Source organism: Pogona vitticeps, chromosome 5 (assembly GCF_051106095.1).
Source record: "Pogona vitticeps strain Pit_001003342236 chromosome 5, PviZW2.1, whole genome shotgun sequence".
NCBI classification, from domain to species: Eukaryota; Metazoa; Chordata; class Lepidosauria; order Squamata; family Agamidae; genus Pogona; species Pogona vitticeps.
In genome coordinates this window covers 5,344,359-5,405,306 of record NC_135787.1, presented here as the reverse complement: position 1 = coordinate 5,405,306, position 60,948 = coordinate 5,344,359, and the positions used below count along the sequence as shown (strand labels likewise).

At 46.0% G+C, this 60,948-nt stretch overlaps 1 protein-coding gene across 3 annotated transcripts; it reads right to left on the bottom strand.

Annotated features, from left to right (window-relative positions):
• Window positions 1-256: 256 nt before the first annotated feature.
• SMOX (spermine oxidase) lies at window positions 257-51,639 on the bottom strand. 3 transcript variants are annotated; one of them, XR_012087831.2, is made up of 8 exons: window positions 47,699-47,841; window positions 26,202-26,436; window positions 15,464-15,690; window positions 10,527-10,700; window positions 9,274-9,979; window positions 5,658-5,837; window positions 2,077-2,237; window positions 257-749 (listed from the first exon to the last, which is right to left on the bottom strand). XR_012087831.2 is itself a non-coding variant. In XM_078394458.1 (7 exons), the coding sequence occupies exons 2-7, from the start codon at window positions 26,407-26,409 to the stop codon at window positions 612-614; spliced, it is 1,614 nt and encodes a 537-aa protein (XP_078250584.1). In that variant the 5' UTR covers window positions 26,410-26,436; window positions 51,163-51,639; the 3' UTR covers window positions 257-611. The 3 variants fall into 3 exon arrangements, 2 of the variants coding, with proteins under 2 accessions (XP_078250584.1, XP_072858208.1); XM_078394458.1 differs by lacking the exons at window positions 5,658-5,837; window positions 47,699-47,841 and adding an exon at window positions 51,163-51,639; XM_073002107.2 differs by lacking the exon at window positions 5,658-5,837.
• Window positions 51,640-60,948: the final 9,309 nt, after the last annotated feature.

The following is a 60,948-nucleotide window of genomic DNA, read 5'->3' as shown; positions in this document are numbered from 1 at the left end:
GAAGTACATTCTTTTTTCATTTTCAACCACCGACAATTAACAGAGGACGTAACTGATGGGTTAACAAAGATCTCTACGGGCAAACATTTTTTTTGTGAAATTCTTGGGGTGGTCAACGCTAACCCAAAGAAGTTCAACGCTTCAAGGACCACCGCGGAGTGTTCCATTCCTTCACTTCAGTCCGGATGGACGACAATCCAGCCACAGAGTCCCCCACGCAAGTCCTGATGCAATGAACGACAATGGCACAAGGGTGTAGTGGATATTACAACATTTATTGAGATAGAAAAGGCACTTACAAGACCAGGGCAGGGAGAGCAAGGACCTCCAAAGAAAGCACCCGAAGTGCGATCCAAAATCAAGTTACACAAAAGAGAAACAGCCTTCACCCAAACAGGAAGTACAGCCTTTCCTGTTAACGATACAGTACATGAAAGTAAGCTACAATCGACCAACTAGAGGTTAAAATGCTTAGAAGAGCTTTATTTTTTTTATATAAAAAGATTAAAATGTCTCAATCGTTTTAAAAAAAAGAAAAGAAAAGGATCTGTTGAACGCACAACTGCAAAAGGAAATCACGAGTTAGTGGTTCTTCTGAAAGTTCAAGCCTCTCAGTTTTTGCTCTGCAAGAGGTCCTGGTACATTTCGATGAGATGAGCCGCCTCTCTCTGGCCGGAAAGCAGAGCACCATGGGTGGTGGAATAATACTTCCTGTGAGTGGCCTCGCCCGAAAACATCACCTGCATAGGCTGGGAGAGGGACACACAGGAAAAGAAGCCTCAGAAAGGAATAAAGGAATATATATGAACATCAGACATGGTACTGGAATGAAAACAGCCCAAAGAATTGAGGCTATAGAGGCGTCTAAGCCTCTATAGCCTCAATTCTTAAAATCAAAAAAGCAACCAGACAAAAGAACCCTCAATCTTGGGACATTTAGGAAGCACGGAGAAGCAATTCTGCCACGATCTGAGCGTTCCAATCAACGCACCTCCATAGAATTCTACACTTTTTGCAAACTGCACAGTACAAGAGGCCTTTCTCGGGAAACTTTTTAAAAAGACGTGGGAATACACGAGGGGGCGAGTGGACCAGACTTATGGGAAAGGCAGTAGAGGGATGCATGGATGCCCACGGGCTCTCCAGCTGCGCACTACATGGACAAACTTGCACTTCATTGTGCATGTTTGCAAGATGCACCACGATACAGTCTTCTCTCGAGATGAGCTTTCCAGACTCTCCATTCTGGGAGTTCTACCTAGCTTACAGGCACTTTGTAAACATCTAAATGTGAGACACTGGAGGTAAAGGTAAAGGTTTCCCTTGACATTTCGTTCAGTCACTCTGGGGGGGGGGGTGCTCATGTCCGTCTCCAAGCCGTAGAGCCAGCGTTTGTCCGAAGACAATCTTCCATGGTCACGTGGCCAGCGCGACTAGACACAGAACGCCATGACCTTCCCACCGAGGTGGTACCTATTTATCTACTTGCATTTTTTACATGCTTTCGAACGGCTAGATTGGCAGGAGCTGGGACAAGCAACGGGAGCTCACTCCAACGCATGGATTCGATCTTACAACGCCAGGTCTTCTGACCTTGCAGCACAGAGGCTTCTGTGGTATAACCCAGCGTCACCACATCCCCTGGAAGAAAGGCCTAAATTGAAAGCATCTGAGGCTTAGCTCGGCTAAGCCTAGCTTTCTGTTCCTGCCCCAATGCTAGCTGGGACCTGAGCAGGATACTCGGGTAGAGCCTTGTCTGGCCTCAAAGCCTTCCAATTCAGACTTTTCTGCAAAGTTCGTCACACAGAGGTGTTTGCAAAGTGCCTGTGCGGGAGGTAGAACTCCCAGAATGGAGAATGATGATATTTGTAGCCCAGAAAATCCAAAACTCTCAGCCCCAATCTTCTAGACAACTCAACAAAAACCCAGTGCCTGCACATTGCACAATACTGTCTTTGATGGATGACAACTCATTTTCCAAACTAGTACAGAATTCTGCCTTCTGTGCTAGTTTCACAGAAGCATTTCTTTTGCTCTACATGGGCTGTTTGGGGCTCATTTCCAAGCAATACTTACAACCGTCTTGGAACTGTCGGTATAAGGCAGTGGCTTTGCAAGTTTCTCTACGTCTGCTCCGCTAGACCCCACTTGCGTGTAAGAATATGAGCCACGGAAATAAGGATTGCTCCCCCACGAGGAGCGTAGGATCCGCCGAGGTTTTGGAATGTCTGGATTCCCTAAAGCGAAAGGGAGACAAGAGGCGCTGTTAGTGGAGGAATGATCCACGGTGAAAGGCCAGAAAATGACGCAGCTCAAGTCACTAGAAGCCCTGTTAGGAGCACACTAAGCAGCCTTGCTTCAGCACAACCTGACATCATTGTCAGGTTGTGTTGACAATGATATCAACACAATGGATTAGCAATGATGCTAACCCATCAAAGGGCTCCTCAATAGTAGAAAAACCCATGCTACCTTGGCATCTCAATAAAGTAGCCTAAAGCCAACTGTTAGTTCCAACTCAAGCAGATCCGTTGAATCCATGGTGTCAATAAGTGTTGACTTATTGTTGAACAATAAGGGATGAGTTCTCAATCATCCCAGAGTGCAGGACCCGTAACGATGGGCTCAAGTTACAGGAAGCCAGATTTTGATTGAATATCAAGAAAAAACTTTCTAACTGTTAGAGCAGTACGACAACGGAACTAATTAGCTTGAGAGGTGGTAAGTGCTCCAACCCTGGAGGCATTCAAGAGAAATTTATACAACTACTTGGCAGGTATCCTTTGATTTGTATTCCTACCTTGAGCAGGGGGGTGGACTTGATGGCCTTAGAGGCCCCTTCCAACGCCACTATTCTATGATTCTATGAAATGATTGAACATGTCCACTCTAGTTAGGACTAGCAAACAAATTTAGGCTCAAAAAATAATAGTAATTATACGCTGCCACTTCAATTCCAACATACAGTACAATGACTCTCATAGGGTTTCCTAGGTTAAAAAGTACTCAGAAGCAGTTTACCAGTCCTCTTTTCCAGTGGCTTTCTGGGACAGTGCAGCTTGCCTAAAGCTGCACAGAGGGCAAGGAAAGTAACTCTACAAGCCACACACACTTGTTCTGGGTAATCTTGGCTGGTTCCTCTCCTCATTGGTACACGGGGCATTCAAATTCTCAGACCCTGGCTCAACAGACAGGTATTCCGATCTATACCAACTTTATTTAGCCTGATATCCCCTGTGCTTAATAGGTACTAGAAATGTTATACTAGTCCATTTGTAAGCTGCCAAGAAATGCATGCTCTGGAGACATATCGGAATGGCTGGACAGGTCAGTGGTTTAGGTCTCTGACTGTAGAACCAGAAGTTGGGAGTTTGATTCCCCACTGTGCTAATTTGACAGGGGCTCAATGATCCAGATAATCCCTTCCAGCTCTGTAGTTCTAAGATTCCATCTACGGGAGAAGTGGGAACACAGCAAACCATTTATAGGGATTCCTAGAACTGCATGCAGATTCTCCATGTAAGAGCTTCAAAAAGTTACCTTTGGGGACTGCAATTCCCAGAATACCCCAACCAACACAGCCAGGGAACATCTGATAGCTGGGAGATTCTGGGGCTTGCCGTTTTTAAAATGTAAACTCGGCTCCATACTGCTGAGGAGCACTGACATTCAGGCGAGGACTGACATTCAGATACTCCCAAGTAAGACAACAGATGTGCATCTCTCACATGAAAACTACTACTTCTACTTCTGCCACATTTTTCATGTTCAAAGACTCTGTGATTTTCCAGCTTGAACGGCTCGTCTGATCTAAAGCCAACAAGTTCTGGTTTTGCCAGTTGGAAAAGCTTACGAGGCGCCACTTAAACATCCAGTCGCAAACACACGAGGCCCGATTGCCTGCATAATCAATGTTTACTTTACCTGGTGATATGGTTGGCAAAAGAGATAATAATTCTAGCGGGTCTTTCTGAAGTTATTCTTGGGAAGAAATGCAAGATTTTCTTAGGGTTGTGTACTGATCAAATATATACATGTGGTGAGAAAGCAGAGGACACCATTCTGCTAAAAAAAAGAACCCACCAATTTCCAGCTTCTTAAAGACATCTGGCGATATTCCCTAATTAATACAGAAAGAGGCTTGTCAGGAGAAAGCATTGTTCAAGATTTTTGCTCAAGAGCTGTTCTTCTTTGCCCGCTGTTCTCAGAACCAACTGTGTCCCATAACTATGCTAACATGGACATTTCGAACCAGGATTAACATGTCAAGCTGGAAACACAGAAATGGGAAGAAGGCGCCAGCACTTGTGGGCGAGGGAATCCTACAGCTGTGAGCTGGGCAGCCTGCAAGATTCCAGGCTGTGGGAATTTCCAAAGGGTAGCCATGAGTGTCCCCTGGACTGCAAGGAGAACAAACCTATCCATTCTGAAGGAAATCAACCCTGAGTGCTCAATGGAAAGACAGATGCTGAAGCTGAGGCTCCAATACTTTGGCCATCTCATGAGAAGAGAAGACTCCCTGGAAAAGACCCTGATGCTGGGAAAGTATGAGGGCAAGAGAAGAAGGGGACGATGGAGGACGAGAGGGTTGGACAGTGTCATTGAAGCGACCAACATGAATTTGACCCAAATGTGGGAGGCAGTGGAAGACAGGGGGGCCTGGCGTGCTCTGGTCCATGGGGTCACGAAGAGTCGGACACGACTTAATGACTAAACAACAACAAAACTCACAGCCACCATAATCATCCCCCATCAGTTCTGAAGTGGCTGCAGAAGGGCAGAACCTATCAGCAGAGAGCAGTGGGTTGGAGCAGAATCAGCTGCCAATGGCTCTCATTTTTATAATGATGACTAAACCTTGCTTGGGATTAATTGTTCTTCTTGGGAGGAAAGCAATGACAAACCTTGACAGCATCTTAAAAAGCAGAGACCTCACCTTGCCAACAAAGGTCCGCATAATCAAAGCTTTGGTTTTTCCAGTAGTGATGTACGGAGGTGAGAGCTGGACCATAAAGAAGGCTGACCGCCGAAGAAAGAATGCTTTTGAACTGTGGTGCTGGAGGAGACTCTTGAGAGTTTCCTGGACTGCAAATAGAATAAATCTATCCATTCTGAAGGAAATCAACCCTGAGGGCTCACTGGAAGGACAGATCCTGAAGATGAGGACAAGGGGGACGACAGAGGACGAGACGGTTAGACAGTGTCATTGAAGTGACCAACATGAATCTGACCAAACTCTGGGAGGCAGTGGAAGACAGGAAGGCCTGGCATGTGCTCTGGTCCATGGGGTCACGAAGAGTTGAACAAGACTAAACAACTAAACAACAAGCCATGATATCTGTTGCAGCAAAAAAAAAAATCATGTGGCATCTTAAAAGACTAACATGTTTTATTGGGCATAGGTTTTCACAGACTGGGTCCCACTTCATTTCCAGTGGCTTCCGTTCTGCTGGGAAAGTCAGCAATGAACTCCTTCCATGGGGAGCTGAGAGCTGTCAGAGGACCAAGTGAGGCTCAAGAAGAGCTCCGAGGACGGAAGGATCTTGATCCAACGAACCAAGAAGGGCAGGGTCTCTTGATTCCTCGCAGCGATTTAAGCTAAAACATCCAGATATTTCACCTGCACACACCTCCACAAGTTCAGAGAAACCCCTCACCATTGTAAAGCTTCAGCTACGTAAAATACTGTCCCGGCTGCCACAGCCGCTCGAAGCAGAGATGAAGTTGGGTCTTTTTAGTGGTGGTGGATCTCTGTGCGGTCTGGTTCCCAGAAAGTCCTTCAGATCTGCTTCCCCACTTAGTTTTTAGAAGGCCGGTCCTTAGACAGCGGACGTTTTCTGAATTCCCACGAAAACCATGAAAGGGAAGTTGGAGGAAGGCTAATTTATTTATTTGATTCATTCATTGATTTAAAATATTTCTCGCACGCCGCCCTTCTTCCCCGAAGGACCTAAAGCGGCTTATAATCACTAAAACAGTATTTAAACGCTAAAACAGTAAGTATACATTTTTTTTTTAAAAAAAGAAAGAATTAAACAAGTGTTATGCTAAAATAATAAATAAAGCAAGCCGATGCAAAGGGTTTGGAAATTATGAGGTGTGGGGGTTGGATCTGAAACCGTTTTGGGGTGGATTCTCAGAGCTCACTGTGAGGAGAAGGGATGTGAGCTGTATTAATTTATCTTTACATCAACAAGTGTTTTATATGATGGGTGTTTTGACATATATTAAATTTTTTTCTTCTTGTTCATTTTATTTTCTCGCCTCTTTTCATTTTAGCCCTTAAATAGTGAGTGTGAGATGGCCCGAAGTCGGCAGATGGGAGAAGAATAAAGGGAGAGAGAAATAAGGACTCGCTCAAAAATAAACAGCTGTAAAACGTGGCTATTTCAAAAGTCTCCTGGAGGAACAAGGAATTCCTACACTTCTCCCAGGTGAAACTATGCCTATGGCCAGGCTACAACTCCCGTGGCACCTTTATTTAGGAGCCTAACACTCTCATATATGCCCAAGTCATGTACCGCCTCCACCACACCATCCCAGGCAATGCTCCACCAGGTGGCCACCCTGAGGGAAGCCACGAAATCTTGTACAACATAGAGGGCCATCTTTGGGGTGACCCCCGCCCTCAGGATCCAGTTCCTGGCAGAGATGCGCCTGGTCCCCTCCCTCCCAAGGTTTACGGGGCTTTTCAAAATACGGTTTAGCGAAGCCTTCAATGACATCCCTCCTTGATTTTATATCGGATTTGATGCTTCGTGTTCAGGCTTATAGGATAACTGATATTAAACCTCTTGTTTTATATATCGGTTTCATTGAAAAGGAAGGAAGGAAGGAAGGAAGGAAGGAAGGAAGGAAGGAAGGAAGGAAGGAAGGAAGGAAGGAAGGAAGGAAGGAAGGAAGGAAGGAAGGAAGGAAGGAAGGAAGGAAGGACAGGGAGAAACAAGGAAGGAAGGAACGAACGAATGAATAAGCAAAAAACAAAAATGAGGCTGATTTCAAAGCACTCCAGAATGGCAGCAGGACCTTACACTTGGAGAAAAGTGCTCTCCTACCTTGATCTTGACCTGAATTTCCCAGACCTTCAGAAGTTGTAAAACATCTTCCTACTTCTGCATACCTCCAGAACCCAATGCAAGACTGGAGACCAGAGCCTACTCACAGCTCACTCTGCCCCGGTTGATCACAATTTTTGGAGCCCTAACTCTAAATCCAAATGAATGTTGGTAGACAGAGACTCTCTAATAGCAAGAGAGCACCCATCATGCAACCATACCCTGACCCAATGGCACTGTTACACTTACACACTTGTGCAACTGTGCTGTGATGTCATGCTTGTGTGTCTGCACAAGAATGCTGTGTTGTCGTGTCTGTGCAAAGTGAGAAGTGAAAGTGCTTGTACACTTGGCATCTCCTTGTGCAAGCTCAGAAGAAGGAGCACTGCTAGTGCAAATACAGTGACATAAAAGGATCCAGGGTCTGATACGCCCACACCCAATGGCTTTGAGTGAAGACAACTGGCCAAGCCATCCTCTTGCTATACTGTATTCCTCTTGATCAAAGAGCCACCCAAACTCACTAAACTCACTGTGAATAGTACTGCAAAGTCCCAGCGACATGGGAAGATCAAAAGGAGGGATGGGGCTTTCAGAGCAACTGAAATAATCTCCCGGAAAGCTTCTGGCTCCCCTGAAATCCTGGCGCCTCGCAGGGAGGGCTTAGTGGACAAAGGACTGTGTACAAGGCAGTGGGCTGTTTGAACAGGGCGCCACTTTAATCAGATTTACAAAAAGCCGCCGTTGTCAATGGTTCACAGGCGGCTCAAGCCTGGGACATTTGGACAAGCAAATCCCAATAATCCACTCGGCTCACTTGGGTGGGAAACCAAAGCCCCAGAAATCAATCATTTCTGCAGAGAAACGGGCACCAATCGCCAATGATTGTGTATGATCAACTTTGAAGAATTCAGAGCAGACCCAAAGCACCAATCTTCCACACGTTGGCGAGATAACTCCCCCCCAAGAGTGATGGAATACAGCTGTTTCCAAATCGCAGCAGCTGGAAGGCTACTCTCCTAGCTCGGGTGAGTTGTTCTTTTCTTGGACTACAAATCCCAGAATTCCCAGCTACGATGCCTATCAGCCAGGCTGACTTGGGGGATTCTGGAAGCTGGAGCCCAAAAGAATGATCTGTGCCTTCCTGAGGGCATGCCCAACCTCCATACCTGGGCACAGAGGAAACGGAGCATCTGTCTAGAGATAAATGCTTTCCTACCGCTCAAAATCTGAGCAAGGCGACAGTAGAGTCAGTCAAGACGAGAGGGTTGCACCAAGAGAGCGCCCACCCTCATAGGAACGTCCTTTGAGCGTACCACATTAGCCCAGAAATGGTCCCTGTGTGACTATATTGGAGCCAAATTTACAAGGGCTGCAGGGAAAACAGAAAATTGAGTGGGTGTCAGGATTGCTACAACTATCCTACAACAATCAATGTCCCTATCCTGCACACACCAGGCTCAAGAACACACACCTATACACCCACATATACACACAGTTGCAGAGGAGATGAACGCATGCACCATTAAAACCCTACACAACGACGTGCAATTTGAGGCAAGGGTTGGGCAACCCACGGCCCTCCAGAGGACATGTGGTCAAAAACGCCTCCCCTTCCCAGCCACCGGCCATGGCTCTTGAGCTGATGGGACCTGGAGTTCAAGACCATCTCAAAGGCCAGAGGCACTTCAACTCTCAACTAAAGCCGAGGAAGGAGTTTAGAATCAACTCACGAGGCTGGGGTACGTTTAGAATACTCTCGTGGGTTATCAGCAAAGGATTGCTCAGCTGTGTTGGCGAGGCAAGAGTGGGCCGGACCACCCTCTGGGAAGTGTGCTTTACGAAAGGGAAGCAGCCACAGCAGAAAAGCTGAGTGTACACTTTTCATATAATGATGTCTGAGGTTCAGTTCTCAGCACCCCCACCTGAAACATGTCTAGGAGTAAAACAAGGGAAAAAATCTACGCTGGGGAGCCTGGAAAAAGTGCTGCCAGTCCGAATAAGCAGCTTTATCACCAACACTGGGCTGCAGATGAGGGACTGAAGACAGCTGCTTCCGCAGATCTACCCACCAAGAGGCTAAATCCAGAAAGGCACCTATTCAGTCTCCTCTTATGCCTCCACACCCCCACCCTGCCCAGCGTTTTTCCTCTTCTGACCGCACGTTGCTATCCGTACCTCCAAGGAAGGGGCAGAAAGGGGAGGGGGAATGACACACCTGTGAATTTACGCAGCATCTCGGTGCACGTCTCCGCCACTGTTTCATCATCATACTTCTCCATGATCAAGGCCTCCTCTCCACAGATCCAGCCGCTCAGCACGTGGCCGTAGCGCTCCGGCGGGAAGAGGACATCGAAGCTGCAGATCTTCTTGTACCACAGCTCCTCCGGGTAGGTCAGGCTCTCGGCCTCCGCTTCGTCCTCCCAGACGAACTGGATGCTGTTGCACTCGGGGCTCCAAAAGGGCTCCTCGAACTCCAGGAAGATCTTGTCGGTGGTGCTGATGCCCAGCTTCTGGATGGCCAGGACCTTCTCCTCTGGCAGGCAGGGGCTGAACATGCGCTCGTGGTGCTTCTTGAGGACTCCCAAGGACACTGTCACAATGACGTGGTCAGCCAGAAGGAACTCGCAGTCCTCGCACTCTACCAGGACGTGGTAGCCGGCATCATCATCATCTTCCATGCGGTCGCTGTTGTGGTCAGCCACGCGCTCAATCTCCTTGCTAATGGACTGGTTCCAGTGGATGCACTTCACTGGCTTGTTCAGCTGGATGACCGGCTCTGGGATGGAGCAGGCCAAGATCTCCACAATCTTCATGAAGCCGCAAGGGATGATGTGATGGGCTCCGGGGATCTCGGTCCACTCCCCAAATTCGCTGAGCGAGACTTCATCCATGCTGTGAGAGCTACTCTCACAACTTTCCACCTAGGGCAAAGCAGGCAGAGAACGACATTTTAGGTGTGGAAAGCTTGCACCTCGTTGGCTTTCTAGAGGCATCTGGCTAACCCTAGATGAACTGCTGGTTCTCAGCCTCTGGCCCTCCAGAGGTCTTGGACTTCCAAGTTCCAGAATTCCTCACTACAGGCCATGCGGACTGGGACTTAGGGGAGTTACCGTACAAAACATCTGGAGAGACAGAGACTGAAAACCAGTGGTCTACAAAGAATTTGGTATGGATCCAGCAGAATAAATCCTTACACAAACTCAAACAAGCAAGACTGGGGACCTTCCCTTCTTAAAGAACCTAGAAAGTTGGCTCATTGGGAAAGACGGACCAAAGACCTCTGCCCATGTAAAGCAGCTTCAGATGTTTTCACACATTAGTGGGGTGATGTGGGGTGAAACATTTTAAGTAAACATCCTTTAAAGACAATGTCTTATCCTGCAGCCTGTACTACGTCAGGTGGCTCTTTCCAACCCTCCCTCCAATGGGGTCCCCTCTGCAGCCTTCCAAGCAAAATCCCAAAATTACCTTAAGGTATTGCTGGATCATGGCAAGCTTAAGCCTCCTGATCACCTCTGAGTCGTCCTGATCAGCTTTGATGCGCTTGCGCACGACATCTCGCGTGAAGACTCCCACGCTGTTCTTGCTCTCGGCATGGACTGGTTTACCACTCTGGAAGAACTCCTGAGTCAGGTTATAGACCTGTCTCAGGGGCAAGGAGGGGAAACGCACATGAAAAGGGGTAGAATTGCTGTATTCTCTTTCTACCACACAAGGAGGGCCCAGTTAGATCAAATCAGAGGATTATTTAATCCATCACTTTGTAGCAGAAGAGATGTCCATGGGAAGCTTTCTAGCAGGACTCCACTGCATTCTCCACCAACTGATAGCGCAGAGCTCTGATCCTAAAATGGATAAAATGCCGTCCTGGCTGAAACTATACCTTGGCTGAAATCCAGCAGCAGGAAACAGAGACGGGCACGAACCAATCCACTCAATGGCTTCACAAGGAGAATCCCTGTCCTGCCTCCTCGACTGAGTGGGCGGCTGCTGGAGGAGGCAGGGAAGGGAAGCCCGGTCTCCTGCCCGGACTGAAGTACTGCCAGAGGAGGAGGACCCGGATGGTGCACGCTGCATCGTGAGTGGGGAAGCCAGCCACGGGGTGGGCAGAGGGAATGCACGGCACATGTGGTGCCACACCAGACTTTGTATGAAGCGGCACAAACTGATTCCTGTCCCTCTCTAGTAAGAAAATTCGAATACACCCACGGAATCAATTGAATTTTATGTATGTGTTGACTCACCTAGTCCAAATGAACCTACTCCAGCTGCAACTTACTACTGGATTTCAGCCACTGCATGCCAACCGTTTTAATTATGGTACTCTCCAATCATGGCCTACAGCCAAGCTCCTATGGAGGGGACCAAGTTGGAACACAGAAGGAAGCCCCAAGACCTACAATGTCTAGCTCAACAGTGGACAAGAATAAAAACGGTCTACCCGATATGAGATGGGGAATGCCTACTGAGAACCACTAGAGTACAGTGGTTCAGAGTCTGAGCTATGAATGAGGAAGTCACGGGCCAGATGTCACCTCTACCGCTCACTCTCTTTCTAACTTTTACTCGGAGATAACACAATGGCTTTGCTGGAAAGCCAAAATACAGCTGAAGCTGGGACATTTCCATTGAGGGAGACCAAACTGGTAATAGAAAATATCTGGAAACCCAATCTCAGCTGGTATGGTTGAGAGGGGCGTAGAGATGAGACTGTTGAGGGGTGATGTGATGTTCATGAAGGGCTGTCATATGGATTATGGGGCACACTTGTGTTCTGTGGCTCCAGAGGTAGAACCTGAAGTCACTGATTTAAAACAGAAAGGAGATTTTGTCTAAATATTAGGAAGAATTTCTGGACAATAAGAGGTTTCCGAAAGTGGAATGGATTACCCTTGAAGGTGGCATGCCTTTCTCCATGTGGTCAAGGATGTCATTTCTCAGCCTTAGGAGGGGGTTGAACATGATGTGCCTTGTTAATGTTCAAAAGTGCCATATTAAAGCTAAGCCTAATTATGATCTCCTATCTCCTGCGATATTATTCTCATTCCAAGCCTCAGAACGGGGGTGAGTGGGTGTCCCTATAGATGATGGCCCCTGGAGAAGTACAATCCACAAGCGGATACTGCACATGCTTTACAGTTGTGGCATCACCACTGTACAGCACTTCCTTTCAGACAGGTCTCTTTAGCCTCCTCGCTCAATATTTCAGCAGTAAAGCATTGGGTAAGATTGGATTGCTAAGATGGTTTAAGGTCTCTGGTTGCAGAGCCAGAAGTTGGGAATTCGATTCCCCCACTGGGCCTCCAGGGAGATGAGCCAGCCTGGGTGGCCTTGGGCCAGTTGCACACAGTCCTAGGGCACTCCCAGAAGAAAGGAATGGCAAACCTCTTCTGAAAACGGTCGCCATAAGTCAGAATTGACTTGACGGTCATGCATATTATTAAGGCAATGCATACAAATTATAAGCAAATGTTGCCCTCTCCTCCGGGGACGTGGTGGCGCTGCAGGCTAAACCACAGAAGCTTGTGCTGCAGGGTCAGAAAACCAAGCAGTCGTAAGATCGAATCCATATGACGGAGTGAGCTCCCGTCGCTTGTCCCAGCTCCCTCCAACCTAGCGGTTCGAAAGCATGCAAATGCAAGTAGATCAATAGGGACCACCTCGGTGGGAAGGTAACAGCGTTCCGTGTCTAAGTCGCACTGGCCATGTGACCACGGGAGATTGTCTTCGGACAAAACGCTGGCTCTATGGCTTGGAAACGGGGATGAGCACCGCCCCCTAGAGTCGAACACGACTGGACAAAAATTGTCAAGGGGAACTTTAACCTTTACCTTTACCTGCCCTCTCCTCCAGTTTTGAATATTGCGAATCAAAAGTAAAACAGAATCAGATGAAATAAATATGTCTTGTATTAGGGGAGTTATTTTCTGACACACACACACACACCCAAGGAACTCCTAGGCTGCTCCACCTCCTTCCACCAGAAGCCATTTCCATTTTCCTCAAATAGGGTCAACTTGCTGACAAGCAAGACGCATCAAGGTATCCTTTCCTTTCCTTTTCTCCCAACACATCAAACTGGCTGGGGAAAAAGGAAGGCACCTCGATAACAAAACTCATGAGATTGGCTATGGTGCTTGTTATCCAAGATGCTTTTGCTTACAGAGGAAGAAATGTACTCAGCAAGTAGATGATGCCTACAGGCACCGTTCACCACTGGGAAGGCAAATACGTTGCAGGATGTAAGTCTACTTCTGCATGAATTCTTGAATCGATGTGATTCTGGGGAGAAAGCTCCACCATTGCACTGCGTGAGGGTCAGGGATTCGCCCAGCTCAGCCTCCTTCTGGTCCTACTGCATCCTACTAGGGTGGTGAAATTTTCATAGCCTGGATTTAGACAGTGCCTAGTGAAAAATGTTGAAAAGCTGTTGCAAACCTTGCCTTCACATAAAGCCACTCAGCTTCCGTAAGCTGCTTCCCCTTCCCATAAGCAGATCACACATTCACGAGACAAGCAAAAACCGCATTACAATCCAAGCTAGCAACTGGCCCAAAGCTTAGTTATCCATTGTGTTTTTACTGCTTTTTTTGTGCTCTGCTTGACCAAGAGAACGAAAAGGCTTAATTTTTTTAAAACTTCAAACAATGGTCTATGCTGAAGAGTCCCAAGATGTAGGGAGGGGGGCCTAAACCAACTGCGTGACCCTAATTTCCAGCATTCTAAGAAGTGTTAGGAATGTTCTAAGAGGATCTAACTAATACATCTCCAAAGTATTTTGTACTTCATAACTCTTCGCAGGCCAGCAGATGGAGAAATCCACACTCAAAGCCTCAACGGCTGGCATCTTAGGGAGGGAATGTAAGCAAAACATTCTGACACTTATTGCTTATTGTGATTATTTTAAAGGTTTTATATTTTGCTATCTTTTAGGGATCTCTGATAGCTGCTTTGAATGTTATTAGTAAAGAGGAAGGGTGTGCTAAGAATGCAATAAGCAAACAAGCAGATTTGGAAGAACCGATATCCAAGTAAATGTGAAATGGATTGGGGTGCAGATCAGTCAACAGAAAATGGGAAACCAGACAGGGAAGAGATGTGAAAGGCTCTTAGCCTCCACACCTTCGAAGAAGTACACAGATGGAGACAACACTCAGTCACTGCCCGCCTGCCCACTCCAGCAATATTTATAAACACACCCACAACAGCTCACATCCTTACATGGACACACAGCAATCCACACAGTTAGGAACCCATTTTCATTATTCATGAGAGGTAGGGTCTTGGGGCTTAAGTCTGGAATGGGGGGGGGATCCAGGAGTGACCCTCTGCTCAGTGTTGTAGCAAAGGCTCCCTTCCACCCCAGTGTGGTAGCTGCACATGTTCATCACACAAGGGAGGTGTGTGCCTTAAATATTAGGGAACATGCAAAGTACATGCACTGGCGTGCCATACCAGTGTCTATGGCTCCCATAATGTGAATCTGAATGGTCATGGGCTCCCTTCCAACTTAACAAGTACAGGAAACAACACGTCAACACTTCAAGCTCACTTGTTGCATAGGAAAGGATCAACCAGCTTCCCCCGGATGGCCTCAAGCCAGTCTCTGCCTCTCCATCTAATCTGCTTTCCCAAGGCCCTTGAAAGGATCAAACAAGCTAAGACAGGGTCTGGCAAATTTCTACATGTCCAGGATCAAAGCCTCCACTTAACCCTGAAGGTGGGACTTGTGGGGTTGATATCGGACAGGGGTTGAATCCAGACCATACTGGCTAGGAGGATTCTAGAAGTTGTAATACCTAAAAAGTAATGTTACTAAAGTGTGACTTGACTTCTGGCTAGCTAAGAAGGGATGAAAGCAAAACTATCTTAATTAACGCCACACCTAGTACATAACAGTGGTAGTCCTCAGCAGATCAAATCATCATGCCTGATCCATAAAGAAAGCTTCCCATGTCACCCTTGCTACCTAGCCGGGCAATAAGGATGCCCTCTTGATGCCTCCATTCTCAACAACAGACTCACTCGGTCTTGCATTCTCCTCCGCTTCCGGTCCCCTTTTACAATGGCCGTTTCCACTTTTCCCTCCAGCCCATCCAATTCAAGACGTCAGCAGCGACAGAAGAGCAAACGGCCCCCGAAATGTTTCCATCCCAAGAAACAAACAACTGTTTTCTTCAAGAGCGATTCTACTGGTATAGCATGCTTTGACAGGGCGGCACCCTCTGAATATAATGCCATTCAGATCTCCTCAGCCCCCACCCCCTAAAAGGCCGATGGTCAAGACTCCTGGGAGAAACAGTGCGAAAGAGATAGAGGAGACCAAATTGCCTTTGGAAGGCAATGTTTTCCCATCTAGCTCCCATGCATCTTTTGATACCACCTGGAGTCAATTCGGTACAAACCTCGTTGTATAAATCACTGAATTCTTCAACCACATCTTTCGGGATCCTTTGACCGTTGTTGGTGAGGTGATAAGCCACCCCATTTTTGGAGTAGAGGCTGATACGGCCCACACTCCTCTCGTCGTCTGTCGTCTCTTCGAGTAAGCCATTATCTTCTGCTAGATGATAGACTGGATTTCCATTGGAACCATGGATCCACGTAGCTCCCAGTTCAAAAGTAGCGTGTCCTGCAAGCGAGGGAAGAGAAGAAGCCCAAAGTTGGAATGTTAGAAGAGAAAGATGACGAATACTTTTGAGGACGAAACAAAGAGTCAATAATACCGGAACAAGACAAGGCAAGGGAAGCTTTGCTGAACACCAGTGGCACAAAGACACCAACCCTAGAAGACAATGCAACCCAAGTTCCAAGAACATGGGAGCTGGCGAGATAGGATTCATCATCTCCACTCCTTCAGCAACACTCCTGTTTTTGTGATCTTCGCCCCATGTGCTGGGGTATTCACGGCCACCAATCCAAGACACTCAAATTGCAGGAGGGAACATCTGGTCCCCTGCTATCAATCTATCCTGGCCAAGAAGGCTCCTGGCTGGGTCAGCATGATTAGGCTAATGATAATGGGAATCTGTTATCGCTCTGGATGCTTCCCATCCACGCAAGAGAACCAGGGACACAAACATGTCTCTGTTCTGCACAGCAGCACCAGCAGCTGAACAGACAAGGCCAGGCAAAGCTAAAAATAGCCCCGACCACCTGTACACTTAAAAACTCATTAACCAATATTCCTCAAAGCAGACAAGCCTCGTGTAAGCCAGCAACATCAAAGTGTGAAGTTAATCACATCCTTTAAACACAGATGCTTAATCTTGACTAAAAGGCAGCTCCAAAAGGAGGGGAGGATTTACATCGCCCCTGTGCCAGCCTTGCTGAAACTGACGCTAGTTCCCTATGAGTGTGTGTTGTTGTTGTTGTTTTCCTGCAGGCTGCGATTACCTCTTTCCACTGTGCCGGGGCTCTCCCACTGTTCCACCAATCTGGCCTGTCAGGGTAACTGGAGGGACGACTAAGCCATCACCACCGCTTCCCACAAGAAACACTGATCAGGCTCGCCGATTCTCCAGCGCTAAAGCGTGTGAGGGCCACTGTCGTGCCATGGTCCATGCCTTGCTGGTCCTGAGCCACTTGCTCTCTTCCTCAGCTCAACTTGCTGAGGGAGCCATTTAGGCAGCATTGAAAAGAAAAGTCAGGATAGACCATGCTTTCCTGGACTGTCTCTTTCAAGCAATGCCAGGTTTCAGCAAAACCAAGAAGAGGATTTAGAGCAGGGGAAGGGGGCTATTGAATCCCCCAGCCACAGTTGCAAGAACTGGAGTACAAAAAAAATGGAATTCTTCTAAGCCCCGAGTCTGAGTCCTGTCAATACAGAAAGAATGCATGCCCTAGGATCGACAGGTTACCCACCCGTAATTGTAGTTCTTCGAGTGGACCTCCGTGATTCACATTCTGGGTGATTCGCGCCGCGCAGAGCCTCATTGGAAGATTCTAGAGCTTCTGCGGTAGCAATAAATACATTAGAATAGGCCCCTCCACCCGTATAAGTGCCTTGCTGCCAAGCGTCCCCTTTCAGTTGTGCCAACCACCGCTTAATAGTAAGCAAACAATGGTGTGACAGAGGGGAAGATGGGTGGGATGTGTGAATCATAGAGGTCCACTCGAAGAACTACAATTACAGGTGGGTAGCCTGTCGTTCTTCTTTGTGGCCTCTGTAAATCACACCCTGGGTGACTAAAAAGCTGTCTTACCCGGAGGCAGGGTGTCATCCCAAGGTAGAGGCTAGAACAGCATGTCCAAATACTGCATCAGACTTCTGCCGGAGGTTGAGTCTATAATGATGGATAAACGTGGACGGCTGTGCCCAAGTGGCAGAGGTGCAGACGTCTGGGAGAGGTATGCTGCGGAGAAAGGCTGTAAAGGCTGCCACCGCCCTGGTGGAGTGAGGGCGAACCACTCTAGGGGCTGGTTGTCAAGCAAGTTGATAAGCCAAATGAATGGTTGAGGTGACCCGTCTGGAGATAGATTGGGAAGTCACCTGACGGCCTTTTGTAGGTAGCTGATGGCTTATGAAGAGACGAGAGGACTGTGTAAAAGGCTGGGTACGCTGGAGATAAAAAGCAAGAGCTCTTCTGACATCCAACGTATGGAGGATTTTTTCTTGGTTTGAAGAAGGTGATGGAAAAAATGAAGGGAGGACAATCGGCTGGGAAAGATGAAATTGAGAGACAATCTTGAGGAAGAAGGAAGTGTCCATAAATAACTTCACCTTATCGGGAAAAAACTGTAGACAAGGGTAGTCATAGTGTAAAGTTGCCAATTCACTAGCTTGTCCAGCTAAGGTGATAGCTACAAGAAGAGCTGTTTTAAAGGTGAGGAGTCTTAAGTCAGTTGTAGCTAATGGCTCAAAAGGAGCTTTTGTAAACTGTTTCAAAACAAGAGTTAGTGACCATTGTGGAGAGAGAGGTCGAGTATCGGGGTAGATATGAGAGAGACCTTTCAGGAAACGTTTCATTGTAGGATGTTTGAAGAAGTTTACTGCTGGAGAATTTGGAAGTTGGTATGATATTATTGCTGAAAAGTAGACTCTCAAGGATGAGATGGAGAGGCCCTTGGATTTGAGATATAAGAGGAAGCGGAGAACAGTGGGAAGTGACGGACTGATGGAGGATGATAAGGAAGATTTGGTAAAGGATTGAAATTTCTTCCATTTGTACAGGCAGGCTTTCCTTGTGGATGGTTTTTTGGCATGATGAAGAATGTTCATTAACGAGGGAGAATCCTCCATGATGCCAGGTACAGAACAGGTAAGTCCAAGTGTAGGACTTGGGAGTTGGTTCTGTGTGAGGTGTGGCAGGCGGGGGAGATGGTGGATGTCTGATGAGAGACCGCGGAGAACTGGGAACCAAGCTGTTCGCGATGGGAATTCTTGGGTGATGGAATAACTGAAGGGTTGCTGGGAGGAATCGAAGGTTGTGGACTGGGAGGAGTGGACGTTAGTCGGTCGACTCTATCATCCCATTCTGGAGACTGAGAACAGGGTTGATGGGACAGAAGTCTGTCATCATCTGAGGGAGATCTGACCGAAATTGATTCAGAGAGTTGTTGTGGTTGTGGTAGGATGTCTGTAGGCTTAGACTGCTTCGCTCATTTAGGAGGAACAGGCTCCAGAGCTGGAGCAGCTTCAGTAGGTCTCTGATGTTTAGAAATTGTTTTCGAAGTCTAGGACTTCGGTATCGAGGGTTTCGGTTTGTGTGTCTTCAAGGTCTTAGACAATGCAGATGGAGAATCGGAATGAGCAGGTGTAGCCGATGGACGTTGTTTTGATGATTCAGTAACGGCTGTTTTTTTGTTTGGGAAGTGGACCTACAGGGAAGTTGGGCCATTTGAACTGATTGTAAGGATTATTCCCAAATTCGGAGTTTGGTCGAAGAACTCTGCAAATCACACAATCACACAATTAAATTTTTTGCAATGGGTACAGGAGGAAGTTTGATGTTCTCCCAAACAGAAAAGGCACTTAGTGTGTCCATCAGAAAGTGGATCTTATTATCACAGACAACACAGTGCTTAAACGGGCCCAAAGGGGCCATGAATAGGAGAAAATAATTGAGGAGAAAAACCGACAATTGAAGGGGTGTGTGTGCGTGTGCTGCGGACAGAGGCTGAAGGAGGGGAAAGGAAAAATCTCTGATGATAATGAGTTTGATCTATGACTGATAACAGGAAGGAATCAAGAATAAGCTCTCATTCTCTTTTACTCACAGAAGTAGAATTATGAGGCTCTCAATGTGGCGGTTGAAAGAAACTGAAAGGGGATGCTTGGCGCCAAGGTACTTATACGGGTGGGGAGGGTAATAGTCTAATGTGTTTATTGCTACCGCAGAAGCTCTAGAATCTTCCGATGAGGCTCCACACAGGCGCGAATCACTCAGGGTGTGATTCACAGAGGCCACGAAGAAGAACCCGGAGTTTTAATTCCACCACCGTGTGGCGTCAAGTCAGTTTTGACTTATGGCAACTCTTTTCCAGGGTTTTCCAGGTAGAGAATATTCAGAAATCGTTTACCATTCCCTTTTTTCCTGGGGGCGCCCTGGGACTGTACAGCTGCCCCAAGGCCACCCAGGCTGGCTCTTCTCCCTGGAGGCACAGTGGGGGAATCGAACTCCCAACCTCTGGCCCCACAGCCAGAGACCTAACCCACTAAGTTATTGGTATTCCATTGACACAACTACCTCTGATTAGCCTTCCAATCAATCATGTAACTATGCGTGCTGCCCCCACCCATTAAAAAAGCAGATGCATTTTTTGTAAAGGAATGGAAAGCAGCGTTCTCGGATAGGTCCGGAGGCCCATTAAACATGGAGATGGATGGAGATGTCTCAGGACAACTTGAGAGGAACTGCACAATAGCATGGCTGCTTCAGTGAGGCCTGGGCAGGGGAATTAATGACTGTATGTATCTGCTTGAATTTATATCTCTCGAACAAACTTAAGGCTGGTTGTTGTGGGTTTTTCAGGCTCTTTTGGCATGTTCTGAAGGTTGTTCTTCCTAATGTTTCAGCAGTCTCTGTGGCTGGCATCTTCAGAGGACAGGAGTCAGATCTCTGTCTGTGCTCTGGTGCAGTTTACTTGGATAGTTGAGCATTTATAGCTGTGGGATCAGCTTTTGTCCTTTTCAGGAGATTGGGTGATTGTGGGGATCAGCATGTTTTTTGTTGTGGGTGTATTGTTGTGATAAGAGGGAGAGATTATCTGTCACTGTGATTGATGGGTGTTGTTAGCTGGTCTTTTGTGTGCACTGATCACCAATCCTTGTAGCTGGATAGTTTGTTGACCTTTTGCAGGCTGTATTTTTCAGTGCTGGGAGCTAGGCTTTGTTGAGTTTTAAACTTTCTTCTTTCTTGTTGAAGCTCTACTGGTGTTTGTGGATTTCAATGGCTTCCCTGTGCAATCTAACATAATGACTGCTGGTGTTGTCCAGTACTTCAGTATTTTGAAATAGAATTTCGTGTCCAGCTTGTTTTAGGGCATGTTCAGCTACTGCTGATTTTTCCAGTTGTTTTAGTCTGCATTGTCTCTCATGTTCTTTGATTCTGGTGTGAATGCTACATTTTGTGGTTCCAATATACCTGGCCACAACTGCAAGGTATCCAGTATACTCCTGCAGTGATGAGGGAGTCCCTTCTGTCCTTTGCTGGCTGTAACAAGCAAGGCCGGGATCTTCCTGTCCTCTGAAGATGCCAGCCACAGAGACTGGCGAAACTTTAGCAAGAACAACCTTCAGAAAAAGGCCAAAGTGTCCTAAAAACCCACAACAACCATCAGATCCCGGCCGTGAAAGCCTTCGTGAAAACTTAAGGCTGCTTACACAGCTCTCCTCCTTCCCGTTATGTCCTCCCAACAACCGGTGAAGCGGAGCCAGGCAGGGAGACAGAGTGGCCACCCCACTCCAACCACTACTCCACACTTCCTAGCGCCACACGACAGCTCACATTAATTCACACAAAGAAGGGGGACGCTGTCTGGATCTTCTCCTTTGGGCATGCAAGAACATGATGCAAAAATGCCAATGCTGGCATTTCACCCCAACTGCAAGGATGCATGGAAGTGCAATGATACAGGATTCCTGACAGTGTAAAAGCAAGGAAGTATGTCATGTCGGCACAAGAAAGCAGTGTGGGTGTGCCGTATTACAATAGTGTAATCCCCCTTGTGCACGGAAAAGACCAAGCATTCTATATATAAAGACAAAAAAACCAGGAAATGTTCCACAGGTGCGTTGACAGTGGCAAAGCCTCCCGCCCGAACTTGGGATATTAAGTACTTCCCTCCTTCCTGTCTGGCAGCACACACTGCCACGAGGCTATTTCTGACACAACTCTATCGGCAGTCTATGACCCATTTCCCATTTCAAGGTTGTTGCCAAGTCTCAGCCACTTCTACAGCACTCCACCAAAAAACCGGATGCTGGACTTGTCCGGCATCCTTTCTCATGCATCCCCCACCCTGAGAGACCTTGTCAGATGTTTGTGTTTTAATTTACTGCTGTGTGTTTATCAGCTCAGTGGCAGTCTGTGATGTCAAGACAAAGCGAAACAAGGAGGGGAAAGAGAATAGCTAGAGCCCCTTTGGGATACGCGTTGTCTCCAACACATTTTTGGTATCACCTAGCAGGACAAAATTCCAAATAGAGTAGTCCTAGAACGAGCTGGAATTGTTAGCAAGTATACATTAATGAAAAAGCGATGTCTACGTTGGCTTGGGTATGTCGTGAGAATGGCTAACGGTCAGATTCCAAAATATCTCCTGTATGGAGAATCAGTGCAGGGAATTCACCCCAGAGGGAGACCACAGCGGTGATACAAGGAGATCTGCAAGCGGGATCTGAAGGCCTTAGGAATGGACCTCAACAGATGGGAAACCTTGACATCTGAGCGTTCAGCCTGGAGGCAGGCGGTGCATCACGGCCTCTCCCAATTTGAGGAGTCCCTTGTCCAGCAGTCAAAGAGGCCGTCCTGAAACCAGCCAAATCAGGGAGCTGGACAGGGGACAGATTGTATTTGTCTTCAGTGTGGAAAGGATGGTCACTCTCGAATTGGTCTTCTCAGCTGCACTAGACGCTGTTCCAAGACCTATATTCAGAGCACGTGACCATTGTCTCTCAAAACTGATGGATACCTACAGAGCTCTTTGGTTAATCCAACCGTTCATGTCTAAAATAAAAAGGAATCTGTTTTGTTGGAGGAGCAAAGAGAAGAAAATAACAGCACTACTAGAAGCATGTTCTGTCGCAATGTTCAACCAGAGCAAGCTCATCTGTTTTTGGAGAGGGAAACAGATACCAGGACTTTCTACCTGGGAATCTCCTATGTATAGGCAAAGGAAGTACGGGACCCTCAAGCTTCAAGTAGTTACTGCCATCCATGCCCCTAAACAGAGGTGAGGGAACTCAAGCCTTAGGACCCTCTTGGGTTCCCAAGGCAGCCCAAGGAAGAACTGCTGGACAGTTCAGGGATTTAGGTCTCTGGCTATGGAGCCGGAGGTTGGGAGTTCGATTCCCCAGTGGTGTCAAGGAGGCTTGACAGGGGCTGGACCCGATGACCCATGGGGTCCCTTCCGGCTCTGCAGTTCTAAGATGGTGGTGGTGGTAATTCAGTAGATAGCCACGGCCCCCTTCCCTGCGGGCACCACATTTTGGCAACTTCCCAACCTATGTAGAGGCTTTCCCCCGTTCTAGAAGGTGGGAATCTCTCGTGTCTAAAGCTGGGCAAAATAGGCTTCTTTATTTCAGCACACACTGAACGTCCTGGGGACGTTGAGCCTCCGCTTGGTGTTCTCTGGGCTGTTTGTAGGTGGGATGTTGTCCGCTCAAATTTGTGGCTCTTCTACAAAACCCAGGGTTGCTCCAAACACACTGGTGCCTCCCTCCTCCACCACCCCCCAAAGTTTAGCCACACGCCCACTGTCTCTTAGCATGTAAATCCCCTGTTTACAATTTTGAGATATTGTCTCATACACAGAGGTTTCTTTTAGTACTCCAGCATAATAGCCACAATGGCAGGAAGATTACAGATACCTTCAGCTCTTAGAAAAACGATGGCATAAGCCTTCCCACACCTATGGAACTCACAGAAATCACTGCCACTGATTTAGAAGAAAAAAATTAGTGATTAGACAAGTCTTTGCTGTCTTTCTGCATGCAGGCCAAGACCTTTCTCTTCAGGCAAGCTTTTCCTCTGTGACCAGCTACCTGACTGGGAGTTTTGGAATGGACTGTTACGCCTTCCTGCTTTGAATGTGTTTTTGGAGTTGCTTTTGTTTACCATTTCCCGGAGTAGTACTAGGGGAGCAGTCCTTGACGAACGTATCATAAAGCTCTGGAATATTCCAGAGGCCTCTGTGCAGGCACAGATTAAACCCATTAGTGTGCATTCACGGAGACCACGAAGAAGAGCAGATTTTGCCCCTCCTCTGTATAACTATCTTTCAAGTACAGTGGTGCCTCGCATCGCGATCGCTCCGTTTTACGACTAAATCGTTTTGCAACGCTGTTTTTGCGATCACAAAAGCGATCGCTTTGCGATGTTTCCTATGGTGAAAATTCGCTTTGCGATGATCGCGGGGAAGCAATCATCGCAAAGCCCCCATTTTCGGCCAGCTGATAGGCAGTAAACAAAATGGCCGCCCGCTGTGTTGCCTCGCTTTAGAGGCACCGAAAATGGCCGCCGCAATGGAGGATTTTCGCTTAAGGTTAGTTTTGAAGCCCATAGGAACGCATTAATGGTGTTTTAATGCGTTTCTATGGGCTTTTTAATATCGCTTAGCGATGTTATCGCTTTGCAGTGATTTTTTCTGCACGGATTAACATCGCTAAGCGAGGCACCACTGTACTTGAAAAGGGCTACCATATCTACCCTCAGTCTTCTTTTCTCAAGGCTAAACATGCCCAGTTCTTTCAGTCTTTCCTCCTAGGGCTTAGTTTCCAGCCACGTAATCATCCTTGATGACTTCCTCTGAACTTGTTCCAATTTGACAACATCCTTCTTGAATTGCGGTGTCCAGAACAGGACACAGTACTCAAGATGAGGCCTAACTAGTGTCAAACAGAGAGGAACCATTATCTCATGGGATTTGGAGACTCTACTTCTGTTAATGCATCCTAAAACACCATTTGCCTTTTTTGCAGCCACATCACACTGTTGGCTCCTATTCAGCTCGTCTCTCCAATACTTCCAGCAAGACCTACAGCCCTGACCGATTCCCACACCATAACCATGTAAGCCCGTTGTAGCAAAAACAGAATTGAACAAGACAGAACAAAACAAAGCAGCTCTTATGACACTAAAGCCTAACAGACTGATAATGGAGTAAGTATAAAATATTGCCCTCGGGTGGTAGATGAAATGTATACAGACAGAAAGAGGTCAACTGTGTGAACTAAAGTGTTAAAAGGCCAAGAAGTGAAAGATGTGCAAATCTAATGAACTCACCCCTCCGGGGCTTGTTTTCCTGTCTTCCCTAACTGTGTGCCCCAGATTTATCTGCCAACTGAGAATAACATTTCATGCATCTGATGGCGTGGGCTCTAGTCTATGAAAGCTTACTGTTCCCATAAATCTGTTTGTCTGGTTTAAGAGGTCATGGGGCTCCTTTGTTTTCGCTGTAACGGTCATAAGCACTCTACTGGAATCTGTACTATTTATAGGAAATCAAAAGTGGGAAAGAGGTATTTATAATATGAACGAACAGGCTGGCCAACTTAGGCTTCCGATTTGTATCTCCAAATGCCAAAAGTTGAAGTCTGTAAACAAAGACTACTCTCATCTGTGTAACAAGCCTGCTGGAGATAAGAAGTCTAGAGACCTCTGCATGCTGAGGACTACTTAGGAGCACAGTAATATATTAAAACGGGGACAAAACCCAATGTGAGTCCAGAACCTGCAAAAAGGGACTTTTTCCACTCCAACTCCCGGAATGCTCTCTAGAAGATTTTGGGAACTAAAATCTAAAATGCAACTCTTTAAACCTCACAGTAAACCCAGAGATACTTGGTAGGGTGGGAGAACCCAGCTTCCTTTAATGAAACCAACTAAATTATTTTCCTTCTGAAATTTTAGTTTACCTAGGCCTTTAATAAAACAAAAATTAAAGAGAAATCCATGAAGAACAAAATCGAATGACAGACATCAGCCGTAACGGTGGGGACATTAACAACAAGCTGTCGTAGAGGGATCGCTTCACTGTCCCGCTCAACCGATCATCCCCTTCGGCACAATAAGCCGTGCCTTTTCCCCTCCCATCAGCATCTCTCTGTTTCTTTCCTCCACCAATCAGCCACCCAGCATCCTATGGCCGCTGTACAGTGCTGGAAAGAAGCTGCCACCTTTACACCTTCCCCACCCCCCAAAAAAAGGGTTTTGGTTTATGTGTGTGTTCCTGGGTTGCTGTTTTTGTGGCTTGATTTTTGGGCTGGGTGGGGGGAGGAGGTGTTTCCGCAAGCCTTCCAGTTTCCCTAAACTGGATAATATTTCTTTAGCCATGGCACGTGCCTCTGAACCACTGGAAAGGGAAGGAACTTCCAGATTCCGAAGCAATACACCTATGAATAAAAGTGTGTGCTGCTTATTTACCACCTCACAGCGCTTAAAGCACTTTTCAGACAGTTTAATTATGCATAGTATACTTCCCCCCCCCAGCACGATCTGGGTACTCAATTTAACCAACCTTGAAAGGATGAAAAACTGGGTGAACCTTGAGCTGCTTACGTGAATCCATTGTGATTAAACTCAGGTTGTGAGAGGAGTTTCGACTGCAGGACTGCAGTTTAAGCACTGCACCATGAGGCCGGAGAGGAAAAACTGAGAAGGCTGTTGACTTAAATATCAGCTTCCCACAAGCACAGACAGGGCTCCGGGTTAATATATTTATTATTTATTTACTACACTGAAAACAAAGGAGTCTTGTGACCTCTTGAAGTAGAGAGAGAAACTGTAGAGAGAATAGAAAGTACGGAGAGCGAGAAACTGACCTGAGGTCACCCCAATGAATTTTAGCGTTCAGTGAGAGCTAGAACTCTATATCCCAAAGCCCAGCCCAGCCCGCTTTACCATTACACCACACTGCCTTTCACAAGACCGTTCTAAGAAGCATGCCCAAACAGGAACAGCACACGGGCCGGTTCCTTACCTAGTTTCACGCTTTGTACCCGGCCTCCGATTCGGTCAGTCGCTTCGAGGACCGTCACATCCGTGAAACCGTTTTCCAAGAGAGTTTTTGTCGCAGAGAGGCCCGCAAGCCCAGCGCCGATCACGACTATTCGCGGCTGTCGTTTTCTCCGTAGGCCACGACTAAGAGGATCATCCGTGCTCTCTGCAGATATTTCACTACTTTGCATGCCGTCCAAGCTCTCTTTCTAAGGAACCTGCCAAGGGAAAAAAGACAAAAGAGGTTCACAGCATTCGGAGGGCAATTCCTTGGTTTCTGCAAGACGTCTCTCTTTTTCCCCCCTCTCGGTCTCTCAAGATCCTTTTCAATCGGCTGCTCCAGCAGAGCAAGAAATTACGGAGATCCTTCGGAGGGTTAGGACCAGCTGATCTGGAAACAAGAATGAAACCATCTAAACAGGATACACTGAATGGGGACGGAATATAAACGTTTCTCAACCTGAAAGGATCAAAGACGTCGGCAACGGGAAAGGCCTCCACCCGGTCATCAGAGATGGCATTTTAAGAAAATGCACAGAATGTCTGATTTTATGCATCTTTTTATAGGCCTACAGAACGGCATGAGGTGGCAATTTTGTGGTAGAGAAGATATAAAAACACACACCAAAAAAAAAAAAAAAAAACCAGTAACTCCAGACATCATGAAAAGCCTGCTGAAAGAAGGAATGATTTGGTTTTGCAAATCCTTTGCGACCACAAAACACACATTTTGGAGCCTGAAGATAAGAGAGCAGGCAACGTGGCTTGGCTTTAAAAGCTAAAGAGGAAAACAGAGGCATCTTTTGCACCTTCTGCGTGTCGGGCATAGCTCTCTCGAGACTGAGCCCAATATTGGCAGAATGGAAGTCAGAATGGAAGCCACGGGAATTGTGCCACAGAAAATATGAGGAGGGAGTGGGTGATAAATAGGAACACACTATAGCCTGTGAGAATGTGGCTTCTCGGCCAGGGATCTTACCTGGCAAACAAGACACCTTTTACAGACCTTATTGGGTTGGGGGGGGGGAGAGTTACTGAGTAACTCAAACTCTATTCAAAGAACGTGGTCTCCAGTACTGGAGGACTGGGGGTTACAAACAGCCTTCCTGACTAATACTTCTGACCAAAAAGCTGCTTACCTGCTGCCCTATAGCGCTTAAAGCACTTTCTGGTCAGTTTACAATTTAATTATGCAAGCTACACATTGCCTGCCCACCCCCACAGCAAGCTGGGTACTCAATTTACCAACTTCGGAAGGATGGAAAGCTGACTGAACCTCAAGCCGGCTACCTGGGATTGAACTCGGGTCATGAGCAGAGTTTTGACTGCAGCACTGCAGTTTAACCACTGCGCCTCGAGACCACGCTTGGACCTATACGGTGAAGCTAAATGTCCTATTTTACAGAGTGTAGCCCTCTATCTGAAGACATCTCCTACTTGAAAGTCTGGTTTGAAAAGAGAAGAAGGGGCTTGAAGCTGCTGACTATCCACACTGAACATCTGAGCAAGGCGACTTGGTCACAGCCTTCTCCACAGTTGTAAGGTGTCATTAATTAAATACAGTGGTGCCCCACTTGACGAAATTGCTTGACGATGAGTATTCCGCGATCGCTATAGCGATCGCAAAACAATGTTTGTATGGGGAAAATCCACTTGATGACAATCGGTTTCCTGCTTCAGGAACCAATTTTTAGCTAAACGACGATCTAAAAACAGCTGTTCGGCGGCTCTCAAAATAGTTCCCCGCTGTTTTGCTGACCCCATTTCGCAAGACAGGGAGTGGAAAACGGCCGCCATGTGGAGGATTTTCACTGCACGAGCAGGTATTTCCCTCATTGGAATGCACTGACCGGTTTTCAATGCATTCCAATTGTTGTTGTTTTTCGCTTGACGACGATTTCACTGTACAGCGATTTCGCTGGAACTGATTATCGTCGTCAAGCGGGGCACCACTGTAAGTGCTGTTTAGTCAATTCTGACTTATAGTGTCCCTCCCCAGGTTTTCCAAATACAAAGCACTGACATGTGGTTGCCTCCTTTTGGTGGTGCCCTGGGGGCCACCAGGCAGCTTGTCCAAGGCTACCCATGTGGAATGGCACAGGATTCCACTGACCATACATGCACTGGACAATCTCAGCTGGCCCCTCTCCAAGGAGGCACCGTGGGGATCTGAACTCCTGGCCCGATTCCACGGCTGGGTGCCCAACCCACTGAGCTATGCTTCTGCTCTTCTTAAATTAGAGTGGCTATCTTTAGAAAAAAGTATCTTTAAATGAATACAGACACACACACCCTTTGGCCCATTTCAAAAAAAGTCTCCTTTTTTTAGCTACTCTAAACCAAACAGAGTGAAAGTTAAACTTTCTTTTTAATCAGATTTCCCTATTTCATTTTGCTTTTGAGCACGTTTCCTATTCTGCACATATCCAGTGCCGATCATTTTTTCCCCCTACAGGCATGTGTGAGATAAATTCAAGGGCTCCCCACACGCCGGCCAACATGAGCTCCAGACAAGGAATTGCTGGATAGCTGTGGTTTAGGGATGTGGCTGTGGAATCAGATTGGGAGTTCGATTCCCCTCTGTGCCTTCTTGACAGGTTCTCTAGACTCTATGATCCGGCCTTCCAACTCCTCAGGTCTAAGATGATGATGATGATTAGGTTTTCCAGGCTATATCCAGCTGCGGTTTTTTGTTTTCTTTTTCTTTGTTTGTTGTGCTTTTTGGAGACAATAAGCCTGTTCATTGAAGAGCAGGGGACATTACCCAGACCAGAGAATGCAGAGGGATGCAAAGGGTTAAACTCCCCTCTTCCTCCACCAGTTTCCCAAGCTGGATAAGGGCCTTCAACCCAGCTAGGACTATTGACTTAAAAAGACCCCCCCCCCCCAGTCACTAATTAACACAGATGATGTCACGTCTAGTCTGGCCCTTGCATGCTGTCGGAAACAATGAACTTATTTTCCTCCAACGAAAAAACCATCGGAAAACATTTACAGTACGAAGCAGCTGTATTTGCTGAAGGTGGGTCTCGGGCACTCCAGCCAAGCACAGAGCCGGACACCGAGAAACCCATTCAAAGCCCAGAATCCTCCTGACAACATAACTACCGGCCACGCTGATGGGCGGATCTGGGAACCACACGCCTTTCCACGCTCTATTCGTTGTGATGGTTGTGTTCCCTTGATCATATTCAAACAGGAGCTTGCAGGGCTGGAGTGCTTTCTAAATACTCTTGTGGAGGCTCTTTTAATTAATTAATTTAATTCCAAGTTACGCCAGGGTAACAAACTGAGGTAGGGAGAGGAATGGGGCAAGGGATATGTCGTGGGGTGGGTGGATGTCTATTGGCTGGCCAATCTGCCAACCTGCAGGAAGAAACTTGTGCAAAAGGAGCCATATATGCATCTGTCAGTACTTGTTGACTGTTCCAGCGCCAGGTTAGACAAATGTCTATGGGAGGCAAGGGTCTTTAAGGAGAGATTCCTCTTTCCTCCGTCCTTCTCATGGCTAAAATCTCAATGGGTGACAGATATATGGGAGGTTGATAGGTGACCAGTGCGGGGAGGTTTTTTCATCCTTGTTCCTATCCCCCTTTGGCAAGCAGGATGAAAAGGTAAGGGAGAAGTCTGTGAAAGAGACGTACAGTGGTCCCTCGCAAGACGATGTTAATTTGTCCCGCAAAAAACGTCATCTTGTGAAAACATCATCTTGCGAAACGTGGTTCCCCATTGGAATGCACTGAAATCTAATTAATGCATTCCAATGGGGAAAAATCGTCGTCTTGCGAAAATCGTCCATAGAAAACATTGTCTTGCGAAGCACCACAGCAATTGCAAAAACCAATCGTCTTGCGGATTAATTGTCCCGCGAGGCAATTGTCTTGCGAGGCACCACTGTATTCAGTTATTTGCAAAAGGATTTCCCATGAGATTCAAGCACGACCACGGGAGAACTGGAACATGAATGGCACCTTATTTCATTCCCCCATAGATATTCCATCTTCCTTTTGAAATCTCAATACCCATCATTTTCAACAAAGGATTTCCCTTTATTTTTAACTCCTTGATTTTCCTCACTAGCTGAAATAAGCCCTAGGCCACCAAGGGGTAACGGGGGGACTCTGCCTATGCACTTTTATTGTTCTTATTTTGTTTAGTTTTCCTTAAATTGCTTTCTTTTTGCATAATTCTATATGAGTTATAGTATTGATTGTCTAATTTGTTTATGTATATTGTTACTAGTGTCTGATTAATCTGGATCTTATTGCATTTATTATGTTACAGTTTGTTTATTTTGTTTGATCATTTATGTGATTCGATTGTGAATTCTGTTACTTATTATCAGCTACTCTTTGTTAAATCTTTCGGTTTCTTTTTCCTTTCTTGGTTGGCATGGAGTGGAGGGCTTGCCCACCCCCCCAGAGGGGGACTTTTCAACATCAGAGTGATTTCTGGCAGAAGGAAATATGTTGTAGGTGCCGTTGCCATTCCTTCCAGAAGAACTGTGAACAGAGGCTTGAAATCTGTTCACTGTTCTGACACTGTGACCTCCTGCCAGACTCGAGGTAGTCAACTCACCCGGCCCTCTACTCTAAACCTGGTGTTGTTGAATGCCAGATCTGTATCCAATAAGTCCCAGATCATACAAGATCAGATTCTGGAGAAGAATGCAGATCTGGCATGCGTAACCGAAACATGGATGGGCATGGAAGGGGGCATTCCCCTGACTCTTGCCTGCCCTCCTGGTTATGCAGTCCAACACCAGGGTAGACTGGAGGGGTGGGGCAGGGGAGTTGTCATTGTCTACAAAAACACCCTTCAGGTTGCTAGGCGCTTGCTCTGGGGACGCTGGCTCTAGAGGCCCTCCATGTGTCGATTGGGGCCAGGGATGGTATAGGGATCTTGCTGGGTTACCGCACTCCCTGCAACCAAGCCATTTCCTTACCAGAGCTGGCGGACTTCGTCTCCGCAGCACTGTTGGAGTCCTCAACGCTTTTGATCTTGGGTTACTTCAATGTGCATACGGAGGCGGAGGTTTCCGGTCCAGCTCTTGAGTTCTAAGAGACCATGGCCTCCTTGGACATGTCGCAACATGTCAACGGCCCTAACGACGTGGGTGGCCATACACTGGTCCTGGTGTTCTCCACTGAAGCACAGTGAGTGTGCTCCGATGGTGACTGGCCTAGTGTCTCTCCCCTTATCATGGTCGGATCATCACCTAATTAAATGCAAGCTCACAGTGGCTCTCCCTCCCTGTGGGGAGCAAGGATCTGTTTTAATTGTCCACCCTGAAAAGTTACTGGATCCTATAGGATTCTAGGATACCATGAGAAGGATTCCGGCCGATTTGACTGGCGCTCCTCTAGAGGCTCTGGTTGATAGCTGGCTAGCCGCCGCCACCAGAGCTGTTGACACGATCGCACCTAAACGCCCTCTCCAGCGCAGAGATCGCCCTTCGCCCTGGTTTAATCCAGAGCTGAGATCAATGAAGCAAAATAGGAGAAGGCTACAGCGCATATGGAGGCAGAACCCAATGGAAAATAATCAAATAGCTGTCAGGATTGCAACTAACTTCTTCCAATCTAAGGTGAAGGCTACTAGTCGATCTTACTTTGCTGTCCGGATAAGCGAAGCCTCCAACCAGCAGGCAGAACTTTTCCATATAGTCCGTGATCTATCCAGAGTTGGTCATAGTGACTGGCCTCCCACTAGCATCTCACCTGACCAATTTGCAGCCTTTTTAAAATCAAAAGTAGAGGCCATCCTCTGGGATCTTACCCCCCATTTGAAACAGTGAATCGAGCAGAGATGTCCAACGCTCCGTCTTGCCTGATGAGACTTAACCACTTTCAGCCTGTGACGTCAGACATGGGCTACGGCAATAATTAATGGGTCTCTCCAGGAGGGCAAGGTTTCCCTTGCTCTCAAGGAGACACTCGTTAGGCTCATTAGGAAGAAACCGAGCTTGGCGGAGGACAATATTGGTAATTATACGCCCATCGCCAATGTTTCTTTCTTCAGCAAGGTAGTTGAGAGGGTGGCGGCTGATCAGCTGCAGGCTCTTCTGGATGAAACCAATGCCCTTGATCCATTCCAGTCAGGCTTCAGGCCGCGGCATGGTACAGAAATGGCATTGGTTGCCCTGTTTGATGACCTCCTGAGGGGGGCCAATGGGGGGCAAAATCTCTCTGCTGGTCCTTCTCAATATCTCAGCAACTTTCGATACCATCGACCACGGTATTCTCCTGGGGAGGCTCTCCGAGCTAGGAATCAGTGGCCTGGCTCTTGCCTGGCTCCGTTCCTTCTTGGGGGACCAACCCCAGAGAGTGCAGGTTGGAGAAAGCTTCTCGGCCCCATGAAGCCTCAACTGTGGGGTTCCGCAGGTCTCGATTATCTCTCCCATGCTGTTTAACATCTACATGAGGCCGCTGGGATGGGTCATCAGGGGATGTGGCGCTTCGTGTCATCAGTATACTGATGATGCTCAGCTCTACATCTCCTTTCCAACAACAGTGGATGCTGTTTCGTCCCTTGAGCGCTGCCTGGGGGCTGTCCAGCAATGGATGCAGGTGAATGGACTGAGGCTAAATCCAGGCAAGATGGAGGTCCTTCGGGTGGGCGTCCCAGACATCAGTGGTCCGGGAAACTCCCTCTCCTTTGGGGGGGGGGGTGACTCTTACCACCCAGAGTGATGTTCGCAGTTTGGATGTACATCTGGACCTGGCACTCACCATCGAAACCCAGGTGTCGTCAGTGATCCATTCCACACATTTCCACCTTCGGCAGATTGCCCAGCTGCGTCCCTATCTTGATGTGGGGGGCGCTCACCACTCTGGTCCATGCGCTCATAGTCTCAATATTAGACTACTGTAATGTGCTCTACATGGGGCTGCCTTTGAGACTGACACGGAAACTTCAGATGGTACAGAATGTGATGGCCAGACTTCTTACAGGGGTGAAAAGGTACCATCATAATCCTCCCCCCACTCGCCGCCTTGCACTGGCTGCCCATTCGTTTCCGTGTTGATGTAATTACAATTACATATAAAGCCCTAAACGGTTTAGGACCTTGATATCTGGCAGAGCACCTTCTCTCACCCAGTAATGCCAGAGTCACTCATTCCAGCTAGGCCAGGCAGCTGAGGGGCCTAACACCGAGGGAGGTCCGGAAGGGAAGAACAAGGAACAGGGCCTTCTCGGCAGTGGCCCCTCGCCTTTGGAACAGCTTGCCAGTGGAGATCCGCCTGGCTCACTCTCTTGGTGTCCTCAGGAATAAAAACCTGGCTATTTGGGCAGGCTTTTCTTCCTGCCATATCTTAATTTCTTATACTTTCACCACCTTGGATCCATATGTTTTTTGGTTTTATTGTTTCTAAATTTGTAAACTGGCCAGAGTAGACCTTTGGTCTAGATGGGCAGGATAGAAATCCAATAAATAAATAAATAAGCACATATAACTACTGTACAGCTGTTCACATCTCTCTGTTATTAACTTAATCTTTTCTCCCCTTTGCTTCCTTTATGCCATCTCTCCAACTTTTAAAATTGAGGATCTCTTCAAAGTTTAAAATTTAGACTGGGGACTCCTTGGGGCAGGGCCCAATATTTATTTTCTTTGATGTCCAGCAAAGTGCCAAGCACAACAGAGCAGTAAATGCATGCAGAAATTCTTTTCCGATTGTGTGACATACACTTGACATGTACTGAGCTGGACCAGAGGTTCCCAAACTTGAGGTTTTGGGTGTTCTTTGACTACAACTCCCAGAAGCCTGGACCACTGGCTTGCTAGCTAAGCAAGAGCATCAACCACTCAACCAGCTGGACCTACCCCTTACATTTATCATAACTCCCCCAACATATAAACACCTACACACATCTTCCCTTCCTTTACTGGAAACAGCTCAAACCCTCGTTGCTGCACAAGACTATGCTAAGGCATCTCTCTTATCGCCAATGAAGCAGTTTCTTGAAGAATAAAACAAGTCAGCCATGGAGAGCACCAGGTTCTTTCTTCAGTTCTTGAGAGGGTCTTGTTACAGTTTGATTGTGATAGAGACAGAACGGGGGGACAACACATAAACTAGGAGACCACCCAAAGTTCTTGTTCTGCCATCAAAGCGTTCTTCAGATGCAGATTGTTTTGCAAGAAAAGAGAAAACGTAGAACACTTCTGTTCAGATCAACACCAATATCAAGAATGAATTGATATACAGTCGTGCCCCGCTGGACGATTATCCAGTTTAACGACGAATCCACTTAACGTTGAAGTTTTTGCGATCGCAAAACGATGTTTAGATTGGGTTTTTTGCTTCATGTTGATCGGTTCCCTGTTTCGGGAACTGATTTTTCACACTGCAACGATCAGCAAACAGCTGATCTTTGGGTTTCAAAATGGCCACCGGCTTTCAAAATGGCCCCCCGCTGTTTTCTAGGACAGATTCCTCGCTATACATGCACCGAAAATGGCCACCGTATGGAGGATCTTCACTGGACGAGCAGGTATTCAGCCCATTGGAATGCACTGAACCGGTTTTCAATGCTTTTCAATGGGTTTTTTATTTCTCTTGACAATGTTTTTGCTCTACAGCGATTTCGCTGGAACGAATTAACATCGTCAAGCGAGGCACCACTGTAGCAGCTCCTGCACTTCGCAGGTGGAGCACTCAGAAGACCTGGCCCCTGGCTGTCTTCAGGCATCTTCAGGCAAACAGTTTCTCTAATGAGTACTCATTGATTTAAAAAAAAAAGTGGGTGGGGGTGCAAGGACAGTATTCTGGACTGAAAAGCTATAGAAATAAATCTGGGTCAAACCTCTGTACCTTCTGACCACCACTGTCCAACAAGCCTGACTGGTTGCCACGCCCCCAAGAATCAAATAAACTTGCTCACAATTGACTCACAACCTTTAACTTTCTCCCCACCTTAAAAAAAAAAAAGCTAAATCTCAGGATTAATTAATAAGCCACGAAGCGTGTCAACATATGGTCTGAACATTTCCTCTTACATTGATTGCTCCCATAAGGGCAGAGAATGCCACCTGCCGAAAGGAATTTCTGAAATGCTGCTCTCAGCAAACGGAAGCATTTAAACCTTCAAATTAAGGCATGTTCAACCAGGTGCCAGTCGTGAGTCATAGTTCCGTGGAACTCCGATGAACACTCTGTGGCCGGGTTGGCTTTTCAATCTCAGAAAACAAAGTAAATATCCCTATAGCATTGCCTCCTGGCAAAGGAGTGTCGAGAAGGGATGTGTCTTCCATCAACTGCAGTCTTTTGGGCTAGTTTTGGGCCAGCAAGAGGGCTGCACATCATCAAGTTTCCAGATGGGAAACCAAAAGCAGCAAAGTCCAGTTGATTTGACCAACAGTGAAAAAAGCAAGTTGAAAAGTAAAAACGGAAGCAGGACTTGGGGGTGATCAGATCACATCATAGCTAAAGTCTGTTAGCAAAACACTCAAGATCTGGGTTTAACCTTACCCACAAAACATCTAATACCTTCCCAAATACCAGACATGGCAAGAGGTTACATTCTACAGATATGAAGAGAATGGTTTTAGCACAATGTCAGTGTTTTGGTGGCACCTTGTTTAACACTGTGTGTATCAAGTGATGAACACAATATCTGCCCATGGCCACTTTGCACAGCCCTCCAACGAGCAAGATGAAACAGGAAGGAAGGAAGGAAGGAAGGAAGGAAGGAAGGAAGGAAGGAAGGAAGGAAGGAAGGAAGGAAGGAAGGAAGGAAGGAAGGAAGGAAGGAAGGAAGGAAGGAAGGAAGGAAGGAAGGAAGGAAGGAGGGAGGGAGGGAGGGAGGGAGGGAGGGAAAGAAAGAAAGAAAGAAAGAAAGAAAGAAAGAAAGAAAGAAAGAAAGAAAGAAAGAAAGAAAGAAAGAAAGAAAGAAAGAAAGAAAGAAAGAAAGAAAGAAAGAAAGAAAGAAAGAAAGAAAGAAAGAAAGAAAGAAAGAAAGAAAGAAAGAAAATCCACAGAGTGAAAGGGGGGGGAAAGATGGGAAGCAGAGAACTGTTCCAGCGGATACAGGGTTTGAGAAAAGAATATTGGTCTAAAATGTGCTAAAAAGGAAGTCTTTTCAAAAGGGAAGGGACACTGTATTTGTTTGCACACAATGGTCTGTTCTTTTGCCTCTTTTTGGCTAGCTCCTATAAACTGCCTTGTTTTCTCATGCACACCATATTATTTCAGACCTGGACAAGAATAGATGACTTCTCTATTATTTTTTTCAAAAGGGAGGAAAAGTTTGCCCATGAACAAAAGCCTCGTCTGCTGGCACCTAAAGGGATTCCCACAGCTATTCACAACTAAGATTTTCTCTAGGAAACGAAAAGCTACCAGCAAAGGACTGGAAAGCTACCCCTACCCTGCAAAGGTCACTCCAAGGAAAATCAGAAGAACAAAAAAGCCAGCTCCGGTCCAAGACGGCTGTTTTCAGCATGGGCTATTTCAGGACAAGCTGGCAGCCTTTCTCCGGTGACACCTTTTTAAATGACTGCTCCTCAAACTGCTTAGCTCAGTATCTCTTAATTGCCACTGCTTGTTTGCATAATCATTTACATTTTTTAAAAAAACCGTCTCCTCTTATGACTCAGCTAAAGAAAGCCAGGCTGGCACAAGCCTAGGATCATCAACTGGGAAAGCAAGACTGGGTGGAGGAAAGGAAAGACAGGTGGGGAAGGGTGGCTTGAATCTCAGCCAGAGGAAATTGCAGGTGCCAGGGAACACACAGCTGCGGCAGACAACACCGACATCTTTCTTCAAGCTTTTCATCATATTTTCCCAACACTCAAACCACAGCATCCACCAAGAAAAGGCTGCGTCTGTTAGCACATCCATCCCTATTTTGCGGAAGGGCATAAAGCACAGGGAACGTGGTGGCACTGTGGGCTAAACCGCAGAAGCCTCTGTGCTTGCAGGGTCAGAAGACCAGCCATCGTAAGATCGAATCCACGCGACGGAGTGAGCTCCCGTCACTTTGTCCCAGCGCCTCGCCAACCTAGCAGTTCAAAAGCATGTAAATGTGAGTAGATAAATAGGTACCACCTCGGTGGGAAGGTAAAACAGCGTTCCCTAGTCACGCTGGCCACATGACAATGGGAACTGTCTTCGGATAAGCGCTGGCTCCACGGCTTGAAAAACGGAATGAGCACCATCCCCTAGAGTCGGACATGACTGGACTGAAAATGTCAAGGAGAACCTTTATCTTTACCTTTACTATAAAGCACATCTGCGGAAGTCTCAAAAGATGCTGTGCCTCCAGTCCTGCTGTCTCTCTGAGAACCTGCTATGGGCACTGAGTATTTTCATTTCCCAATCATTTTTAACTTCTTAGTGGCGTATGAGTAGTTTGGACAGTCACTGTCTTATTATTGGTGCAAACCATCCAGAATAAGCGCACTGCGCTGATGGGGAGAGAAATTTATTCGATTTTTATACCTCCCATCTGGCTGCCCTGGCCACTCTGGGCAGTTTACCATGACAAAATATAAAACAATCATGCACAAACAACCAACAGCAACTGAAACAATGTGAGAGAGAAAGAGAGAGAAATCCCGCAGCCATACAAAGAACATAAGAAAGGTCCTTCTGGGTTGGAAGGTCCCCAACGAGTCTAATCATCCTCTTTCTACCAACAGCTTTTTTGGAGGGCTCACAAACAGTGAACGAAGTCCAAAGCTCCCTTGTGAATCTGCTTGTTTAACAGGAGAGCAAAGTGATTAGCTGGGTTCTACCCTGGAGCCTTAAGGAGAGATCTGGGGGGCTGGAATATAAGGAGGAGGAGTGTATAACTGAAGAAAAGAGGTAGCTCCTGTTAGGTTATGGTAAATGAAGAAGAACTGAAGCTTAGATCTGTTCCCAACCTGATGTTCCTATGGAATAAAAAGATATCATTTTCATTCTTTAGCCACCGGGTCTGGTGTGGTTAATCGCTGGTGATGAACACGTTACTAGAAAGGCTATTGTACTTTTCATATCATGAGAACTCATGATTCCCAGGAAAACATATTAATGGTAGGAAAACTGGAAGGCAGTAATTAAGAAAAGGCAATGTAAAACGGCTTGATTCAATGAAGGCGGCCCCACTCTTCAGTTTGCAAGACCTGAGCTATATTGTTAATGATAAAGACCTCCCAGAGATCATTAACTCACAAAGATGCCATGATCTGGGAGGGATCTGATGGCACGTAACAGCTGAGCAATTCCTTACCCCAAGACAACTGCCACCCATCCAACCACGGTGGCAATAGAAACAAGATACAGTACGATGCAGTTGGTACTAGATCAAACTTTACTTGCATTTAATGCTGGGGGGGGGAAGTCTGAGCATTTCTAATCACCTGGAAGAGGCTTGTTTTTAAAAAAAACAGAGACAGGCAGTGCCACATGCCACATAGATAAGTAGGCTTCTCAGCTGCTGCACAACAGCTCAAATGCTTGCCATGCTTTTAAGAGCCTCAAACGAAATTAAAACATGACAGAAATCCAATCTTCAAAGCTGCCTTTGAACTCAGATCCAGATCTTCTCTCTGCAAAACAAGGAAGGAACACGGAGGAAGGGAATAAGCAGGAGAGAGACATATTGCACTGCTGTGGTTGTACAAGGGGCAGCTGTGTTAGTCTGTGCAAGCATTATAGGTAAAAACAAAATAGAAAGGAAAGGAAAGATAAAAGGTTGGTAGCACCTTAAAGACTTAAGTTTTTAATTTTTTTTTAATGTGAGCTTTTGCGGACAAGTCCACTTCATCAGACATCAGCTTTGCCTTCTGGTCACAGCTTCTGTCTTCAAGTTCCACATCACACTTTAAGAAGGATGCCAATAAACTGGAGCATGTTTAGAGGAGAGCAAAAAGGATGATCATGGTAATCAAAACCAAGCCCTAGGAGGAAAGACTGAAAGAACTGGGCATGTTTAGCCTGGAGAAAAGGAGACTGGGGGGAGATAGGAGAGCACTTTTCAAATACTTGAAAGACTTTCATACAGAGGAGGGGCAGGATCTGTTCTCAATCATCCCAGAGTGCAAGACACGCAACAATGGGCTCAAGCTACAGGAAGCCAGATTTAGGCTGAATATCAGGGAAAAACTTAACTGTTAAAGCAGTTCGACAATGGAACCAATGATCTTGGGAGGTGCTGAGCCAAAGCTGGAGATATTCAAGAGAAAATTGGACAATCCTCTGTCAGATCTGCTTTGATTTAGATTCCTGCCTTGAGCAGGGAGATGGACTCAACAGCCTTACAGGCTCTCTTCCAACTTCATTATTCTACGATTCTATCCTTTTCTCAGTTAACTGGCTTCCAAACAGCCACGGGGCACGTTCCTTCACCAAGAGATTCCAAACAGTCAGCACTGACAGTGTGTCATTTTGCACACCAAAAAAAAAAAAAGCAAAAACCCACAAGAAACAGAAAGATAACTTTTTTTTTTTTTTACTAGAATCACTTTAAACAAACTTTGCTGCGCTGCCAAAAGTTAGGCAGTGGATGGTTTTAATTTCCCTAAGAGCAGCTCTCTGCTTTGAAGACACCTGCCTAGAACAGCAGCCTTTTATGCCCTCAGAAAAGCTCTTCATTATAAATACCCTGAAGTCAATGTTCTCCAACTATGTAAACATCATCTGATCGAAACCCTGCTAAATTCTTGGCTGCAACCACATCACTTGGCAATACGTCTCTGTGTTAATTATGTGATTTCCTCTTGGCAATTCTGCACTTCTGTTTTAATATCAAATGTTATTTTGCTCTAAATAGGACTCTTAATTCGCTCCGCCGCCTCTTACTTCAGCCTTCCAAAACTCCCCCAAAACATTTCCCAGCTTCTTGGCCTGGGCTCTTTCGACATTTATAGAAAGGAGAATCCAGCACGATAAATACTTCTGCAGAGATCAATTCTACTCTTCAAGCACATAATCTATCCAGCTTTCTCCTCTCTGAGGTTGAGCAGGTTATTGTTCTAAAGAACCATTCATGAGTACAGAAATCTCATCATTCCATATCGTTCCTTTTTACTAAATATTTCAGTAAGAGCAGAAATATTCTAGACTTGTGTGATCGATAATTCATTTTCACAAAACACTGGAGAAGTTCAGATGCAGAAACCCTCATGGCTTCAGATTTCATCAGTCTCAGCCAACATCGGTTTGGGCAGATGAGAGTTAAAAGTCCAATATTATGAAAACCAGAAGTTTCCCACACCTGTTCTAGCAAATGCATTCTAAATTCACAAACCACAATGGCCAGCCCTACTTACCATCACCACTGTCCCAGAGGACCAAAAATTGTGCTAGAACACTCTCAGCATCTCCCAAACACACACCTGTGTGAGCCCATCAATTGTATTTTTTTAAAAAAAATACCGTATGTTATGGGCTGTCAAGCCCTAATAGGGCTTTCAAGGTAACTAAGATATTTAAGGAGTGGTTTTACTAGTTCTACCCCTCAGCTAAGTTTCCATAGTTGAGTGATACTTTGAACTCCATAAAAACGCAACCAAGTTACTTCGCTATTATGGTGAAACCATGAGGGTAACTTTTCAGAACAAAATGCAGTTAAATGTATAGTACAGAGACCTTTAGAATATTCTGTGAAGTTATGGCCTCTCAGATGCTGGAGAGGTGGAAAAGTCAGAAAGTTGAAGCAGCTTTCCTATGAGGAAAGCTAAAGTTGAAACGCCTAGGGCTCTGTGGGTTAGGAAAAAATGACTAAACATGTTGCAATGACAAACCTAGACAGCATCTTAAAAAGCAGAGACATCACCTTGCCGACAAAGGTCTGCATAGTCAAAGCTATGGTTTTTCCAGTAGTGATGTATGGAAGTGAGAGCTGGACCATAAAGAAAGCAGACCGCCGAAGAATTGATGCTTTTGAATTGTGGTGCTGGAGGAGGCTCTTGAGAGTCCCCTGGACTGCAAGGAGAACAAACCTATCTGTTCTGAAGGAAATCAACCACAAGTGCTCACTGGAAGGATAGATCTTGAAGCTGAGGCTCCAATCCTTTGGCCATCTCATGACAAGAGAAGACTCCCTGGAAAAGACCCTGATGTTGGGAAAGGGTGAAGGCAAGAGGAGAAGGGGACGACAGATGATGAGATGGTTGGACAGTTTCATCGAAGTGACCGACATGAATCTGACCCAACTCCGGGAGGCAGTGGAAGACAGGAGGGCCTGGCGTGCTCTGGTCCATGGGGTCACAAAGAGTCGGACATGACTTAACGACTAAATAACAAACATGTTGCAGGGAGAAAATGCAGACTCCTGTAGCACCTTCATAGCTATCAATTTCATTCCCTATAAGTTTATGCTATAATAAATCTGTTTGTCTTTAATGTGCCCTAGAACTCGGGGTCAACTAATAAAAATTAGTAGAAACAGACGCGAAACACAGTGAAGTGCTTTTCTGGTGACACATACCAGGTTTATAGAGCATATTGTCATACATAAGATGCTGTGATGGCTCCAGTTTAGATGGCTTCCAATGGATTCCTAGAGCTTAATAAGTGTGTCAGAGGTGTGCAGACACTAAATTAATATTCAGATTTGAGGATCATTTAAGGACGAGTACCAGATGCTGAGTGGCAATGGGGTGGGGCGGCTCTGGCTGGGATGTCTGAAAGCATCTGGCCAAGCTCTGATAAAGAGGATACCTGGCTACATGGAGTTTAGCTCCGATTCAGAAAGGCTGCTTTTATATTAAGCTTTGAGACAGGGCTTGGTCTTGCCACAGGGATGTCTCTATTCGTGCCTGTTCTTCTGTAAAATGAAACAATTAATATCGGCTTGTCTTTAAAATATATATATATATTTCCTATATACTGAACATCTGAATTTTCAAACTGTTATTATATTAAAGCACTGTGGCAGAATAAGTGGAGACATGCATTTTGCAGTACATGCTATTTATATATTTTAAAGACAAGCCGACACTGAAACATTCTTGGCTTCGAGGAAAATGTGACAATATTTGACTACAATCAACTAATAGGGTAAAATGACCGGTCAACTGATAACATTTGAATAGTACATTGACTTGATGTCCTCAACTTTTTTCCAAAGATGGTAACTGATAACAAAAGATAAACACGACAGCAGTTTTCAGAGGTTTAGCTAAATTCTGCTTTCTTTAAAAAAAGAAGAAAACTGGAGAAGGAGTGGTACATGTTAGATCAGATTTTACAACTTAAGGAAAGTCAGAACACCACATCCAGACCCAAAATGGCTTTAATACTGGGGCCCAATCTGGGTTAGATTTCTCTTTGAAACTTCTACAGCCTAGTATCAAATTATTACCAGTCAGTGCTGCTAATTTCCACCTTTCACTGAAACATCAGCAGAAACAAACCATCATTCTAAACAAGATTACTCAAAAGTAAATCACTGTTCAGTTCAACAAGAATTACTCTCTAGCAAGCATGTTTCAAGACTGCAGCCAAGTTCTTATAAGCACCTTCCCCCAGTCTCCAAGCGCTTGTAATGCAACAGGTGCTGCAAAATAGCATGTACTGCAAAATGCATGTTGCCACTTAACCTGCCACAGTGCTGTAATAGTAACAGTTTGAAAATAAAAATGCTCAGTATATAGCAAAAAGAATTATGGATTGCAAAGCAATTAACAAAATAGTCCAAAATCCTATTGGATATTTATACACGTACACGGGGAATGACACAATCACAGTGCTGGACACGCGCCAGATGTGTGCGGCGTGTGCAATCAAGAACACAACCAGCACACAAGTGGCACCTTGCCAGATAGGAGCAGAAACTTCTGTGATCAATCTCTCACATGCCTGTAAACACCAACAGGATTCTGACCATGGTTTTCGCAACTGGCTGAATTCTATAGCCACTTCGCTCAGATTCTTACTCTGTCCTTAAGTTACCCCCACATGCTATTCTGTAGATACAATACTTCACACTAAGTGCAACAACACTATGTAAACATGAGATTAACAAGGTGAAGGAAGGACACCCTTTTGGCCTGGAGTTTGCGCTCAACTCCTCCTGGTCACGGAGGTAAAGTGAAAGAAAAACTGTGCAGAGAACAATGTGCACAGTACATACATAACACAAACAAATAACTCTCTACAACGGCCTGATACTGTTGGTTTCTTAATAAAAGGCGTTGCTTCAAGAAAGAGTGATTTATGTTTGCAATAAATACTGTTCTGCCGTTCCAAACTGCACCCATCACCTCCTTTGCATGTTTGCAGAAAAACAAGCCCCACTGAACTCAAAGAGACTTACTTCTGAATAAGCATCCTGTCATTAAACCAGCTAGGCCCTGTTTTTCTCTAAGAAGCTCCTTATCTTTCAACTGGCAAAGTGCTCCTAATTTCAAGCACAAAAATACTATAATGCTAAGCAGGGTTGCAAAAGGCACTTATGAGGTTTGCACTGAAAATGTTTATTTGTTTGTTCATTTATTCCATTTCATTACATATACGTACTGCTTCATTAATATGTGCCCCTATTCTGGGCAGTTCAGAGTATAATAAAATCCAAAGGGACGTAGCAAAACCAAAATGAAAGAATACAATTCTAAAATCATAAAATAAACAAACATATAGGCAGGAGAATAGGAGGGGAAAAAATTCAGGTGAGGTTGCATTCAAAGGCTTCTTGGAAGAGCCCTAGCTTCAGGACCACATAAAAATGGAGAGGGGCACGGATTCCAGAAGGCTGGGTGCCACTGCAAAGAAGGCCCGACTTCTCACTGATGACTTTCTGGTGGAGAAAATCTTCAGGGTGGCCACTCAGAGGAGCATTGCCTCTGACAATGAAAGAGGTACCAAACTATCAAGGGCTTCATAGGTGACCATGAAAAACTTGAACTTAAGCTAGGATACGACCTGTAAACCAGTGGAAGTGAGCCAGGATTGAGGAGTTACAATCAAGTTTGCTACCACCAGCCAGGCAGACACATTCTAAACCTACTGCAGTCTCTATGTGGCACTACTCAACATCATGAGTAGTGCCACGTAGACAGCATTACAGTAGAAATCCACGGGAATTTAAAAAAAAACAGCAATAACCTGAAATCAACCTGCTCTTCATTTGCCAGCATCAACAGCACTGCAGGCAAACATACATAGAAAAAGTTTCTTAACAGAGTAGTAGGACGGAGAAAACTGGATATATCCAGGAAAAATAGATAAAGAGCCAATATGCATTCCGTCAAATACTTTACTGTAAATTCTCCTGTGTCCTAGGACACAATTTCGGACTATTTCCCTCCCCCCTTGTTCTCATTTCATGTTTTTAAAAAGTCAGAACAACGATTTTATTTGCTTCTATGACATTTAGAAAAAGAGAATGCAAAAACAATGTAAGAACAGAACTCTGAATATTTGAGCTGATGTGGCCTAGCAGTCAAGAGTCACAAAAATCTAGGGTCTAGACTCCGTTAAATAGTGAAGCTGCTGGTTGACCTTAACTCAACTGCTGCCAGCCTCAGACAGGCAAGATCTAAATATAACTAATAAATGAATAAGTAGCATCATTACAAGCAACAAGGCGTAGGGTGCACCATTAACTTCAGTGCAAACTCCACACTAGGAGACTGTGCACACACACACAAAAACAGTGGCCAAAATCTACTATAAGATATCAGTCACGTAAGAGTACCTGTGCAACCAATTCTCATATTTGGCAGGCTTCCATTGTGTCCCTGAGCACACAACCTTTTGTGCCCATGTCCAGCCATGTGATAGCGAGTAAAAATCATGTACTGCACACTATTTCATACCTGTACTTTATGCTCTGCAATTAGAACAGCATTCTGGGCTGAAAAGCATTTAGGCTTCAAGAATGGTTTCCATATTGACTTTTAGGGAACGTTTTGCCTCTGATGTTCTTGTTTTTTTTTTAATGTTCTTCATAATTTTAATCTATTTGTTGTACATTCAGTTTCGGAACTTTGGTAGGCATGAAAGCAATTTAACACTGCATCACATCTTTGCTTTCTCCAACCACCCATGAGCAGAAAGACACCGGGGAGAGGGGGCTGGATGGGGAGGAGACAGCCCCACACCTCTCCATCCATTAAACTTCAATATACTCCCTATTACGCTTGACAAATAAACAGAGCAGCCAGCGACAAGGGGCCTTATTCCGCATACCAGATCTGCTAAGGAACAGGAAAAACAGCACACCTACATGCCCTGTTTGTTAGCTTCTCGGTGGCATCTAGCTGACCACTGCCAGACAAAAGAATCCTGCGTCCGAGGGACCCGCGTCTAATCGAGCTAGGTAATTCTTACTGTTTTTCTTAATCAGCATCCGTGTACATTCACCCACAAAATCTGACCGCCCTCAACATTTCCCCCTACTTCAGTCTAAGCTCTTATCTACGTGACCCACACATACAGCACACTGCTGTTTCATATATCTCAGCAAATCTGAGCTGCCAGATCAACAATCCTCTCGTAAAAGAGGCACCGCTTGGAACACTTCCATCAGCAACACATAAATGCTGTACACACTCCTAGCTAGTACATTATCTCAATACAAAGCTTGCTAGCAGCTGCAGGGAAACTCTCTCTCCTGCTAAGGCTTTGTTTGCGAACGCCTCCCTCCCTCCTTTCCACCCATCCACGTGGTCCAAACTGCAAAACCCTGGAAAAACCATCACTCAACTTGATTTCTCCTAAGGTGGGTAATGATTCACTCACATCTTTAGATAACAGGCAAACGAGAGACTTAATATTACTGCGGTGTGAAGCAGATCACAAGGGGCAGTTTTAACCTGGGAGCCCTGTTTGAAGTAAACCATTGTTCTCTTAAAAAAAAAAAAACAGCTACAGCACTACGCACCTTTCTTTGTCTGCTACACTTTTAAAAGTAGTTTTAAAAATCGTGGTTTACAGATGGAGAAACAATTTTTTTTATGTTGCGTCCCTCACCTTCCCACTCTGATTGCACACCTCGTTTGGAAAGGTGGCTAGAAACAGCATTTTCAAATAAATAAATATTTTTATCCATCGCATGCTCTCCTTTTTGTTAATCCTCATTTCAGGAGCACGGAATAGAGTGGTGAGAATAAAGCGGACATTGTTGTCTGCAAAAGGACTTGGGAACGTTGTCACTGCTGGAATTTCACACACTTTGGAGCTGACGCATGAAGGGGCAATAATTCTGAAATGCATGGTGGTGGGAGGAGGAGAAGCAAGGGAGACCTGGGGGAAAAAAAAGGTGAGAGAGACAAACCGGAACATCCTCTTTTGTGGGTGTGCCGTGGTGCACAAGACAACTCTACCGTTAACACCAAGCCTTTACACAAAAGGGGGAAACCTTGCAGGAATCCGCTCTAAGGAATGAGGCACCGATCCGACGCACAAACCCACATGCACACTTTCCAAGAGTCTCAGAAAGCCTAGCAAAGACAGGATCTCTACTCTGTTGCAATGATAAGGGGAACAGTCCGGGATCCATTGCACCGTGTCTTGATCTAATCCGGTGATCCTGGGAGCTTTGAGACCTAAAACAACAGTAGGAACCGTCCAAACCATTAAACAAGATTGGGGTTTCAGGGGACCCCCAGCATAGGCACCTCCTGCAACCTAAGATCCCAAATGAAAGATTGGGGGGGGTCTGATTCCTTCCATAATTATAATATGGGTTTCACAATGCTCCATTCACCACCACCCCACTCCTCAAATCCCCAGAAGAATAGGGAGATCATAAAAACCCAGGGGCATGTAACCCACCCACCCACCACCCACAATCCTATATAAAGGACCCTCTTTCCCTTTCCTATCCATGAAGCCTCATTCCTTAGAAGCCATATTAAAAGGGGGGGGAGGATTTAATATTTATTATTTTCACAGTGAAACCTGTCCTCATGGAACTGGCTGTATTGGGAAGGGGAGGCATTTCATCTCCAAAAATTAAAAGGAGACTCCAGGCTTGGGGGGCAGGGGGGGACCCCATCAACTCAGATGGGGTTATTTAGTTAAGCAAGGGTGAAGGCTCCTTTTTTAAAATAATAATAATAATAATAATAATAATAATAATAATAATAATAATAATAATAATAATAATAATAATAATAATAATAATAATAATAATAATAATCCCTTGAAAGAAGAAGGGGATTTCACATACAGATCCCTTGTCGAGACCCCCCCCAAACAAAACCCGGGGAGGGGGGCTGACTTTACTGCCACACCCATCCACGAGTAGGCAAAGCGATGGGGGGGGGGGTCCCTCCTGGCCGCCGACACACACACGGACGGATCAATAATCATCAATAATCAGAGGATCTCCTCAGTGCGGGGCGCGGGGGGGAGGGATGAAATCCTCATTAAGGGGAAATTAAGCAGGGGGGAGGGGGGTGTTTAGAAGGGGGGGTGATTCCGCTTTTCTCTCCCCCTCCGTCCCTGAGGATGAGGGGTGTGTGTGTGTGTGTGTGTGTGTGTGTGAGGCGGGGGGGGCGGCGGCTGGATGGCGCCTTCCTCGCCTTCCTCTTCCTCGTACCTCTCTCTCTTGAGGGGAGCGGGGGATGAAGAAGGGCCCTCAGCGCGGCGGCGGCGGGCGGCGGAGGCGACGGAGGTGGCGGCGGCGGTGAGGCGAGGCGAGCGGAGGCGACGACCGGCGGCCTGCTCCTCCGCAGCCCGTCCGTCTTCCCTCCCTCCCCGAGGAGGCCTCCCTCCTCTTCCTCGGCCGCCCACCCCCGCCTGTCGTCGGCGCCGGGCTCCTCCTCGCAGGCGGGACCGCCGGCCGCCTCGCCTCGCCCACAGGCCCCCGCCGCCGCCGCCGGAGCCCGGCGCAGGAAGAGAGAGGGGGGTGTGTGTGTGTGTGTGTGTGTGTGTGTGTGTGTGTGTGTGTGTGTGTGTGTGTGTGTGTGTGTGTGTGTGTGTGTGTGTGTGTGTGTGTGTGTGTGTGTGTGTGTGTGTGTGTGTGTGTGTGTGTGTGTGTGTGTGTGTGTGTGTGTGTGTGTTATGGGGTTGTCCTGTGGCCCAGCGCCGATCTCACCCCCTCCCAAAAAAAACGGACCCTCAGAGTCCCCCAAACGCAGGCCCGCTGGATCGGGCCCGACCCGGAGCAGGTCTTGAGGGCACTCAACGGCTCTTAATGGCTCCCTCGGAGAGGCGGCCCCTGCGAAAAGCTTGGGTGTCAGGGCACACACACAGAGGGAGAGGACAGGGAGCTTTGCACGAAACACACACACACACACACACACACACACACACACACACACACACACACACACACACACACACACACACACACACACATAGCAAGCTCAAGGAGAGGGAGCTTTGCACGAAACACACACACACACACACACACAAACAAAGCAAGCTCAGTTTCTCTCCCAGGGACTTTTGCAAGTTGCAGCTCAATACAGGTCGGCTAAATTCTGGGGGGGGGGGGGGGTTTCTGGGTTGTGGCATCCTGGAGTTGTGCACCGCCCAGAGTGGCCTCTAGTGAGACAGGAGGGTTTTGCATGCATGCCATGCATTGCATGCATGCATGCATGCATGCATAAGCAGAGAAGCAGGATGGGTCAATGACAAGAGTTTCACGGCTAAGCAAAAAATAAAATTCCAGGGAGATCTCCGCAAGAAACCTTGGCTCCCCTGCCCCCACTGCTCTGGACAGGTGTTCAAGGCCCCCCCCAGGCTGGACGGGTTTGCAGGAAAATAAACCCGGGGTTGCAATTCCGCCGCCACCCCCCAGCCCCTGCTCAGCCTGGATTTCCTAAAGGCCCGGTCAGAGGCGACAACCTCGACCCTACTATACTCTTGTGTCCTGTGGATCATCTACAGTACTATGGGTCTCGGTTTCCACCTGCCAGCAAGGCCTACAAGGAAGTTAGGCTGAGAAAGGGTGACTCAGCCGATCGTCTCCCAGGAAATGCAGGAAAAACGTGAGTTTCCTGCCTCCTGACTCAATATATGTACTTTCATCATTACTCTGGTGTTTTGTATTGAATTTGTGCTCTTCAAAAAAAGCCTCAGAGTGCACAGTGTCCTCTTGACATGATCCTAGGCACATGCAACACGCTTTGTATTTTTGAAGACAAAGTGGAACAAGTCCGACGCTGCAACAAAATGGGGCAGCATAGCCTCATCTTATAAAAAGTACTGGTGTTCAGGGTGCCAGACAGCCCTGTCCTTCTCCAGAATATTCCATTCTTCACCTACCCCAGTTTTTCTTTTGCAACTAAGTATGCGCTCTATAACCACTGAGCCTGCTCCGTCTCCATGGGCCTATTTTAGGAACTTTGCTTTATGAAATAAATGGTATAATCTTGCAAACCTCCACTCCTCCCAAACCTGCTGATCTCTTCCTTGTGTTTTTTCCCACTGGATCCAGCTTGCCTCCAGTTTCTCTGGTCTTCAGCCTCTGAGCTTGATACACTAGAGAAACTGGCTCATTTCCCTGCAGGTGTCAGCACGCCACACTGGAAAGGAAGCCACTGTCGGTAAGTCCGTGGTACACACATGTGCACAGGACGTACTAAGTAGGGTACGTGCAGAAAAACAAAATGTACATAGGTACGGTTGACCTCATTTCCCAGCAGAAGAATGGTGCTGAAGGAAGGCGTCGATTCTCAGTTTGGTTTAGGGGGAAAGGTGGAGGAGAGTAAAGGTAAATATGTCATTGCAGATCAATCTCACATTAAATAGACTGGCAAGGTGCCGATGCCACTAAATTAACATTTTAAAAAGTTTGCTATTTCTTACTTTATTTACACGCTCCTATTTTTTAAAAAGATTGGGCAAATGAACAGCTTAATCTGTCTAATGTAAAAGAAACCATTTTCATGTTAGATTTACCCGTATTTTTCGCTCCATAAGACGCACCTTTCCATAAGACGCACTAATTTTTTAGGAGAAGAAAACAGGAAAATATAATCTGTTTTCTTCGCTCCATAAGACGCACAGACTTTCCACCCCCCTGTTTTGTGGGGGGAAAGTGCGTCTTATGGTGCGAAAAATACGGTAACTCATAACTTCCAAACAGCATACAGTATTTTGTACCAATACTGTATTTGGTCAGGCCTGTGTCACGCACAGAATCTTGATTTCATCAAATGCAGTGGGAAGCTACTGAAACATCTTACTTTTTCAGCCATTTTTCTTACTAAACAAAATGCAGTTCCATAACAAATCATAAAATTTATAGGTTTTAGGTATACATTCAGGGGCCCCCATTCCTCCCCTTCCCCCCCTCAATTTTTGGAGGCATTTGGTGCCAAAGACTCAGGCATCATTAAATTTATTAGTGTACATGCCCCAAGTAAAGTTTTCCATACAGGTGGATGGCTAGTTTCCAATAAGTGCTAAATTGACGTCAAAAGTCTTTTGTGCAAATCTGAAGCAAGTTTTTATGAGTTCTCAGAATGACATGTTTTATTCTCCAAAGTAACCCTCAGGAGGTATGCAAGTTATGATTTAGAAGTTAGCCAGCTGCCTGTTCTTTTGCCGTTCTGTAAATCTATTTGAAATATGAAGATTTCAGATTTCCCATCTAGATAATCTCACACGCATTATTACAAATTCACCACTGTCTTGTAAAATAAGCTACTATTATAACCAGCCACCTTTCTGCAGATGATGAGAGGGACTGAAGACAATCATAGCAATCCCGTACACACTTAGCTGGAAGGAAAGCTGTGGGGTTTTCTTCAGAGTAAGCATCAAGCTGAGTAGTTTTGTGGCTGAGATTAACAAACTCGGCACTTTATGTTTCTTCCTGCGCACTCTTAGATCACAAGCCTTTGCGTACTAGCTGGAATTTCAGTTCAGTCACTCCGTGTCGCAAGCTGCAACTAGAGTCGGCCCACAGAATCGGTGGGGATTCGGTGAGTTCAATTCCTGTATAAATTCCACTTGATTCAATGGGCCTACTCTAGTTGTGATTTATTACACCAAGCAACAGAATTTCAGCCAGCGGTTCTTAAACCCAAATAAAGATGTGTCCCCACCTACCTTGTCAAGTAGTAAAATTCTTCAGCGTGGTCTGCACTACCACTGGAGTTATTGCTCTGCTTCTCTGCTATCCCCGAGGTGATAAGAAAACGTAACACAGAACTGCTGTCGTTGAAAAGGCGGCCGGATCAAGAGCGAAGCCAGCTGTGGTTCTAGCAGTAAAGTGCCAGTGTGAACACACCCACAGGCATCAGGAACCCGGAATCTAAGCTTGATCTTTGCAGCGTGTGGTTCTGTACTACGATGGAAGAGATTATCTGTCTGGCACTGTAATCCGGCACGGCATTTTCTAAATGGCATGCTACCTGCTCTCGCTGCTTCTAGCAGAGAATTTTAAACGTCCACTGATTCCCCCTGGAAGAAGAAGTTGGAAAAGGCAGAGAAGAAAGGAGGGAAAGGCTGCATCCGCAATTATTTGAAACTTTTCGACAGCACCACAGCAGCAGCTGAATGGAGGGGAGGGAAGAGACCCCCTTTGCCAGCGCCTGGTGCTTCGCTCTTCATTCAGACATGCCCCCTTGTCTGATTCACAATAGTTTCTAGCCGTGCCAAGAGTGATGTCACAAACAGCTGAGACTGGAGAGAGCATGAAGTTGAAGAATGACTTCACATTTAAAGGGAGGTCAGAGCAGGTGATCCATCCACAGAGCACATCCAACTTTGGCATCTGGCTGACACGTGCACGCTCGTTCATGCCAGCCCCTGAATCAGAAGTCCATCTTGCCTTGAATGTGGAAACTTGGGGGGGGGGGTGTACTGGCTACCTGGGGCATTCTGGGGAGGGTAATATTGCCCCCCTAGAAGCTGACTCTAGAACTGCATGCTGTTCTTCTCTCATTTTCAAAGCACATTTTAAAGGACACTAAAAGCCCTTCCAAAACTCCTGCAGAAATTACAATGACACTACCAGTGGCGCTCACCAGTGGCACTCTTGGCAGCTGGCTTTTGTTGCAAATGCGACCTTGGAGACCGAAAAGGATCTTCTCCTTCCAAGCCAGCCCCATTTCCCTTTGTATTCAAGTCTTATTGGGAGACCCGGCATCAGATTAAAATGTAGGATGCATTGGATTTAGTCTGTGCTCTATTTTCTCTTTCCCTATGCTTCCCCTCTAGAAAATATTCTGTTCTCACTTTATCTTGCAGTAAGTCACGCTAAATATGATATAACGTCACCAGTGCACCTTCATTGCTTAGCAATAATTTGGTGACTGTTTCTATCCTAAGCCCTCACAAAAGATAACAAAAGGGACCATGGTGTACAAAAGTATGATCATTTTTTAAGACCAATGTAGTTCTTGGGGCATTGACTTGTTAAAATATTTTATTTATTTATTTATTTTATTAGATTTATACCCTGCCCATCTAGACGAAAGGTGTAAATTAAAATATAAATAAGACCAAAATATAAATACTGTACCCCCTTCCCTAATTCTGGTGCAAAGCCCAGCAATAACATTCTGAATTACCTTTGTTGAGTTTCATAACCGTAGGGGCGGGGGGGGGAGGAATTCCATGTGTTGCCTTTAACTCATGTTAATAGACATGAACATTGACAGACCAGTCATGGTATCTTTAAAAGGTAACAAAGAATGTGACAACATATTAGCACAAAGATTTGCCCTACAGAAATCAACAGTAGTGGATTAATTCCTTTCTCACATTTATCCCCCAAATAAATTGATTTCCACTGATACCAGTGATGTGTTAACTCACCCCAGTTTCTCCAAACAGTGGAAAGTTCCAGAGATGCTATGCATATCTAGACTTGATTTCCTGTGAAAGATTAGTTATTGGTAGCATGCAGTATTTTGGTTCATTTACAAATCTTCAGACTGTGAGATGGTGGAGGTCCAGCTTAAACATTTTGTTGTTGCTGCTGTTTAGTCGTTTAGTCGTGTCTGACTATTTGTGAGCCCATGGACCGGAGCACGCCAGGCCCTCCTGTCTTCTACTGCCTCCCGGAGCTGGGCCAAATTCATGTTGGTCGCTTCAATGACACTGTCCAACCATTTCATCCTCTGTCATCCCCCTTCTCCTCTTGCCCTCACACTTTCCCAACATCTCGGTCTTTTCCAGGGAGTCTTCTCTTCTCATGAGATGGCCAAAGTGTTGGAGCATCAGCTTCAGGATCTGTCCTTCCAGTGAGCACTCAGGGTTGATTTCCTTCAAAATGGATAGGTTTGTTCTCCTTGCAGTCCAGGGGACTCTCAAGAGCCTCCTCCAGCACCACAATTCAAAAGCATCAATACTTCAGCGGTCAGCTTTCTTTATGGTCCAGCTCTCACTGAACAAATCCATTTCGTTCATAAGCAATCTTTAGGAAAAGTCAGGCAAGACCTCACAATGCAAAGTCTAACCTTGGCTGTCTTTTCCTATGACTTTCTCTGTCTAAGGCTATAGCTCAGAACTACAGTTTCTATTGTTCCCGTACACACCCGATGTAGCCCTACATTACAGCATGACAACAGGTCCGGGAAAAGACACCTTTTTGCCAGAATGCCATGCATTCTCCAGAGGCATGAAGGGATATGTATGCGCATGAACATAATTGTGCCTCGTCTAGTCAATTCTGACTGATGGTGACCCTTTTCAGAGTCTTCTAGGTAAAAACTTACCTAGAAGTCTTTACCTAGAAGACTTACCTAGAAGTCTTTACCTAATTTACCACTCCCTTGTTCTGGAGGCATCGTGGGCAGTTTACATCTGATATTTAGTCATTTAAAATATTTTTATTCCACCTTTCTCCTTAAAAGGACCCAAAGTGTGTGTGTGTGCATGTGTGCACACGTGTGTGTGTGTGTGTGCGTGTGCGTGTGCGTGTGCGTGTGCACGCACATAAACACAAATCTACATCATACATATAGAGACTTGTAAGATAGATTCAGCAATGTACATAGAGTTCTAGGAGTTGAAAATTGCACGACAACCTTGTATTAGTTGGACTACTGGCAGTTATGGTGATTTTAGGAGGAAGAACTAGGGAGCTTGACAAGAGTCAAGTCAGTCAGAGTTGTCAATCCCAGAAGGAGAGGAAGGGAAACTGCTGAAAGGCAAAGGCAAGATGGGTGAGGTTGTCCACGTAGGAAGAACAGCTGAAGGAACAGAAAGCAAACTAGATTATTTTGGGTGCAGCCTTTGATATTCTGGTCAGACTCGTCCCATTGGCACAGCAATTCAAGGATAAGAACCAGAAAGAAGCAAGGTGTTGTTACTGCTGTATCTGTTGTGTTGTGATCCTCCCAAGTGACACCAGTTGCTTAACTCAATCACGAGTGGCAGAGTCTGGAGCAAGGTTACATCTTGATCCCTTAGATCGCCATCACCATGATTGGCGTAAATATATACGTAGCTTGCACGGTTAGCAAGACTTACGGGAGGCAAATGGAGAGATCTGATCTCTTAAGGCACAGAATTAACCCGATCTAGCTGATTCGGTGCTTCTGGCTTCACCTTACACCCAACTATAGGCATCTGACTGAGGTGCAAAGGGTGGGTTGGTATGGAAGGGTTACAGAGGAAACGGAAGTCAAATCAACAAAATGAGGAAGGAGGAAACCCAACGAAGAAAAATTAGCAAATTTAATTGGATGGAAGCTTTTTTGGTTTATAGCTCACATCACGAGATACATGTGAGCGTATGTAAAATAAAATATATTAATTCCAAAGTACCAGGAAACTTTCTGGTGCTTTTGATGCAACAAGCTACGGTGGCTGCCTCCTCTCCAGGCAAATCATCATCATTTTAGAACTGCAGAATTGGAAGGGACCCTATGGGTCATTGAGTCCAGTCCCTCAAGGAGGCCCAGTGGGGAATCGAATTCCCAACTTCTGGCTCGGCAGCGAGAGACCTAAACCACTGAACTATCCACCAGTTCTTTCTAATATAAAAGGGCTTCCAACTTCAAGTGGGCTGCAGTCCTACAAAATCTTGGGCCAAAGCAATTGTGTTCATCTTCAAGTGCTAGAAGAATATGCTTTTTGTTCTAATTTTTGATCTAATTATAAGATAATTATAGCCATGGAAGGCAGCCCATCTAGGAGAAGGAAAACTCCGATTTCAAACCTCCACTGCCTTGTGGCTATATCCACTCATGGAAAAGGCTTCAGGAGTTAACCTAGAGGCAGAATCCGGAGCTGGAGTCCCGAAGGCAGCATGTGTCGTTCTGCCAACTCCTGCGACATTGCTGGAACCAGTCGTATTGGCTCTTGCCTTTCCATTGGACCATTTCAGCAACGTGGAGAGGGGGGATCTGCTGCTTGGGTAACAGCCTATCCTCCATAATACCTTACCCGGGCTTCATGCTCTGGAGAGGACACTCCTCGATTCAGAGCATGTTACCATAGTCTCTCGAGACTGAAGGATGCCTATACTATAAGATAACTCCCAGAAATGTAAATAGACCCATGCTGGATCAGTCCACACAATGACCAAAATCCTCTTGATTAGTGTCATAGATCATGCTAGACCAGTGGTTCTCCAACCTTGGGTCCCCAGATGTTCTTGGACTGCAACTCCCAGAAATCCTGGCCAGCTTCTGGGAGTTGCAGTCCAAGGCTTCTGGGAGTTGTAGTCCAAGGACACCTGAGCAACCAAGGTCGGGAGCCAATGCTCTTAAGCATGCCCGTTGAATCAATGTGGATTTGGTGAGTCAATTCCCCAAAGTTCCATTGATTCAATTAGATCTGCGCAAACTCTGTTTTACTCTGCTAACGTAAGCCACTGTTAGAGTAGGCGTAAGGAAAACATTTTCTCTTGCCGCTTGTCAGGTTATTTTTAAACTCTTTTGGCATTACATGCGTCCAGCAAGGTCTCCGCTTAATACTTTTCATTGTTTCCTTTTGTGCTTATGGGTGTACAAGTCAAAAGCTTGTTTCAATTTAAAAAAAAAAAAGAGCTGCGTGTTTGCCAAGCCTGTGCTTTAGGATTATGGATCGTGAGAGGGCAGCCACGTGTCAGCCAGGGAAAACAGGAAGTGTCTCATTCCTGACCTTTGCTCAGCGTAGGAAAAGGAGCTGGGTTCGTGGCAGTTTATTAAGGGATCTGACCCTGATGGCTTCCCTCGAGCTGTCTAATCAATTGCACCCGTGGGCTTTTGTGTCTTTTTTCCTCCATTTACAAGTAGAGCAAAAAGAAGAAGCAGCAGCTTTATGCAACACTTGTTCTGATACAGCTTAAGGTGGGTTTTACGGCAGGAGGGTCAAAACGAGATCCTTTACTGCAGTGGTTCCCAACCTTGAGTCCCCAAAGATTCTTGGGCTGCAACTCCCAGAAATCCTGGCCAGCACAGCTAGTGATGAAGGCTTTGGGGAGTTGTAGTCCAAGTACACCTGGAGATCTAAGGCTGGGAGTTGCTGCTCTAGATATATGTTGGATTGCAATTCCCCTTATTCCTCACCAGTCCATATGGTGGCTAAGGCTAATGGGAATTGTACTCCATCAACCTCTGGAGGGGCACATTTAGACTGCCTCTTGTAAGGGGTGAAAGTTTTCCACCGTTTGGGTTTTCTAACATGGCTAAACAATGGCAACCGATTGAAAATGAATATTTGCCTAGAATCGTGGTTCGCCAACGTGGTTCTCCAGTTGCTGTTTGCCTTCGCTTCCCAGACGCTCCAGCCAAGTGGTCGAAAATTCTGAGAGATGTACTCCAACAACGTCTTAGGATGTTGGGCACCATGGATCTAAAACAACCTTTCCAGAATGTCCTCCAGATCTATTTGATTGCATTCCAGAGGCATTTCATTGCCCTCGGCCCAGCTTGAGAAAGCCACCACTATGGTTCCTCCCAGAGCTTTGAGTTTATTTGTTTTGGTTGCTGTTTTGACGTATATATCACCCTATAATGATAAAAGTACACTCTGGGCAGTTCATAACATAATTTTGCAAGGAACACCCAGGCTGGATATTAATTTTACTAACCACAGATGGATGGAAAGCTGAGTCAGCTGTGAGCCAGCTACTTGAACCCATTGCAAACACAGGTCGCCCGCAGAGGCTGGGGCTGCAGTGCTGCCATTTAATCACTATACCACAATCATTTCATATATGAAAGCAAGGAAGCAAACTGAACTGGAATAGTTATATCAGGAGTGGGGCTTAGAAGTCCTTCCACCATTTAAACTTTGCTAACACTTTGCCCGTGGGATGTGGTGGCGCTGTGGGTTAAACCGCAGAACCCTTTGTGCTGCAAGGTCAGAAGACCAGCCGTCGTAAGATCGAATCCACACAACGGAGGGAGCTCCCGTCGCTTGTCCCAGCTCCTGCTGACCTATCAGTCCCAAAGCATGTAAAAATGCAAGTAGATAAATAGGTACCACCACGGTGGGAAGGTCATGGCGTTCCGTGTCTAGTCGCTCTGGCCATGTGACCACGGAAACTGTCTTTGGACAAATGCTGGCTCTACGGCTTGGAAACGGGGATGAGCACCGTGCCTGAGAGTAAGACATGACTGAATGCCGTCAGATTTTAAAAGTTAAGTAGGACTAGTCAGGAACAGAAATAAAACAATGTTTTCTCTTCCACCCCATCCACCCCACGGTCATCCTGTGACTCATGTACGCAGGGAATTTACCAAGACTGATGGAAGCCAGTTCATTCCTGTTTTCCTCCTGGAAAAGAGTCCTCTTGCTACCAGGAAAACCCCAGCAGTAAGGAAATAGCCCAGGCCCAGTTCCTCAGAAGTAGGTCCACTGGAAAGCCTGCTGTCACCCTGACTAGCACCATGAGCAATTATGTTAGCCACAGTTATATTCACAAAGGCTTTCACGGCCGGGGTCTAAGTGCTCTTGGAATGAGCTAGTTTTCTTGATCTAGTCTGATGAGGGCTTGGCCTCATTTTTAGCAGAGAAGCTTCCATGGGATAACCAATGCTGGTTATCCCATGGAAGTCATGCATCCTGATGAGTCACCTTTTGTTACCATCAGCCATAGAACTCTACGGGCATAGGTCAGTTGTTCCCAACCTTGGGTAACCCAGTGGTTCCCAACCTTGCTTTTCTCCCAAGAAGCAGGCATCTTTTAATTTCGTAGCTGCTGTCCCCATCTGCAGTGATCAAGGAGCCCAAGAAAGTAAAAACTTTCACTACCTCCATATCTTCCCCTTTTATTTCCCAGGAGGTGATGGGACCAGTGGCCATGATGTTAGTTTTTTTGATGTTGAGCTTCAGACCATTTTTTGCACTCTCCTCTTTCACCCTCATTACGAGTTTCTTTAATTCCTCCTCCCATTCTGCCATCAGAGTGGTATCATCTGCATATCGGAGGTTGTTGATATTTCTTCCGGCAATCTTAATTCCGTCTTGGGATTCATCCAGTCCTGCCAGTTCTGCCTTTCGCATGATACCCATAGGTTTCACTATTTTTTGCTGTTGTAATTGCTGCATGAGGTCACTGGGGATTTAGATCAGAATACTGCAAATATGTAGATGACACCCAACCCGTTTCTTTTTCATAAAATCCAGGTGATATTGAATCAGTGCCACGTCATACCGTGTTTCCCCGAAAATAAGACAGGGTCTTATTTTAATTTTTGCTCCCAAAACAATGCATTAGGGCTTATTTTCAGGGGATGTTTTATTTTTTTTCATGTACAACAATCTACATTTATTCAAATACAGTTACGTCATCTTCTTTTGCTTACTGCACAATTGTGGAGGGCAGGGTTTATATGGGAAGGGCTTATATGACGAGCATCCTAAAAAAATCATACTAGGGCTCATTTTCAGGTTAGGTCTTATTTTTGGAGAAACGGGGTAACTATAGATCCTGTTTATCCTAACCCAGCCCGCAGTGGTAGCACAGTGGCAATCAGATGTTGGAGGAGTACTTTTAGGCCAAAATTTACAGCTGGTGGATGCTCTCTCAGTTAAAAAAGCAAAATGTGCTGTTTATATGCTGCCCCATAGCGCTCAAAGCACTCTGGATGGTTTACCATGTACTGTAATAATATAGGCTTATACCTTGCTAGAACTCCCTCTGGAGTCACAGGAAGCCGGGGCAAAGTCTGCACCCTTTGGATCAATGGCAGAGGGTCCACCCTTCCAGAGGAGGGGAGCTTAGCGGCAAAGTCTGAAGCAGAGCAACCCCCCCAAAAAAAAACAGAAATGCCCAAAGCAGAATGGCCCCATCTAGAAGAAATGTAAGCCTGAAGCAGAAGACATTGGAAGTAAGAGCTTCTTGACCTGCCTAACCGCAATGTGTGAGTAATTTAGCAGTGTCTGTATAACAGTGCTGGCTGTGGCAGCTAAGCTGATCAAGATGACTTATCTTCTTCATAACTGTTAATCAAACAAAAGTCAGCTATTGTGATAGCCAAAAGTAGCAAGAATTTTTGGAATGCAGAAAGCCTGTGTGTGTTTTCAGCTTTCTGCATTCCAGAGATTCTTGCTGCATTTGGCTTGGTTTGTCTAGCAATGGGGTCTCCAGTTTTTCTGTGCTTGTTTCATGACCTGGTAGGACCTGCTCCGATGTGACTCTGGCTTCTTTCTTGATCCTCTGCTTCTTGTCCACCTCGTTTGCTGACTCCCACATGTACTTGACCTCAGGTTAGCTTCCTGAGCGCTCTGTGCTGGCTGCTCCTTATCTGATCTGGCACTGCCATGGGGCTATCAGCCTCATTAGGGACCATCTGAAACCATGCAGGAACTTGAATCTTGAAATCAAGATGCTTGCCAACGTTGTTTACAACTCGTTAAGGTCACACAACATCACAGAAAGCCTACCTTGTAAAGTGTTTTTCGTTGTGCTTCTGCGATAAAAGATGACTTTGCAGAACTAAAATGTCCCTTCCTGTTATATGAGATGAAAGGACATCATGGATTGGTATCTGATGACTTCAGGTCCACAGCAAAAAGAGGACACAACTGGTCACCATCCATGAAAGGAGCTTTTCTACAATGACTGTGGAATATCTTCCCCAGTCAGCCCACACAGAGCCCACGCTAACCTATTTCCTGTGTCAGGCAAAGCCTTTTTAAAAAATCCTAGGATTTTTAAGTGAACATGTTGGGCTTTAATTTTAATCCATTTCATTCTGTTATAAAACTCTATGAATGTGTGCTCTTCTGCTCTGTGTTGTTAATCGATTTTATTTTGTGCAGTTGTGGTTTTGTGCTTTGCCTTCACGCGCCACACACCAGTTGTGTTTTATCTGTTGCAGTGTTTGTGATATGGCAATTATAAGACAGGAGGACCTGGCGTGCTCTGGTCCAAGGGGCCACGAAGAGCCAGACACAACTTAATGACTAAACAAAATTATAAGTCTTCGAACTTCCTTTTGCTTGTGTTTTGTAGACTACCTGGAGAGCCCGTGTAGGGCAGTGTATATATTGCAGGTATGCATGACTAAATTTGTTGTTGTTTAGTCATTTAGTCATGTCCGACTCTTCGTGACCCCATGGACCAGAGCACGCCAGGCCCGCCTGTCTTCCACTCCTCCTGGAGTTGGGTCAAATTTATGTTGTTAGCTTCGATGACACTGTCCAGCAATCTTGCCCTCTGTCGTCCCCTTCTCCTCCTCTTGCCTTCACACTTTCCCAACATCAGGGTCTTTTCCAGGGAGTCTTCTCTTCTCATGAGATGGCCAAAGTACTGGAGCCTCAGCTTCAGGATCTGTCCTTCCAGGGAGCACTCGGGGTTGATTTCCTTCAGAACGGATAGGTTTGTTCTCCTTGCAGTCCAGGGGACTCTCAAGAGCCTCCTCCAGCACCATGACTAAATAGATGAGTACAATTTTGGAACATGTATCCATCGACATACATTTGCCTTCACACTTACCCATTTCCAGC

Bases quoted from the DNA above. Each gene is read 5' to 3' on its own strand.
- SMOX (XM_078394458.1), bottom strand. From the start codon at position 26,409: ATGCAAAGTAGTGAAATATCTGCAGAGAGCACGGATGATCCTCTTAGT. The intron at 10,701-15,463 runs GTTTGTACCGAA...CCCCTGAGACAG, and splicing joins TCAGTGATTTATACAACGAG to GTCTATAACCTGACTCAGGA. The intron at 9,980-10,526 runs GTAATTTTGGGA...GCTTTGCCCTAG, and splicing joins TGATCCAGCAATACCTTAAG to GTGGAAAGTTGTGAGAGTAG.